At 41.5% G+C, this 72,089-nt stretch overlaps 1 protein-coding gene and 2 long non-coding RNA genes across 5 annotated transcripts; all 3 read left to right on the plus strand.

Annotated features, from left to right (window-relative positions):
* Window positions 1–5,328: 5,328 nt before the first annotated feature.
* On the plus strand, window positions 5,329–7,639 carry myca (MYC proto-oncogene, bHLH transcription factor a). The gene is made up of 3 exons (XM_072451038.1): window positions 5,329–5,534; window positions 5,745–6,437; window positions 6,675–7,639. Exons 2-3 carry the CDS (start codon window positions 5,783–5,785, stop codon window positions 7,280–7,282), a joined length of 1,263 nt encoding a protein of 420 aa, XP_072307139.1. The 5' UTR covers window positions 5,329–5,534; window positions 5,745–5,782; the 3' UTR covers window positions 7,283–7,639.
* Window positions 7,640–17,743: 10,104 nt separating this feature from the next.
* LOC140365004 (uncharacterized) lies at window positions 17,744–47,432 on the plus strand. The gene is made up of 3 exons (XR_011927755.1): window positions 17,744–17,871; window positions 25,576–25,802; window positions 47,366–47,432. It is a non-coding gene; the product is annotated as an uncharacterized lncRNA (long non-coding RNA).
* Window positions 47,433–48,346: 914 nt separating this feature from the next.
* Window positions 48,347–54,265, plus strand: LOC140365005 (uncharacterized). Of its 3 annotated transcripts, XR_011927757.1 has the most exons (4): window positions 48,347–48,645; window positions 49,529–49,741; window positions 52,797–52,864; window positions 54,181–54,265. It is a non-coding gene; the product is annotated as an uncharacterized lncRNA (long non-coding RNA). The 3 variants fall into 3 exon arrangements; XR_011927756.1 differs by lacking the exon at window positions 48,347–48,645 and having other exon boundaries at window positions 49,141–49,741; XR_011927758.1 differs by lacking the exon at window positions 48,347–48,645 and having other exon boundaries at window positions 49,141–49,741; window positions 54,190–54,258.
* Window positions 54,266–72,089: the final 17,824 nt, after the last annotated feature.

Here is a 72,089-nt window from a genome sequence, read left to right on the forward strand (position 1 = left end):
GTCGAGAGAGCAGAGACAACAAGAGATGCTGGGATTGGCCTTTGCATATATAGGACTTCTGGGTAATAAGAGGCGTGGTTAAAGAGTGGAGGTGTGGTTGCTGGGGAGGTAAGAGGTTGAGGCGTGGTCCTGCTCCCGAATCTAAGTTACCGATTACATCTCCAACTACACTTTGTATTTGTGTGTTTTAGGAATGTGTTAATTTTACTGATTGTTTATTGGATGTTTTGCATTTTATCGGGATATCATGTGCTTCTTGGTTTTGTATGTATTTTGCAGTTGGCATGGTACCAGCAAAAATGAGAGTTTCTCTCATTTGGTTTCCCTCTATAAAAAAGAAAATAAATTGTTAGGAATTTAATTAAAATGTATTTATTTTTAATAATTTAGTAATGGTACTTTAATAAATGAGTCTTCACGATGACTTGGCCCAGGCCAACCTCTTCTGGGGTATGAATGATCTATTTTAAGGTTAAAAAAATAAACTAAAAATAGAATTGTTTTATTTCAAAAGAACATTATGAGTCAAATATTATTTACATTAAAAAAAATCATCAAAAGTGTATGTTAAGTTCATAAAATGTAATCCTCAACGATGAACTGAATGTACTTCCTGATGGTAAGAACAAAGAACGACCTGTTCCCATCTGGGCTTAACTGTGTTTGTTATTTTATTACATTTAATCACTATTCCAACATGATGTGCTTCTCTTGTGTTTCTTCTGTTTGTTCGACCATGAACAGCTGTTGCACACACTCACATGTGTACATGAGACTTGAGTTCCTACTGAGAGCTGTGTGTATGAGGACTCTAGAGGTTCTCAGAACCAACTGTTATACCTATATTTCTAACTCCTATGTTCTCATGCTCTTTATACTGCTGAGAGAACAGAGTCCAGCTGTGGCTGAGGCGTGGGGCTGGTATTAGAGGGCTTCAGGGTAATAGAGGGCTTCAGGGTAATAGAGGGCTTCAGGGTAAAAGAGGGTCCTCAGGGTAATAGAGGGCTTCAGGGTAAAAGAGGGTCCTCAGGGTAATAGAGGGGTGGTCCTCAGATGGATGTGGAGTGGGATTTGAGTCCCATGTCATGCTGTGACCAGCCGCAAGAGGGCAGCAGTGCCACAATAACGCTCATGCTGAATAGTATATTATACAGTACAATGTTGTGTTCATTACTTCATACATTTGATATATTCTATGTGTGGACAGAAAACATTGGGATCATGTTGCATCCACATGTCTGCTCACTGATCACTGTGGCTGCAATAAAAATGGCAAGCCAAATGTGGTTTAAATTTGACTAAATTACAGTAGTTATATTTGTTTGGTATATAATTTGTAACAAAATAAACACTCCTGGCTTTGAGTTTTAAATGTATGTTATGATTGATTCTATGCCTTGATTCTGGATCAAATCTAAAAATATGGCTTACATATGTGAAGGTTTAGAGGACTATGCTTAAAATGTAACTGACCAAAGTGGCTTGTGAATGGGACCAGTGTGTTTTGTCCAACATGAAAGTGTGCGTGGCACTTTAAGTATAACAAAGCCGCCTACATGGTAAAGTAAAGGTCTTGTTATGTAACTGTGGTTAGGGATGGTTTCCGCCTCCAGTCTTTGTCAATAAATGTCTTTTGTCAGCATCAATAATTAATGACACAATTAGCTGGGTAGCATCCTGCCCTGCTCAGTGCTTCGCTGGCAGCGTCTCAGCTCAACACTTATCGATTTCCGGCTTTATTCCAGACATCTTGCTGAACTGTCTATACTCTGGGGAAGCTGCACATCTGACATCCAAACGGACATAGTACATAGGGAGGTCGAACAGGTGGAACCCTGATATCAGCTCAACTCACTCAGTCTCTTAGAGACATATTTCTCATTAAATTACAACTGATTCAACACTAGAGTTGTACCATATTGTGACAAAGAGAAGAGTAAGAGTGATATTAAATGTAGTGTTAGAAGTAAGAAGTTTAAACAGCTAAAGTACAGAAAGGAACGTTCTTGTTTTGTTTTTTTAACAGTCATTATTTTACTACATTTAAGAAATGCTCTCATTATTTATGCCTGACTCATAAAGATAATATAAGACAGAACTTTTAACAGGTTAAATGTGTTTGTCATGGAGACTCTTAAAACACAATAAAGAGCAAACAGCTATTAAATGTTTGTACAATCAAAATCAAGCCAAGACTAGGAATAGATAAAACAGATCATATTACAATTGTTGTTTTGGAGACATGCAAAAGCAGAATATCGAGTATATTGTCTATAATTTAAACTATTAAAAATTGCCATAAAAATAGACAGAAATGTCTTGCTATATATGGACTTGAACCAAGGCCACGACGTTCAGAGGCACATTTGGGCACATTGCTGATACATACTTCAAACATATTTTCTGAACTAGGCCAAAAGTATACTTTTTTTCTTATTCTTTATAGCTTTATAGTGATGTTAATATTTAACTGTGATGTCAAATCTAAATTGAATTGAATCTAAAATGAACTATGAAGTTACTATGCCGTTATGAGCAGAAACATGTACACATATGACACACTGCTTAACATTATTGAACAGGATTTCTTCCGTACTTTTGGCCTGAATATCCTTCTCCCAGAGTGTCATTTGAGACAGCCACAGGCTTAAAAAATGGTTTTATGATTATTTGTAAAGTTTGTTGTACCTCAGGTCAAGTTATGACCGCTTGAGCTCTAAGGACATTTTCAACAACACAGAGACAGGAAAAAAGGCCTTCAGCAACCGAACACAAAGACTTTTTAAATTAAATCATTTTATGCCTTTTAATTATTTTAAAGCACAGTCAGGGACTACTCGCAGTGCTGATGCACTTTATAATATATAATTTTTATATAAGTTTTATATAATTCTATCTCATTGTGTATGTGTGTCTCCAGGGAGATGTCAGTGCTTTACCTGCTTGGTTTGGCCGTGTGGCTTTAAGGTCAGGTTTACGTCTGCATTTGCTCGGCTTGGTCAGGACTGTCGTTGGAGGATTAAACCTGTGGTGCATGTTTTGGTTTATGGGGGAAACCGGACACGGGGGGAGAACATGCACGTCCCTTCTTGCTGTGAAGCGTGGGTGCCAGCCTCTCAGCCGCACTATAAACTCATCTGTTATCTACATTTATTGAATTACAAATTCTTATTGTCCAGAAATACCTTGAAAAACATGACCTGACATGTAACTTGGCCTGGTGGCGTCGCCTGCTTGGCTCCATGACGATAGAGAAGTTTAATGCCACACTGTGGAACATACTAGGCATCGCCATGGAGACAAGCAGGTAGCGTTCCCTAGATACATAGTGCTCCTTTAAAAGCATAGTGTTTACATTTTTCATGAACTGTTTCTTTTGAAATCTAAAACGGTGTTTAAATTCAGTCTTCAGAAAACATTCTCCGTTACTGTCGACTCACTAATCAGAGGAAGTGTGCTCAGCCGTCTCCGTGGCTCCAGACGTGGGGAACAGAAGTCCATCTGGACACATCCGGGTCCAATAACACCAATGCTGCGGTTAGGATTACTATCATCCACAAGAGCATCTACAGGAGGAAGTGAGCACTTTCAGTTCAGGTGGGAACTTTGCAAAGATAAACTCTTGACTACTTTTCGAGTTACTCTGTCTATCCAACTGTCGGCTTGATTCAGATGTTGTACTCCTCATAGACATTATGGAGAACCACAGTTAAATCTCATCTACAGGGAAATGTCCATCATGATGTACATTCTACTGGACACTAATGCTGAAGTGCGTGTCAACGTCAAATTCAAAATATGGCTGAAACAAAACAATGTAACTAATAGGCCTAATGACACTTGACCAAACGTTTTGGGAATCGAGACGTTTCAACAGACTCAAAGCTACTTCTCGTGGTGGCCGTTAAAATGTCTATGTTTACTACCTCCTGAAACATACAAAAGGCTCAGTAGGGATGGACCTGGTTGGTACTTGGATGGAAGACCGCTGGGATGCCAGTTGCATTGTCCTTGGGCAAGACACTTCACCCACTTGCCTCCGGGGTGCAGGTGTATGTGTGTTTGCGTGAGTGAATGAAGGACAACGGATGGGAATCATGTGTGTTTACAGCGTGTGTATCATTAACATTGTCATGAAAAAAGCGGGATAACACCAATGATTATCATTCATTTCAACATTTTCATACCCACCTCACGTGTTATTCTGAAGTGTTTTGGGCACTAATTGTTTCTGGATGCTCATAGAATATATGCTGAAGACGTTTGTAATTTATATACATAACACAAGCCTAAAAACATGTTTATATTTGGAATTGTAGGCTAAAAACATGTAAACAAGTAGAGCTCCTTTAGTGCTGGTGACCTCCATTCTGAGCGCGCTCCTGTCCTTCCACTTTTGTCCGGCAGAGGGCGCTCACAGTCCACTGAAGCCGTGTTCAGGGTGTGCGCCATATCATTCCTATAATTGCTTCCTTCCTGTTCTTAATTGGTGCCAATCTGTCTAACTTCGAAATATGGCGTTCACAGAATTCATTAGACAGAACTGTTGGTTGAAGTGAGTGAAATACGTGATGTAACAACACTCTCCGGCGAGTTTGCAAGTGCATGTGTGATAAAGCAGAGGTCTGAGTCCTGCGGAGGTAAGACGCGGCACCTGTGCAGCTCACTTATTATTTTGGCTTGTTTTGAGGACGTCTAGGGAGATTTTGCAGATGCTTGTTTGCAGCATTGTGTGTATCCTGGTCTACTAACCTTGAGTTCAAAAGGGCACGCGGCGCAAATGCGTGTAGGACAAATTAACAAGCTATTTAACGTCATAAACCGTACCTCTACTTTGATTTAGGTCAAATTTGAAACGCACTCTGCGCCTGGGCCTCGGCTGATGTATGGCAGGTTGTTTTGTTCTATTTCGGGCTGGATATTATAGAAATAAGTCAACCTAATTAGATATCTGTCACTTGTAGCCACATTAATATTTTTCGCATGTCTCCAGTCAATGGCGCTCTACTATGACCCCTCCCACTTCTCGCAGAGAAAGTAGACCCCCGCTAGATTCCAAAACAAACACAAACAAACGCGGATAAACTCGACAAAATTGTTAATTTGCTCTCAAACGCACATATCGCTTCCACCCGCAGCGTTTCCCGCGGCACGACAGAGTTCGGCGCGCGGGGCGTGTTGAGGCTTTCAACCCCGGTGAGCGTTTCGCGGGAAATGGCGGAGGGATACGAGAGCCGCGCGCGAGAGAGTGAGGCGGACCCTTTTATGAAGCTGGTGAAGCGCTCAGCTGTGATTCTCACGCTGCTGATGACAGACGCGGACACACGCTCTGTCCACTCCCGTGTCCACGCTGACCGCACTGTCCCGCGGGCTCTGCAGACTCACGCAAACTTCACAACGCGTGCGCACCTTTTTCCCACGCAACGGACTAAATGCAACTTTCGCACTGGATTAACCCACTTTTACGCGTTTTGACCCGTTCCCGTGGCGCGCTTGTCACATTTCACGGAGAGATTTGATTAAACCCCGACAAGGTAAGCGCGGAGAGGCATTTGTGAATGGTGGTGCGGCGTGACGGAGTTCGGCGTGCACTTGCAAGGGCGCGCACCTGCTGCAGACAGAAGGTGCGCGCTCCGGAGGTGGTGCGCACGAGATCCGTGTTTTGGACCGGCCATGTGACGTCGCTCGCGCTGACATACTGCAGCCTGTCAAAGCACTAATCACTCCGCTTCTTCTTTAACCAGATTCCCAGCACGGCCGGTGACGACAGAGCCCTCGCACCATGCCGCTGAATCCAAGTTTGGCGAGTAAAAACTATGATTACGACTACGACTCCATGCAGCCCTATTTCTACTACGACAACGAGGAGGAGGACTTCTACCCGCAGCAGCTTCAGCCGCCGGCGCCGAGTGAGGACATCTGGAAGAAATTTGAATTATTGCCGACCCCTCCGCTGTCCCCGAGCCGGCGGCCGTCCCTGTCCAGCCTGTTCCCGTCCACGGCGGATCAGCTGGAGATGGTCACCGAGTTCCTGGGCGACGACGCGGTCAACCAGAGCATCATCTGCGACGCGGACTATTCCCAGACCTTTCTCAAGTCCATCATCATCCAGGACTGTATGTGGAGCGGCTTTTCTGCCGCGGCCAAGCTGGAGAAGGTGGTGTCGGAGCGGCTCGCCTCTCTGCACGCCTCCAGGAAAGAGTCTGCGTGTGCGGAGAGCGCGGGGGGCTCCGGGGCCGCGCCGTGGAGACTTAATAGCAGCTACCTGCAGGACTTGAGCACGGCGGCGTCCGAGTGCATTGACCCCTCTGTGGTGTTCCCTTACCCCGTGGCTGAGATCCAGAAGCACAGCACTGTCGTATCGCCCAGTAAGGATTTAGGACTGGACACGCCGCCCAACAGTGGCAGCAGCAGCAGCAGCAGTTGTAGTGACTCTGGTAAGCGCCATCACAGACACACCCCTCTGCTTTTCACACTGCACACACAGTCTGAGGGGCCAGTTTAGTCCTAATGGGCTCAATCTTCTCTTATGTGATTGGTTCTGATGTAGGAAGACTATGCACTGTCCCACTGCTGCCATAGAGATCAGCCAGAGGCCAAACTGTGCTGTGGGACAGTGTTGCATGTTTACGTTTGAACCAAATATTAATCATTTCTGTTTGTGCCTGTTGCAGAAGATGAGGATGATGATGATGAGGAGGAGCAGGAGGAGCAGGAGGAAGAGGAGGAGATTGATGTGGTGACAGTGGAGAAGAGGCAATCGGTGAAGCGCTACGACCTCAGTCCATCTGAGAGCAGACACCCCAGCCCGCTCGTGCTTAAGAGGTGCCACGTCTCCACCCACCAGCATAATTACGCCGCTCACCCATCCATGAGGCACGAGCAGCCTGCCGTCAAGAGGCTCAAGCTGGAGAGCCCTGGTAGTGGAGGGAACGGTGGTGGCCACAGTCACAGAGTGCTCAAACAGATCAGCAGCAACCGCAAGTGTTTGAGTCCACGGACATCAGACACTGAGGACTATGACAAGAGAAGGACTCACAATGTGTTGGAGCGCCAGAGGAGGAACGAGCTCAAGCTCAGCTTCTTTGCATTGAGGGACGAGATCCCCGACGTGGCCAACAACGAGAAGGCAGCTAAAGTGGTGATCTTGAAAAAGGCCACCGAGTGTATCTACAGCATGCAGTCGGACGAGCAGAGACTGGTGTCGGTCAAAGAGCAGCTGCGGAGGAAAAGTGAACTCCTAAAGCAGAGACTGGCACAGCTGCAGGCCTGTCGAGCCTGAGCCTTCAACTACAGACTTTTGTGTTTCGTTTTTTATGCAAGTTCACGATGTAGGGTGTACAGTTATTGTTGCATGCAAATGCAAGATTAAGTTTTGGAATCTTGTTTGATTTCAATGTTAAAACTGCCTCAATTGAAGTTATGGGTGGAATAAATATTTAAATTTTATTTTTATTAATAAAATATGAAAATGGGTTACTTTGACTCAAACTAAAATATAAATTTTTATGTTTTGTATATAATTAAATATTTCCTAAGAAAATGTATTTTTGGATCTCAATTGTCTGGATGTTCAGACCCAGTGTTTGGCTTTTCATTTGTTCTAGATTTTTTTCAAATATAAAATGCTTTTCTTGAATTATGTCTGTGTCCTTTGCCATAAAACCACACAAATTCACCACATACTCAATACAGCCTGATACTCTAGCAATAAAGACAAAAGCTACTATCAAACCTAATTATACATCCAAATCAGCTTTTACATATAGTTTTAGAGTGTCTGACCACACTAATGACACATTATTACTCTCCTGATCACCCTAATGTGCTGATAACTCCCGCCACAATGAACCAGCACAAACCTGGACATAAAGGTTTATTGTGCTTAATATCGGTGTGAGTCACGTGTCAGAGTTGTTTTGGTCCCAGAGCAGAGACAGAGCTCCAGAGGCAGTGTTAGTGTGAAGCTCTGGCGCACACTCTTGACTTCATGCTCAGTCTCTCTCTCTCACACGCACATCTCACGTATCAGGCTCAGTTCAGAGAAGTCAAACAGCAGTGTTCACGTTCAGAGTGCTTTGGTTCCAGTCTGGCGCGCCGCGTGCACATGCCTTACCTTTAGAGATGAAGCCACAATAAGAATCACCTACAGCACGTGATCGACTCAATGACTTTTGACTGTGAGCACAAAGTTCGAGTCGGGAGTCTTTTATAAACACGACTTTACATGGCATTAGCCCACGATGAATGAACCTTGATCATTTCTGGAGCGACTTTCTTGCCATGACGTCACAGGCTTAATCCCGTGCGCTGCCCGGAGCGCGTGGCCGTGCGCACATGGAAGTGCGGTCGAGATTTGTGTCTGGGAGACGCGACTGGTCTGGACTATTAAAGGAATATAAAGCAGCAGACACAAGCAATAAGGGACTCCGGACTGGCAGGTAAGCAGACTTTGTGTGCGTAAAGTGCGCTTTGTGCTTTATTTTCATCCATACATGTGTTCAAAGTGCTCATGTGGCATAATGAATCCAGCGTGTAAATCACACAGATCCTTTGCCTGCTGCATTAACAACTGAAGTAGAAGAACTACTAGTTAGATTAGAAGGTTTAAAAGCGCACGTGTGGTGAGAGCCATGCTGTTTAACGCGCTGATATTTGAGTCTGGATTCATATTTCTTTGTTCGTTTCTTCACGATTAAGACATTTTTATTGTATAAATACAGATGGAATATTTTTCATCAACATCTTTAATAGCTAATCTTTAAATGATCATTTGCCAGAAGTGTGTATTTCCCTTGCCCGTGGAGAGTAATGTAGCATTGTTTTGTGCTGTATGGCAGTGAGATACTGTGAATGGTGTGACGTAGACATGGAAGAAAGGGGAAGACAAATGATTCCAGCATCTGCACATAAAGTGTCACTAAACCTCTGTGTTAAAGGCATTAATCTCCTTTTGAGTGTGCAGCAGTGGAGGTGTGCATGAGGAGAGGCAGCCTCAAAGGATGGGATTAGAGTGGCTCCATAGTGGCAGTGTGGGTGGGCAGGGCACTGCTGTTTGGCTTTAGGGAAAGTGTCATGTGTTAGAGCCTAACCTGGGTTCAAGCAGCCTCCATGACAACCTGCATCCTCCCCACTGACATGCCGCCCTGTAAAACCCAGTCTGCACAGTGCTCCCTATAGCTTTACATCTAAGCCGCTTGTAAAAAGAAGTTGAGTCTCAGGCCAGAAAATGTGTAGATGTTATTCCAGCTTTAGAAATGATGGACATGAAAGTGGCATTCCCACGAAAACAAATGACCTAAATGCATGTATTTTTTGTATACCAATAACAATATTCAGATCATGTATATCATGACAATTCAGCAACATGTATTTCAATGTATTAGTTGCAGTTTAATTATCAGACAAATGTAAAATGTCTGTAAATTTTACATTATAACATTTTACATTTGCATTTTTTATTCAGTTCTTTGTATAGCTGTTTGTTCATTCTGGACTAGTATGTGCAGTAAATAACAATATAACATGAAAAATGTCCCTTTCAACCAAAAGCAGATTTTTTACAGAATTTATACTTATACTTTGTCCCCAAATATTCCAAAGCTATGGGCACTACATAGTACATGTGAGGTAATTTTAATAATATCGTACAGAGCCATGCAGTACAGACGACATGCATTTTCACTTCTAACTTGATGAAGCGATATTGATCAAACTCAGCGTTGCACCTTGTCAAAATACTGCACTCCTTATGCTTGTACACATAGAAAAGATTACTGTTTCCTTAGCAAAGAAACACATTTAGAATCGAAAACCTGCTGTAACCCAATTGCTTGTCTGCTTTTCTCCTCCTCCTCCAAGTGCGTCTGCAGCTGGTTTGCCTCGATTCTTCTGCATAATAGACCATCTCATTTCAGAGATTTTTCCAGGCTAAACCTAAAGCCAAACCTCCTGGATATACCACAAGGACTCCACACATACTTTAGAGGAACTTCAGAGGCCCAGGAATACATGGAGGTCTGCGCTCTGTAGTTATATAATGTGTTTTTCGCTGCTGAGGCTGGTATAGATTAAGTCTTCTAACTCTCTTTGTCAGCTTGATTTGATATGGCATCGCTTTTGTATCAGATGACCTCACTTTCTATATTGGGAACATGCCGCCTTATTTGAATGTTTTTATATTTGTTCTGGCGTGCGGCGTCCGTGAGGAGCTGCCAGAGTTCAGTGTTACTTGGCGGCGCGCTCGGTCTTATGCCAGATTACTATTGTTATTATCATCACTGCTCGTTACTAGAGGTGACAGCGGAATAATTGGTTGAGTGTTGCTCACGCCAATCAGAGGATAACCGGTTCAAAGGCTGTGTGGAACGAAAATACAGGAAGGACGTCCCACATTGATAAACAAAGCAAACAAACTGTAACCTCACTGTGCAGTTGGTTCACACTTGGCAAATAAAGGATAAAAAACAGGAGCGGGGAAAACATGCTTCTTTTTTGCAATAAGATTTTGTTTAGAAAAAGGAGATACATCAGTAGTTTTAAATGGTCTGCTATGAAATATCATTGATTATATTATATTGCCCTCCCAAATGTGTTGTTGTGATGTTGAATCATTTCACAGCTGCCTACAGTCAGGTATATAGACTTAAATATTCAGGAAGTATAGTGTTATATATGGAGCAGAGAGGGGGAGAGAGGGAGGGGGAGGGCTGGGGGCACTCGGCCGTGTCTGGCTCTTATGTAACTGAATTGGTCTCACTGGTGAATGATGTCAGCAGTAACCTCATAGGCTTTTACAGTAAGATGCAGGCACACTTCCAGTATAAAGCATTACTGCGGGATACTGAGGAGAAACATGGAACAACTGGTTGATCACTTGTGTTGGAAAAGAACTGAGGCAAGGAGCTGGTTTCAATGCTGCGCTGGAGAAGTCATCATCAGGAGACTTGAATTAGGCTCAATGTATAAAATATATGTGTCTTCATCCATTGTATAGCACATACGATCTAATAACCATTGATCTATCTATGATTATAAAAAGTATATTGAACATGTAACACAGCCTTTTTTTGGGGTTTAAATGTCCTTAGATCGGTAGCATATTGGGGCTTTGACCATGGCACTGGTCCCAATCTCTGCTCCAAAACCCACGAATTGGCAAAAATTAGAGCAATACATAAAGTTTTAAAAGTTATTATTTCATCATCCTAAAACTGGTTTTAGATAATTAACTACTAGTTATTGTGATCTCAAACAGAAGGGGGAAGAAACATTCTTCTTGATCATTTTTTGCCTTTCTTTGTACACTGACTGCACCTTCATAAGTTAAAGCATCTGCTTCTAAGGCCTTGATCCGGAGGCATGAGGCAGAGCAGGCTCAGAATGTAGATGCAGCACATGGGAAATGTCCTCGGAATCAGGTCAGCCTGTTCTATATGCCCCACACCAAAGACTGTCCTGCACCGTTACAGGGGGCACGAGCCTCGTCCTGCACCGTTACAGGGGGCACGAGCCTCGTCCTGCACCGTTTACAGGGGGCACGAGCCTCGTCCTGCAGTGTTACAGGGGGCACGAGCCTCGTCCTGCAGTGTTACAGGGGGCACGAGCCTCGTCCTGCACCGTTACAGGGGGCACGAGCCTCGTCCTGCACCGTTTACAGGGGGCACGAGCCTCGTCCTGCAGTGTTACAGGGGGCACGAGCCTCGTCCTGCACCGTTACAGGGGGCACAAGCCTTGTCCTGCACCGTTACAGGGGGCACGAGCCTCGTCCTGCACCGTTACAGGGGGCACGAGCCTCGTCCTGCACCGTTTACAGGGGGCACGAGCCTCGTCCTGCAGTGTTACAGGGGGCACGAGCCTCGTCCTGCAGTGTTACAGGGGGCACGAGCCTCGTCCTGCACCGTTACGGGGGGCACAAGCCTTGTCCTGCACCGTTACGGGGGGCACGAGCCTTGTCCTGCATCGTTACGGGGGGCACGAGCCTTGTCCTGCACCGTTACAGGGGGCACGAGCCTCGTCCTGCACCGTTTACAGGGGGCACGAGCCTCGTCCTGCAGTGTTACAGGGGGCACGAGCCTCGTCCTGCACCGTTACGGGGGGCACAAGCCTTGTCCTGCACCGTTACGGGGGGCACGAGCCTTGTCCTGCATCGTTACGGGGGGCACGAGCCTTGTCCTGCACCGTTACGGGGGGTACGTGCCTTGTCCTGCACCGTTACGGGGGGTACGTGCCTTGTCCTGCACCGTTACGGGGGGCACGAGCCTTGTCCTGCACCGTTACGGGGGGCACGAGCCTCGTCCGGCACCGTTACGGGGGGCACGAGCCTCGTTCTGCAATGTTACGGGGGGCACGAGCCTCGTTCTGCACCGCTAAAGGGGGGACGAGCCTCTTCCTGCAGCGCTACAGGGGGCACGAGCCTCGTTCTGCACCGTTACGGGGGGCACGAGCCTCGTTCTGCACCGTTACGGGGGGCACGAGCCTCGTTCTGCACCGTTACGGGGGGCACGAGCCTCGTTCTGTACCGTTACGGGGGGCACGAGCCTCGTCCTGTACCGTTACAGGGGGCACGAGCCTTGTTCTGCACCGTTACAGGGGGCACGAGCCTTGTTCTGCACCGTTACAGGGAGGGCTGTACTGTACAATACTGCCCCCCCTTTGCACAAGAGGACTATGAGAGAGTGATTTTAAGTGATTTTAAGGCCAGGCTACTACCAAGAGGACACAAACATTATTTGATTTGAAGGTGATATACCCAATATAATCAGGCTGAGAAATAGATTTTCAAAGTTGGGGGCCCCCCAAGGGACCCATAAGCGCGCGCGGCATCGCGGCGTCATAAGAACAAGATAAATGTGTTGTTTTAAACCTGGTTATTAGCATGTAAAACAATTTAGTACTTTTATCTGTTATTTGATATGAGAGCACAAATACTGAATCATATAAACCAGAGATCATGATCTTTAATACTGTTTAATTCAATATAATAATGTTTCTTACAAAATAAATACTGTTTACAGCATTTGACACAAGGAGATCTTGTGGAATATATGAAATCACGTCCTACAAAATAAACTACAAACATATATACATTGCCCCGTAAATAAGACCGGGCATTTCCGAGGACACGTGAACGCAACATGAACGCAGCGGCCAATCAGATGCCCGCTTTCATCGATATTACATCACGGAGACCGCTCGCCCAATGAGAAGCGTGTCTGTCAAAACGGATCTTAAGCGATGAAAATGCCCAAAATATGGCCAAATACTAGTTCAATCTTGATTTTTTTTTTCGAGGAGGGACACGGCGGGCCCCCTCCTATTTCAAACCGCAGGCCCGCTGGAGATTCAACTGCTTGCGGGACCCGGGCCCCCGTCTATTTCGCAGCCTGCTAATATTAACATTCTTGAAACATCTATAAAGTGCTGCCCGGTGGCTGAGTGGTTAAGGCGGCAGCACATATGCCAGGCTTCATGTGCAGCTGGCCGCAGTGTCATGACAATTGACTGCATGTCCTCCCCGCTCGCTCATCCCCATTTCATGCTAAGCTGTCCTGCCTAATATACATGCAAAGAAATCTGTTAAAAATCTGTTTTCTTGTGACCGATTTATTTACCAACTAAACAATTTGTCTCCTCAGATGATGCTAATAGGATGACACTGGAGCCTGGCCAGATGCCAAAGCAGTGATTGATGACACTAGCAGCTCCTGGCACATGGAGAATGTTCTGCTGTAATGAGGCGTAAGAAGCCTTACTTAACTTTGTGTTATAGACTGAGCATAACCAGCTTAAACATGCTTCCCTCCTTCTCCTTCCCCAAAGGACCATTTTTATCATAGACTCAGAACGACTGCATTTCAATCCGTTACGCTGATGGTCTGTGAATGTTACACGTCGCCTGACCTCCTCAAAACGTCCCAAAAGTACCCAATGTTCCCGTTGCTTTAAAACAGCTATATGCCAATTCACCATGGCAATTTTAGTCTGTCATGAATAGAGCAATTTACATGAGCCAAAAGGAGCAGCAATTGTGGTCACTGACACCACTCTCAGTGATTCTGACCAAATGGAAGCTTCATTCTTTGTAAAACGACTATATAATGACCAGTTTCTATTTTCCTCCTCTATATCATGTTGACTAGTACAAACTACACTATGAATTACAATGGAAGGGCCCGATCGTTATCACTTTATCAAATGTAGGGAAGCTCACTTGCTACAGTAGATTTCATTATACATGTGTGTTGTACATTTCATTTAAAAAAAGGCCATGTCAGGAGGGAAACACACACCAGTTAGTTTATTCTCTAGGGAAGTTTTGATTGTAGATTTATTTTAAACAGAATCTGAACACCTACATTTGCTGATAAAAGTGATTGTTTGAAGTTGTGTTGGAGTTTTGATTGATTAGATTGTGGCCTTTAGTTGTTATTGCAGTTCACACAACCTGATTACCTTTACACTTTTGGAAGTTATGGCTCACTGCCTTGCTCAAAGGCACATCAGCAGGTACAGTGATTTTGAGTGCATTAGTAAATTTGCTTTTTTCAATTATGAATTTTAGGGTTTTATGATAACTAAACGATACATAATGTTAAAGCAGCTTTAACATTATGTATCGTTTAGTTATCATAAAACCCTAAAATTCATCTGTTTCTGAGGCAAATGAAACTACTGCTTCTGCACAACTCATCATTTTCCATTCTCGTGTCTATCAAAGAACAGTAACAGTTTGAATGTCGTGCTGACAGTCATTTCTCTGAATGAGTGTGTCAGAGTGTGACATTGATCACACTGTTGTAAATGAAGCCAAAGGGTCGAACATCCTCAGTCCCAGCCGAGACAGAGAGTGAAAGAGTGTTGGCCCTCACGTGGCCCTCAGCTGTTGCACACGCCACTGTCATAGACTGTCCCATTCTGGTGTAGACATTGTAATGTTTTTTGCGGTTCATGTTTTGAACTATTATTGTGCGTTAAAATGGTTTCAGTAACACCGTTTATCATGACTTTTTTCCTGTAGGAATATACTGGTAATCTGTATAGTCTAATGTAACCATGTCTCTATGAATTCCAGAAGAACTACATCCCAAATAACGTGACTCTGAACTGTCATGTCGTCCAGGCATAAACCAAGCCTCCATCTTTGAACAGCAGTACTTGAAGTAGTGTTCCCCTTTCCTCGTCCCAGGCTCTGCACGGGCGAGATGAGTCCGAGGCCAGACTGATGGGTGCATTTGATTTAGTCCACCTCAGAACAAACTGCCTGACTGACCTACTTAACTGTGTTCATGTGTCATGCCGTTGTTGGAATGGTGCTCTGAGAGACGGCATGCCCACACGTTTAAGAAGTGGCTTTCAGGCCACCATTGTTGACCTGACAGGCGAGGAGGAGCCTGGAGATGGATAGACAGTTGTGTTTACCCTCCGCACTGACAGGTAATGCTTATGTAGGCTGTGTTAAACTCAGTGCCAACAAAGACTGAGTAATCTGCCTTGTGTGGCAACTCCAACCAACCTAACTCTCTTTTCGGTCGTTGAATCTACTTTACCATTCAAATGTGGACAATATGGAAATCTGTGCCAAAAGCACCGTAGCTATTGTGGCACTGGCACAAATGGAAGTGATTTGAATGAGAGTAGAGGATTTGGTCGGTTAAAAGTGTCGATTTGGCTTCCTGAAATGAAAAATAAGCCAAATATTATGCTTTGTAGTAGGGCTTTTGTGTTTTTTCTTCCCCAGAGACTCAGTTCTATCTCTGTGAGAAAGCAGAGAAAAGAATTGAACTGGATTATAAGTCTGCCTTTACACTTGCTCACACACCGACTCAGACTGGACTAGATCAGGACTAAACCAGGACGAGAAAAGGACCAAGCCAAGTCTACATCTGGACTAAACTGGGCCGTGAACACACCTTAAAACCATTGTGTATGAATGGTTTCATTCTGAATATGAAAATTTCATTTAAATTTAATTAAAATCTATATTTGAATGGTCCCAACTGGCAAATCATGATATTTATTCTGGTAATATCACATGTCCCAAGTACAAAATAAAAACTGCTAACCCTGAACAAACTATCATCATAGTTTAATAGTTCATACTATTGTTTTCTGTCACATGTCTGTTCCTGGATATGATTACGATTGTAACAAATCAGGATTTTCTTTTTGAATAAATCACAACTCTAATATTTCTCAGAAAAATCACAATTTATTTTTCATAATCAATCAACCTCAATTCTGGTTATTGAAACGTAGAAAACTTTTTACATTTTATGCTGAAACGTTTTTGCAGCAAAACCTTATGAAAAGTTATTATAAAAAATGCTTTCTAAAATTCCTAACCACTTTCAAATGCACAATAATGTTTTTTTTTTATAATCGTTTATCGTTTTACAGTTTTTGTACCAGTTTGTTCTTTCTCTGGTCAGTGTAGTCTTATGTCTGTTACTAATGTGTCCTGTCCATGTATGTGTGATCATAGACTTCATACGATCCCTGTTCCCACTGAGCGCACCATCGTTTACTGCTCGTTACCGCAGCGCTAATGAAATATTAATAGTGTCTCGTCATTAACCTGGCTCATCGGGGGTCAGAGGTCGGCTGCTGTCTGTCTGCAGAATTAATTTGGCTAATTTAAAGGCTCAGCTAAAGGTTAATGTGCTCGATCTCGAGGACAACTCCATTCAAGTGGCAGACTCACTGATCACTGGATACAACGATGTAACGGGAAGAACAAGCAATTAGAATTTATCTTTTTATAATTCATAAGCTGTGCGGGGAATCATCAAGTTGATTGAAGAATTTGAGAATATAACATGTTTGCATTACAATTCTCACCATTATTGACACCATGAACAAACAACAAAAATCAGAATCAGAAAACGTTCTCAGTCGATGGAAGAACATTTCATAACAAACACGTAAAGTACACACACATATACCATGACAGAGCAGATGCAGAATCAATACAAATGTAAAAAACCCTCAGATTTAGATAGGTTTTTGTTTGAAATTGTGAGGATTGTTATTATCTTTAATTCCTTGACAATCATATTCTGAACTGAAGACTCAATGATCAATTTACTGAATAATCTTGACATTGATAATTGTGATCAACTCATCTCAAATCACTCAAAATCAGCTTGGGATGTTTGTTACGACAGGTCGACAGCAGTGGCAGTATAAATTCATGGTACAAATGAATACGTTGGATTTTTGTGTCTGTCACTGGCACTGGAGTGGTGACGTTTAAACTGAGGATTGTTTGAAAAGAAAATACATTTCTTTAGAACAAGATCAACTCAAATTGGAAACGATCAATATAGAACTATAAAACTATGAATTATGTGCATAAATGCTACTTGCTGATTATTACTGATAGCATAATCCTATTTTTGATACTTCTACTACTATCATTTTACTGCTTCTGCTACTGCCATAAGCTTCTCCATGTGTCAATGTGCTACTTGAAGATACCAGAGAATGGAACTTCTTTTGACATTTGTGAAGCCTTTAGGTTCCTGTACACAAATATTTCTGTGCCTGTAAAATAAGACAAATTAGCCTCTCCATTTATTTCTTCACTAAAACTAAAGCTTATATTCTGGAGTAGAGGGTAGTACAGTTACAGTAGCAGCAGAGGTCTCATCAGTCATGACCAAATGTCTCCAGTGATACAGCGAGAGCAGGTCAGATCACTTTCTCAGCTCTCCTCTGTCTCTTCTCATTGTGCTGTTATTTTAGGCCCATTGGTGGATGTCGGACGGTGAAGGGTTCCAGGACGTCCTCTGCAGCTCTGGCCTTTTTCTTGCGCTGCCATGTTGTCACTTCAGTCATCTGCAGGAAAGAATACACCGTGCCACTAATGAGGTGAGGGACTACTGTACTGTAATCATGAAAAAGTGTAATAATCCACTGGACATAATTGGGCAGTAGAGGAGATTTGTGGAACAAGGTCAAGACAAATCAGACCCCAGCCTAGTAGTAGTAAAATGATGATGATGGTTGATTCATTGACTAAAAGATGGTGTGGCGTGTTGCTGGAGAAAACTACACAAATAAGTATAGTTGTAATTAAACAATATTCCGAAGTGAAAAGGCAGATTAGTATAATTAGTCGAAGCGACAGGAGACCATCAACTAATTAAATGATTAAATGAGAGCCCTTGTCCCCCCTCCACCACGAGAGTACTTTTTATCTTTAAAAAATTCATCCTTTGCCATTTGACTTGCTATTTTGTCAATATTTTGATTCAGTGCCTCTGTTGAATGCCGCCCTATGCTCAAAATCTAGGCTCCAAGAAGACTGCCCTCTTTCCAAATCATCTAGATTTTGTCCTCACAAATGCCTCTTTTTTCTCAATTCTCATCTTTATTTTAAAACGTTAGTTTACTAAATAGTGCTGTGAGCTCGGCCATGTTTGACGTCCCTGGGGTAGTTCAGGGGTGTCTCTCACACCCCCTTCTATGTAAGTCAATAGGACTCAGCCTGCCATCTGTAGACACTGATACCTCTGCTGAATCATACTATTAAAGTGCTCTTCCATGTTTCCTTCCCTGTCATTGGCTGCACCCTGTCACCCTGTCACCCCTGGCACCCTCTTGTCTCTAGGGATGGGCCAGAGCTACTGGAGATGTGACACACAGACTGCCAACTGGGGCTGCCTTCAGATTAAAAATAGCCCCGCATTATAAAATCAATGTAGATGCACTTTCAAAAACACTGTGCTTTCATGAGCTGGTGCATGTTGCATCAGTGCCTCTATTGGCAGGTAAAGTGCATAAAAAGCAGAAGTTTGATTTTTGCTGTCTGCACTACTATATTTTCTTGTTTTTGTTATGTTGGATATGTTAAAACAAAATCCAAGACTCTGAAAATGAACGTTTATTGACGTGGTCAGGAATGGTTGTCCACACGTGGTATGACTTTGTTGTTGTTGGAGGACAGTTGTAAAAACAGGGCGGTGACACATTGTCTCTCCAGCCTCAGTGTCAGAGCCCAGCAGGCCCATCCTGCTCTGATTAATGGAGCTGTCTGCTGCCTGTAGTTTAGAGCAGGCCTGTCCCCCCTTCTGAGCACACTTTATTCACTCACAACAGATGGGCCCCCCGGGGCCCCTGGCTCTTTCACACCTCTCTGCCTGGTGCACTCGGCATCTCTCATAGTAACTAGCACACAGCTCCTGGACAGCTCCTGGACAGGTGCTTCACCCACAGATGACCTGTGGCAGACTGCAGCTCCAGAGCTCTGAAACAGGCTTTGTCTCTGCTCAACTCCTCGTACGGCTTCATTGTGTATTTGGATTAGTATCATCTCACTATAAATATGAGCGTGTATACAGTTCTCCAGCAGCCGCTCGCTCATACATGTGTGTGGACATGATCACTGTGTCATTACACCTCTGCATCTGTGACACTCACATTCAATCATGTTTTCAGACACTATTGAGTTGTGGCTGTTTGCTTTGGACATTCAAATTTTCCAGAACTTCTCTTTTTGTCCAAATTCAGCACTTGCTGGATCTGATCATCCTGTTTTGCCAAAAGAGACAAATGTGGCACCAGAATCTGGTGGCCGTGCCACGCTTCACCAGGCTTTCATTCACACAACAGATGCCAGCCTTCACCAAAGACTCCTGAAACATTCTCCATGATGGAGGCCACTTTGCCTGAGCGTTTAAACAGTCACAAATGAGAGTCTTTGTTGAGCCTTGATTTGTGTCTTACCTCTGTTGTTTTGTGCTGATGACTGTTGTTGTTTTCACTATCAGTGAGCCGCAGTGGCCAGTTCAGTTGCTGCTGATTTACCACAGATTAGAGTCTCATATAACAGTGGAACCACAGGGAGTCTCCAGTCCACCTATTGGACTCATTTTTGACAAAGACTTGAATGACATGGACTTGAGTTATTCCTGCCCATTGAACCAAAGCTGGGAAGGCAATCCGTCTTCTGAGTAGGGATGATTCGGTTATCTTGTGATTATTCAGGACACAATATAATACAATAATAATTGTCATTTAAGTTCAATCTATACTCCTAAATAAAAAAACAACTTAAATGTAAAGTGCTTTTTGTCTGGCTGTTTTGTCAAACTAACTATTTTATATTTTATATATCAATATTCAGAAACTGTAATTTTATAACACTTTTCACATACTAACTTTAAAAACAATGACTCTTGACTTGGGGAAATTCACAAACTAAGAACACAAAGCAACAAATAATACTTGTTGTTGTTTTAATAAGACAATCCCCGCTCCTACCTGTGCATTCTGCTGTTGTGTCCTTTAGCAAGACACTTAAAACATCTTACATTGACACCATTTTTATTAATTTCTGTTTAAAATTACCAGAATTCATTTGAACTGGCTTAAAATGCTCAAATTGCTGATCCAAACCTATTTGTAATGTGAACGACACAATCCAGTCTTCAGTCACTTGGACTGTGGCCTGAGTGAGTAACCGGTTCCTCAGCGTTCCTGTAATATGACAGATTACTTCTAGTAAATGGCTCTGAAACTCTGTTTATCGGGGCAGTTTTCTGACCCCTGTGCTCGGTCCATTGACGCCGTGTCCAAAGCATTTCCAACAGAGGCTGCTGATGACACACCTCCAGGATCACTAGCCTCACTAATAACTTCCTTTCCCTGATTGTTTTCCACGCATAACGTTTGTCTGAACGAAGCACACGCCAGTCAAACAGATGCTCGGTTTAACAGAATTAGGCTTACAATGTAAACAGATGGAGGATTACAGACAACACAGCTCTCAGCTTTACACTTGAATTCATTCACAAGTGAAATATTGACTATGATTTAGTTTTGGCTTGTACGCTTTGATTATATTTACTCCTTTTGGTATCTTCCAGTAGATATGTGGTCAGATATAGATAAAAATTATGTAAATATCGACTTAGAGATTGGCAATACATCAAAATGACATAATATTGTGTTGTTGTTATGAAGATATGCAACATTTGAATATCAAGTATATTGTTTATAGTGAAGAATTAACGAATAGAGACGATTAAAAATAGACATCGCATGAAACTCAAATTAACTCGAATAAAAACTGCCCAAGTCGTCTCCGCTGCCCTGCGCACGTCTCATTTCTGTGCGGAATTTACATGCGGGAAGTATAATCCAAGCTTAAGTCTTTGAAAAACAGCCCAAAACAAGCGACCAAGACCAACTAAAATAAATTAATAAAATCAGCAATTAGCTCAACATTGTGTGTCACCACTAATGAGAGCGCTAATGAGATGAGCATATATTTCATTGCATCTTTTACATAAATAATAAGTTTAAAACATTAACAGCCAGTATTTCTCTCATCCTTGGATCTAATTAATAGGGATGGCCCAATATGGATTTTGTTTAGCCGATACGATATAAGCTTATTTTTTGCGCGTACCAATAATTGTTCTTCCATGTGCAACCTACTGCACAACTGGCAAGTGACTTTCCAAAAATAGAAGCCCAAAGTCGCCATAAAGAAGCGGACTTGGCAATGGAGACGCCACAATGTCAAATTTGAGTGTTTATTGTGAGATAGGCACCATGAGTTAACAATTATTCACGATTACTGAGACCATAACCAAACAACTAAATCATTACAAAATCAAACTTTCTGAATGACAAAATTAAAAGTTAACGTGACAAAAACAGAGATAAATTAAAAATGTTGAATTCTACTTCTAAAATTGTCCTGATTATTAGTTGTTATTGGGGGACGTTCTAAAGAATCTGCTGTGAACTCTCCTAAACGAGCCCTGGGTGGGAGCGTTCGCACCTCACTCCTCTGTCCCGCTCTCAGCTGACACGCTCGTCCCGCCTGTCCCGCCCGTCCTGCCCGGCCCGCCCGTCCTGCCCGGCCCACACCTCTGCTCGGCCTAATCTCCGTGGGCCGGAGCCAGACCCTAAACGCACAGATCCCCTTCTTTTGAGCAGAGACAGCCGAGTCAGCAGCAGCAGAGCCCCCCGTGCACGCTCCCCGGCCCCCCGTGCACGCTCCCCGGCCCCCCGTGCACGCTCCCCGGCCCCCCGTGCACGCTCCCCGGCCCCCCGTGCACGCTCACACACCGCTCTCCGCTCCATGACCCGAAAAGGAGCTTATTACAGGCTCACGTGAATGTGCCTGGGATTCATCAGCTGCTCGAGGTGTTTTGTCTGAAGACTATTTTTTTCTTTAGTTCATTTACCCCACAGTGGGAGAGAAGCTTTTACAATAAACAAACAAGGGGCCGACGTGTAAATATTTGGCCTTCAGCGTTCAGGCGAGTTCAAAGCAGTCGCAGGAAGGACTCTCCTGGGAATTCTTCAATCTCGCAAGAAACTGTGAAAAAGGTTTCACATTTGAGCCGCCTCCAAGAAAATTGTGTTGAAATTGAGTAAAGCACCTGATTAAGCTCAATTATCTTTGCTACAATGAAATACTCCCCTCATAATAATAATAATAAGTACAGTTGGTTATCATGTCACTTTTTCAGGTATAAGTCTGTAAATATATTGTTTGATAACAAGTTTAAATATAGATAGTCTCTTTCCTGGTATCTTCCGGTATCGACAGATTTGAAATTGTATCAAATCGTTCGATACTGGTGGTTCGATCCAGCTTGTGTGTGCGTAGACTTTTTATTTTATGTAAATTCACCCAAGAATTACTAAACTATAACCTTTTCACACTCTATGACCACTTTTGGCGCTATGTGTCAGTAATTAAAGCCCTCATAAATCACAACTCTTGGAAAAGGCAACCTCTTTTTAAGACTTTATTTTCAATTTTTTTGCAGAAAACAACCTATTTAGACAGCTTTACTTTGTATGCTTTGTTTAGTAGTAAATTATCCAGAGAGGAGGAGGAGGAGGACTGCTCCTTGGGACTAATAAAAGAGCAACATAAATATAACGCCAAGTAAATAGAAAAGTCTGATGGTGATTGTATGTCTAACAGCCTAGAATGACCATACATCACACACAAACACGCTCCTCACTAAATTGCCTATAAAATATATTCACACATTTTGTAATTTATTGAAAAGTCCAGTTTTATTTAGCAAATCAACAAAATAAATTGAAATCGTGACCCATGTATCGAGACAAGAATCGTGACAGCAAAGTACCATCACATCCCTAGTCGCACTATCAGGACCTCTACCTTTTTTTAAACCCACATAAGCCGATGATGTAACCGGACTATTCCACCTGAGAGGTTAAAGGTCGCAGCCAGAGGTCTCGTCCGGGTGTCGGGCCAGGCCATTTCAGGCAGAGTCCGGCCGCAGTAGCTGAGAATGCTTTGTGTCCGGTCACTTCGGTTAAAGAGGCGCTGACTTTTAACCCCTGATGCCCTTTTTGCTCCTCTTTTATTACCGTGAAACCCCATGAAACTATGTGGAGCCGCTTGAGTGTTTTACAGTTCCTCCTGGCCGCAGATGAAAGGAGGAGATAGCAGGCTTTCTCAGAAGTTCCATCTGTGAAGCGTCAGGGTCGGTATGTTTGATTGTCCGCACAGGAAAAGGAGCTGCGAGCACTTCAGTCAGAGCTGTTATCTCGACAGCCTGCTCGTCAGCTGCTGCTCCAGAAATATACAAAAATATAAATATTCCTCTTGCCATAAATCATTTAGAGTTATCTTGAGAATCAGCGGGTTCACTTGGGTCAATAAGTTTATACCTTTTACTGAAAATAGCAAGCGGAAATAGTTTTTTTTTGCATTGTAAATTGAATCCTAGATAATTGCATCCTTTTTAAAAAAAACTGAAAGCATATTGTTCTTTTATTAGATTTGACTTAATGACTGGATGTGAGGATGAAACCCTCTTCAAATCGCCCGGAGACGGACATTTTAAGCAGATCATATGCTTCTGTGTCATACAACAATTTCACACAAATGCATTTTTTACACAGGAAGTGGAGAGAACACGCTGCCAGGGGCTTTGTGACCCGGCACGACCCCGCTTCAAAACCTACAACATAGATGTACAATGCTGTTGGAAAAAGGGGATCAAACTCTCAACTGTAATGTCATATCCAGAACATATTCACAATGCATGTTGTTCCTGGCAAGTGAAAACGGGTAGATGTGTACGGTTTTAAAGGCTTCGTACAGGATGTGTCATAACTCAAATTGGTTCATGTTTCAGTTCTGGATGTTCAACGTTAAAAGAAAGTCATTTGGAGCTTCGTCTGCCCTAAAGGTCTGCGCTCATCGGACTTTTTTTTAACTTTTTTTTCCCCCATCATAAAGCGTGTCTCAGCTTTTGTTTCATTTGCAAGTTTGAGTAATCCCATATTTGGTTTGTCTGCTTTGTACTCGTTCAGTGAAGCGCCTCCGTTATATTCTAAATGTGTCTGTAAATGTTGAGGTTGAAGTAAAGCACAAAATGTAACCAAGCTGTTAGTTTAAAATAGAGTTTTCCTACGATACATTAGACTTTGCAGCTTTTAAAATGTGTTTTAATTGGATTTTAGAGTTTTGCACATCTCTAAAACAACAATTGTAATGTCATTTTTTTCTAAATATCTTTCATACTTCGGATTCGGATCAATTTTAGTGCCCAATTAACCTTCACTGTGTCACTAATTAGGCTATTTTAGTATTAATACTGGAAAAAATTTGGGCCTTTCCTGAATAGTTTTAGAATGAGCCTGATTTGACACATTATAATATTAAAATACATTATGAGTTGAAAATCACATTCTATTGTCTAAAAGATTGTGTTATTTTTATTGCTGTATCAAAACTGGCATCGGGTGTCAGGACTTCACAATACACGTTTGATTAGAATCAGGAATCATCTGGCTGCTTTGGTTCGTTTGGGTAATTGGGAAGGCGCATTCGACCTCTGACCCAGACCAATGAAGCAAACTCTGGTCCGGTTGGAAAAGTCGGTCTCGGTACAATTGAATTAAACCCTGGAGCGATTTGTCTGAATTGTGAACGAACCAAAGTGCAGAACACGACCAGGAAGTGACCAGGAAGTGAGAAACGCTGAGACTCACACAAGACTCACGCGAGGCTCAGGAACAAAACAAACTTCTGTGTGAGATCGATAACGGGACAAATGACACGCAGAATGACGTGAAAGTGACAATTGCACGTCAAAGTCTGGTTTAATTTTGAATAGTGATGATCACGCAGAAGATATATCACCATTTCCAGTGATTCGTTACAGAAACAACAGTGTTTTATGGCGAAATGGAATGAAAAAAGTAGAAAACAACGCTTTATCTGGGTTTAACGTGGAAAAAGTGTCTGTAAACTGTATTCATCCAGTATTAAGCTGTACAGGTAAATGTGATAAAGCCAAACTTTAACATCCAGAGCTCCAGTAGTAGTAATATTCATTCGTACTTCATACTTTCAGCAATTATCTGTACTTTTGTAACTCTTTCTACCACTGCCATTAGATCTTACAATGTATTTTGCATTTTTCTTTGAGCCTCGTTGGACATTATACTTTAAACATTTTGTCCAAGAGCCACAGCCTGCGATGAATGAACCACATGTGCTTAATCTCCATCGGAGCCACTTCGAGTTTCAAATGTTAACGGCTGAATGCTCTTCCTTTTTAGATTGTGACCAAAAGCCTAGAAAAAAACCCCAAAACCACACAAGAAAACGGTGTCCATTCATCCGGGCCCCTGCACCTGTTGAGTGGAGCGTACATCTTTGTCCCCCTTTTTATGCGCTGAATTTACGGCCCTCAGCTGGGAGCCGGCCTTCCACGGGGGCCGCAGTGGCAGAGCAGCTGTGATGATGACTTCACTGGGTCCTACAGCGAAAAGAGCCCTCCTCGCAAGTACGCACAGGCACGCACACACACACACGCATGCGCACACACACACACGCACACACACCTTGAACCTTATAGCATCTCGATTCGCCACGCCGCCTCCGTCAGCTGTTCATTTCGATCCAAGACATTTCAAAGGAGTGCTGAAAAGTGGCATTCATGTCTCTTTGCTGCTTTCATGTGGAACGTTTGACTTGGACAGGAAAAGCTCGCACAAATCGCTCTTAATAAAACGTGCGCACGTGTGTGTTTTTGTTGGCCGTATGAGTACGTAGTAAAAGCCGGTTCATCGAGGGCCTCGATGAGTGAACGGGGAAGCGGCGGCGGGAGAACAGCTCGCCGTGCCGGCTGCTTGGCGTCTCCGGGAGCAGCTGTGGGTCAGTGTGTCAGAGTGATCTCTCATACGCAGGAGAGCCAGGATGGGCCGGGAACACGGATGGAGGAGCACGGATGGGCCGGGAGAACGGATGGAGGAGCACGGATGGGCCGGGAGAACGGATGGGCCGGGAGCACGGATGGGCCCGGAGCACGGATGGGCCGGGAGCAGGGATGGAGGAGCAGGATGGAGAAGCAGGGATGGAGGAGCAGGAATGGGCCGGGAGCAGGAATGGGCCGGGAGCAGGAATGGGCCGGGAGCAGGAATGGGCCGGGAGCAGGAATGGGCCGGGAGCACGGGTGGAGGAGGTCTGGCCCTGAACTGGTCTGGCTGCACTGCTGCTCCCGCTCTCCTCCGTAACACCCAGTTATATCAGGCATGAGGACGTTTGTCACACTCTGGTCTAGGACACGATGGGATAGTGACAGTGGGAGAGTGGTTAGTACTGTGGCGGGATATTGCCTTCTGCCTCACGATACACGATATTATGACACACATCCTGATACTCTGAGCTCGATACGATACGTGGATAGCACTTAAACCAGGGTTACAAGTTACTACAATAACTTTTTGATCATATAGAATAACAAAATGCATTGGAATTTCATGTTCACAATGTCCTTAATATCTGAATACAGCATCTGTTGTGTTCAGATATCTGTTCTATGAAGAATCTGCACCTCCAGCACATTCTGGTACGAGCATCTTTGCCCTCAGGCATCATGTAACTGTCCTGTAAATACACATATGATGAAAATAAAAATAGTTGATTCCTGGGTTGTGTGTGGGGCTTAATCGAAAGATCGACAGAGCAAGATTGAATCATGGGAAATCATCAATTATTTGGGAAGGATGAGACAATATAGATCAAATGTCTATAGTTTATTAAATCAATACTAAAAGCCATTTTACTTTTGGAAAGACCAAATAAAATTTACTCTAAAATCAAGATCAATCGATGAGAAAATTTAGAAAGTAGAATAATATCCCATTGATTCACTCCTCGCCACATGGCCACGCCTGACGGAGACACGGCCTCAGCCTTTCTGTTGCCATTAAGTTTATCATGTATTTCTTAGATCCACAAGTAAGGCATTATTTAAAGAATAGAAGATCAGATCAAATAATAGTACTTTTGGTGAAAAGTGGTTTTGTCGAAAGATGAAAGCATTCATTTTAGCATCAGATGTGAGCAGTTTTTCAGAATGACAATAAAACCTATTATTGTTCAAAAACATTACCTCTGTTAAATCGAGATTGTCTGACCTGTGTTTTCTGGGATATTGTCTTTGATCTAAAGTGCAAAATGGTTAAGTAGTTGGACAAAGATAATGTTTCTTCTCTGATCTCTTATTGGTCAGAGTTTCCACAGCGCTGATTCACCTATGAATTTTACAACCATTATGTGGAGTGTCTTTATGAATCACTTTGTGTCCTAATGTCCAACCACTTTGTCAACTTATACGTGGTCCTCCTGTGTGGTCTTCACGTCTGGACCAGATCTTCCCCTCTCCAGTTTCCCTCCAACGTGTCGGCCTGGTCAAGAGGTTTGGGGTAATGAGCTTGTTGTTGCTGAAAGACTTGTCTCTGATGGGGACCGAAGAGCCGCTGTGGCCCTTACATTCTCTTTGGTTCACGTTACAGCGCGGATGTGGAGCAGCTGGACCGGGCCCGGTTTAGTAACGCTTGACTCAAAGGGGCAGACGCTGCTCTCAGTCAGCGAGGCACAGGCGGATCGCATGCTCCGGCCCCATACCATAACTCCTGAGTCCTGACCAGGGATTTGAATAGCGGAAGAGGGATGAGAACTTTGCTGAATGGTGATACGCAGAAACCAGTCATGACGGTGGCCGCGGTCCAAGATGTGAACTTTAGGATGGCATATGTGATAGGTTTAGCGCTGTGGCTACTGTGAATTATGTGGTGGTTAAATGTGATGTGATTGCAAGTGTGGAAATGTGTACAATTTTTTAGCTAACTTGACAATAAACGTTGAATATTTATAGATCTGCCACATTTTCCCTTAAAATTAAGATGTGTTTCCCAACAGCTTTTTAATTTAACATGGTGGTGTCATCGCTGCTGCTGCTGCTGCTGCTACTGCTGCTGGTGCTGGTGCTGCTGGTGCTGGTGCTGCTGCTGCTACTGCTGGTGCTGCTGCTGGTGCTGCTGCTGCTGCTGCTGCTGGTGCTGGTGCTGCTGCTGCTGCTGCTGCTGCTGCTGGTGCTGCTGCTGCTGCTGCTGCTGCTGGTGCTGCTGCTGGTGCTGCTGCTGGTGCTGCTGCTGCTGGTGCTGGTGCTGCTGCTGCTGCTGCTGCTGCTGCTGGTGCTGCTGCTGCTGCTGCTGCTGCTGGTGCTGCTGCTGGTGCTGGTGCTGCTGGTGCTGCTGGTGCTGGTGCTGCTGCTGCTACTGCTGGTGCTGCTGCTGGTGCTGCTGCTGCTGCTGCTGCTGCTGGTGCTGGTGCTGCTGCTGCTGCTGCTGCTGCTGCTGCTGCTGGTGCTGCTGCTGCTGCTGCTGCTGCTGGTGCTGCTGCTGGTGCTGCTGCTGCTGGTGCTGGTGCTGCTGCTGGTGCTGCTGCTGCTGCTGCTGCTGCTGCTGCTGCTGCTGGTGCTGCTGCTGGTGCTGCTGCTGCTGGTGCTGCTGCTGCTGCTGCTGCTGCTGGTGCTGCTGCTGCTGCTGGTGCTGGTGCTGCTGCTGCTGCTGCTGCTGGTGCTGCTGCTGGTGCTGCTGCTGCTGGTGCTGGTGCTGCTGCTGCTGCTGCTGCTGCTGCTGCTGGTGCTGCTGCTGCTGGTGCTGCTGCTGCTGCTGCTGCTGCTGGTGCTGCTGCTGCTGCTGCTGGTGCTGGTGCTGCTGCTGGTGCTGCTGCTGCTGCTGCTGCTGCTGCTGCTGGTGCTGCTGCTGGTGCTGCTGCTGCTGGTGCTGCTGCTGCTGCTGCTGCTGCTGGTGCTGCTGCTGCTGCTGGTGCTGGTGCTGCTGCTGGTGCTGCTGCTGGTGCTGCTGCTGCTGGTGCTGGTGCTGCTGCTGCTGCTGGTGCTGCTGCTGGTGCTGCTGCTGCTGGTGCTGCTGCTGCTGCTGCTGCTGCTGGTGCTGCTGCTGCTGCTGGTGCTGGTGCTGCTGCTGCTGCTGCTGCTGGTGCTGCTGCTGGTGCTGCTGCTGCTGGTGCTGGTGCTGCTGCTGCTGCTGCTGCTGCTGCTGGTGCTGGTGCTGCTGCTGCTGGTGCTGGTGCTGCTGCTGCTGCTGCTGCTGCTGCTGGTGCTGCTGCTGGTGCTGGTGCTGGTGCTGCTGCTGGTGCTGGTGCTGGTGCTGGTGCTGCTGCTGCTGCTGGTGCTGCTGCTGCTGCTGCTGCTGCTGCTGCTGCTGCTGGTGCTGCTGGTGCTGGTGCTGGTGCTGCTGCTGCTGCTGCTGCTAGATAGATAGATATAAAGATGTAGCCTGTACGCATACAAAAGGAACTACAATCACAACAGAACATGTGTTGCCAGAGTCTTGTCCTTGTGTTTGTCCTTCTCAGTTTGTGCTCATGCCGTGGTTCATGTTCAGCTCCTTCTCCAGAATTCCAGACTCTGAACTGAACAGGTCAAACTAGCTCTGGGCTTTAGGTATGTCCTGGGATCGATTCCCGGGTGGTGCGGGGCCTTCCTGTGTGGAGTTTGCATGTTCTCTCCATCTCTGCGTAGGTTTAAACACACACATACTCATGGAAATTGTTCTTGGCAAAAGCATATATCATATCAACATTCACAAACCCTCTCTTTAAATCTGCTGACGCCCAGAGAGAGTAAAATTAACTTCTGGCCTTCTCATTTACAAAAGTTTCATCTTTGACTTTTCATCTTTCAGATAAGATATTTAGTTTTACATTGTTAATTGCTATGGAACTGCTCCTGATATTTTATCATTGTGAAACCCATGGATACACACTTTCATACACACTTTCCCCCTGAGGCACCTCTTGTCTGTCCACTCCTCTTACACTTGCATTTCTGGGGTGACTTTTTCCAGACCACGGGGCCAGTCGAATTAATCACCAGAGGAGTAGGTTGTTCCTGAAGGACATTTTGCCTCTAACTTTAAGAAAGCGTCTGAGGAGCGATGCCAAGCTCTGCTCGGTGTGACCTATTGTGGTCGAGACCATGGCTCCGGGCACATGTGTTATCGTCACACTGACCTGCTTTTATCCACATCAGAGGAGCTGTGCGTCTCCACACCGGCCCAGAATGTCTTTGGGAAATGTCACACGGGCTCGCATGCATACACGAGTATTTTGGCTGCAGGGGGTAGAAATATCCTTTACACTACCAGATAATATTGAAATTGCTTTGAAGATGTGCAAAATTAGAATCTGAGGAATGTGCCAAACCATGAAGCCGCAAGCGGTGTTGATGGGCTTTCAAACAAGTGTTACGCTTCAGTGTTTATTTTCTTTGAGCAGTACAAATCAGGCTTGTAACATGGCTTGCTTCAAATGTTGATGCCTCTTGGTTTGTATACAATTGTACCACCGTATTGACTCAGGAGAAGGTGAATGTACTTTACAAGCACAGAGGAGCACTTCCCGGATTACCAGTAGCTGACATTATGCGGTGGAATCAAGTGTTTTGAGCAAAGCTATGTAGTATCGCTACATTTGGCATCTCTGCTATCGGCCTTGAACCTCCAGCAGAGATTGGACTGACAAACTGCTTAAAGTAAAGACATTAAGAGTTTATTTTAACGTTTGCACTGCAGAAAATGTGATAAGGCTCCATTACAGGTTAGCAGTAAAACAAGGCGGATGTCTTGGATGTAGCTGGATTGCCTCCATCGTGCCTTTTAAACTCTTAATTCTAGAGTTTTCAAACGTCTAAGAGAAAGATGAAAGGAAAGTTGACTTCACCTCAGTGGACTTCGGGGTGGGCGGGACCATCGAGCTCCATAACACATTTACAAGCTGCACTGTGTCCGACCCCGATGATCATTTACCCGCTTTTGTCATCAGCGCTCAGTCATAGTTGTAGCTGCGCTGCTGTGTGCTCTTCCCTCTTTTGCGTATTAATAGCAGAGGTGCTTAAATGGAAGCGTGTTCAGAGATATGACGGCATCACATAAAGATCCACTTTAGTTTTAACCAAGCGGCAATGTAGTACCGACCCAGAATGCCAAAATAGTGCACAGATCACGTGAAGGGTACAGTGCCAGTGGAGTTATGTTCATTAGTCACACAACACACACAACACACACAACACACACAACACACACAACACACACAACACACACAACACACACAACACACACGCTCACACGCTCACACTACCTTTAGAGAGACGCCACATCACAAGGAGCACCTCTTTGACCTACATAATGCTTTATAAATAGGGCTATGACGGAAGTACTCATGAGGCCAAGAAGTTGAAATGCTTTGTGTGTGACTTAAATTAAATTAATGTGAAGATGAATTAAGTCAAGAATGTTGGAAAGATGAGGCTGTTTGGCTTCTTTCATTTCAATTGATTATTTGACCTTGATTATTTTCTTTTATAATAATAAAAAGTAATAAAATGGCATTTAATATGAATTTCCTGAACATAAAAAACAAACTCTCGATTGAAAACACAGCGATCTTTCATGATTTGAAACGACTGGATCATGATTTGATTAAAAAATGCTTCATTGCGCTGCCTTACTTTGCTGTATAAGTGAGATAAGTAATAACAGACATGTGCAACATGCAATCAACACAAGATTGAGTCCATTCGAAGTTCATCATTTTACATTTTGATGAATATTTTTCTCACGTTGCTCCTGCTCTGCTTCTGTATCCGACCGTAACATATAATTAGTTTGTGTTCATTCATGATTTATGCGTCAATTTTCTTTCATGAATGGCCTAAGTTGACCCCACTTTTGTCTGTAAATGAGTACATTGTACAAGCAGCACAAATATGAGACCGCTGGCCACTGTCTGCATCTAATAATAAAGTGTTTTACGTCTTGTTATGCCTGAAGTAGAGCCCATTCTCACTTCAGCATGAAAAATACAGATTTAAAGCTGTGCACAAGCCTAGAATGTAATATATGTGGATATTAACAAGGTGTCAAAGGGTTCGTGAGCTCTAAGGACGAGTTTCACAGAAACCTGCAGTTTCTGGGTGTGAAAATGAGAAACCCTAGCTTTAACTTTGACAGCCCTGCTAATTTCACTGATAAGAGTTGCAATTTCCATTCAGCCCTATTTGGGAGCATCTTGACAACACTCTTCAATGTCTCAACCATCAGGTGAATGTATGCTAATTCTCCCTCCCACCACAGAGCTAGCAGTTCTGTTCTTCCACTCGTCAGTAAACGGGGTAAAGTCCTGGCTTTTCATGTCGGCGTTATTAAACCTGAGAAGACCCAAAAACCTCCGTCACGAGTCAAATTGTGCATTCCCAGAGCGGTGCAGGGGAAGTGGAGGTGGATTTCAGTAGTGTCACAACAGCTTCTGTCAGTGAGCAGAGCTGTGCAGGTAAAACTCTTTGAAATAACACGCTTGGGTCACGGAGTTTTCTGGCAAATTGTTGACTTTTATGATGTTTTTTTCTCATCTCTCTGTATCTGACTACATTTACTGATAAAAAGTCATAGTGAAAGAGTCATTTTAATGTTACGGTTCCTTTTGATAGCTTGCTTTTTTTTTTTTTAATTCACAGTCATATCACAACTCTCAACTTGTTTTCTCTTCTCTGTTTAGCTGCTGAAGACTTGAACCACAGTGGTGTGATGCAAAGTACAGTGGACTTAGAGTAAGAGTTGTGTTTTTACTGTCAGAGAGAGAGAGGACAGCTACCCCGAGTGGGCCCCTATGGTGCTTTGTGGTCGGGAAGTACCTTGAGTTACAACTGTCACGCTGATCGACCTTAAAGGGACAGAGCACTTTGCATTGACCACCGAACACTCCAGCTCATGACTGTATGAATACTTTATAGAGGCTCTCGGGGATCAGAACAGAGAAATCTTTCATTTTCTTTGTCATTACACCTCATTATTCTTCATATTTGTGAGCAACTTTATGAAATTTAGGTGTACCGATTAAAAAAAGAGTCAATTTTGCTCCTAAAATACTCATGGTTTTTCTGTTTCACTTCCTACGATTATATTGTAGCCACAATAAACATAAGCTATTCCGCTTTGAAGACCCAATCAGGAAAGTAGTGCAAAATAGTACAAAAGTACAGATGTACTTGGTCAAAATATTACTCTAATACAGGTAAAAGTAATTAGTACTGAAGTATTCGCCTTGGAAGTGTTGAAAGTACTTTTTACACATGTTTAAATAACTTGCTGCATCAAAAATACTACGTTTGAATAAGCAGCTTTTAAAGACAAGATGCAAATGTTGGTCTTTTCCTGTTCCTTTTATGTATATTTATCACCTCAAGAACAACCCAATCATAAACTGCACCTTGATAACAACTGAGTAATAAATCACTGTCTGCTAGGGCTGAAAAATCTAATTGCGATTTGTGTTTTGATGATTGCATTTAGTTCAAAGTTCACTCTGTCGTCGAGAAATGACAAAAACATTGTATTTCAGAACATATTTGCTCTGATCTAAACTTCAGTGTTAGCAGCTTTCATGCAGAATAAGACAGGATATTTAGTTGTTTGTGGAGGAAATGGCAGTACTTGAAGATTGAAGCCTTTGTAATTCATCTACTACTGCACAGTAACGAGTACTTTTGAGACTTTTTAGAAACATAGTGGAGCAGAAAGTATTGTATTCATCTTCTTGTATATTCAAGTTCTGAATGAAAATACAACTCACGTAAAGTACAAAATCTATACTTAAGTGCAGTGTGGCACTTTACTTAGTTACTGACCTCCACTACACTATGAGTATGAAATGTTACTCTTGTACCACCAATTAAATATTAAAATGAATAAAATGTATAGCTTTAGAAAAAAAACAACAATAATAATTTAGGACATTTAAAACTGTAGGTAATTAGTGGGTAAATGTTTCATGCAGAGTCAGCCAAAACAATGAATCTGATCATATTTTTGTACTTTTGTATGAGAAGAATATGCAGTGAAGAAATAAATGCGTTCAAACTTCAAACCAGTTCTGGACAATGTAAACCGAGTGCAAACGAGGTGATGTCACCGTAGCGCACACCTTTTTTTAAAGAATGAGGCTTTTAGAAATAGAAATAAGTCAAAGTTATAGGATGTGGAGGCGCTGCTGTCCTTGCTTCACATTTATCTTTAAAAGGAGTGGGGATTGTTTGTTTCCGCGGCCTCCATAAATCTTGTTTTGCATATTTATACAGTATATCATGTAGTCTGGCACTCGGCCCCTCTGCACTGCTTTACTCAATACATTTCTCTGTCTAGCTTAGTTTGTTTGTGAAATGCGGCTTCGTCTACAAGTTGTGCCTCATTACTGCGATGCCGGAGACGCAGTAAAGTCATGTTTACAACGACGAAAAGTATTTCATCGGTGCAGTTTCTCACACGGGTCGTTTGCAGGAGCCCCGCGTTACCAAACACTTGCTTTATGAATGAGGCGTGATGCAAAGCGGCTTAATCCCAGCCATCTTCCCTCTCGTCTTGTGTCTTCTGCACCGGGGTCTGCAACAGTTCGTCAGTTGCCAAAAGCGAGAGCAGCTGAGATGATGTCACTTGCAGCGTGAGTCGTGTGGAGCGGTGAGAACGTAGCGGGCCTTACTCACCAGCGTTTGAAAAGGTGGCCTCAACCTGCCCTTGTGTTGGTTTAGTGCAGTGTGCAGAGGGATTTGAGGGGAATGTGGGAGCGGGCAGGCTCGGTGGCAGAGTGGTCAGAGTCTGAGTCTCTTTGAATCTGGAGTTTAGAGCTCTGTAAACATGCTCTGACATGAATGGAATTATTTCAAATTGTTTATGTTTCTGGGGTAGTTTAAAATGAGTCCTACTTATTGAATATTGGTAGTCTAATTGCAGTAGGATTAGATTTTTTTTTTCAGAGGCTGCAGCTAACGATTATTTTAGTTTCCAACTTTTTCAAATTATTTTTTTCAATTAGTGGATCATACTATTATGTCTTTTGTGCATTGAGACCTGTTCAATGGGTGACATGTCCACAACCATGACCTCATTAGTATGATACTGTTAAAGGGTCATGTAAGCTGAGGCATGGCCTGCATACGCTCAAACATACTCTCAAGCACACGCTCAAACATACTCTCAAGAAAAACACTCTCAAACATACGCTCAAACATACTCTCAAACATACGCTCAAACATACTCTCAAACATACTCTCAAGCACACGCTCAAACATACTCTCAAGAAAAACACTCTCAAACATACGCTCAAACATACTCTCAAACATACGCTCAAACATACTCTCAAACATACTCTCAGACATACTCTCAGACACACGCTCAAACACACGCTCAAACATACTCTCAAACATACTCTCAAACATACTCTCAAACATACGCTCAAACATACTCTCAAACATACTCTCAAACATACGCTCCAACATACTCTCAAGCACACGCTCAAACATACTCTCAAGCACACGCTCAAACATACTCTCAAGCACACGCTCAAACATACTCTCAAGCACACGCTTAAACATACTGTCAAACATACTCTCAAGCACACGCTCAAACATACTCTCAAACATACTCTCAAACATACGCTCAAACATACTCTCAAACATACTCTCAAACATACTCTCAAACATACGCTCAAACATACTCTCAAACATACTCTCAAACATACGCTCAAACATACTCTCAAACATACTCTCAAACATACTCTCAAACATACGCTCAAACATACGCTCAAACATACTCTCAAACATACTCTCAAACATACTCTCAAACATACTCTCAAACATACTCTCAAACATACTCTCAAACATACTCTCAAACATACTCTCAAACATACGCTCAAACATACTCTCAAACATACTCTCAAACATACTCTCAAACATACTCTCAAACATACTCTCAAACATACGCTCAAACACACTCTCAAACATACTCTCAAACATATTCTCAAACATACTCTCAAACATACTCTCAAACATACTCTCAAACATACTCTCAAACATACGCTCAAACATACGCTCAAACATACTCTCAAACATACGCTCAAACACACTCTCAAATATACTCTCAGACACACGCTCAAACATGCTCTCAAACATACTCTCAAATATACTCTCAAACATACGCTCAAACATACTCTCAAACATACTCTCAAACACACGCTCAAACATACTCTCAAACATACTCTCAAATATACTCCCAGACACACGCTCAAACATACTCTCAAACATACTCTCAAATATACTCTCAAACATACGCTCAAACATACTCTCAAACATACTCTCAAACATACGCTCAAACATACTCTCAAACATACTCTCAAACATACTCTCAAACATACGCTCAAACATACTCTCAAACATACTCTCAGACATACTCTCAGACACACGCTCAAACACACGCTCAAACATACTCTCAAACATACTCTCAAACATACTCTCAAACATACGCTCAAACATACTCTCAAACATACTCTCAAACATACTCTCAAACATACTCTCAAACATACTCTCAAACATACTCTCAAATATACTCTCAAACATACTCTCAAACATACTCTCAAACATACGCTCAAACATACTCTCAAACATACTCTCAAACATACTCTCAAACATACGCTCAAACATACTCTCAAACATACGCTCAAACATACTCTCAAACATACTCTCAGACATACTCTCAGACACACGCTCAAACATACGCTCAAACATACTCTCAAACATACTCTCAAACATACTCTCAAACACACGCTCAAACATACGCTCAAACATACTCTCAAACATACGCTCAAACTTACTCTCAAACTTACTCTCAAACATACTCTCAAACATACTCTCAAACTTACTCTCAAACTTACTCTCAAACTTACTCTCAAACATACGCTCAAACATACTCTCAAACATACGCTCAAACATACTCTCAAACATACTCTCAAACACACGCTCAAACATACTCTCAAACATACTCTCAAATATACTCCCAGACACACGCTCAAACATACTCTCAAACATACTCTCAAATATACTCTCAAACATACGCTCAAACATACTCTCAAACATACGCTCAAACATACTCTCAGACATACTCTCAGACACACGCTCAAACATACTCTCAAACATACGCTCAAACATACTCTCAAACATACGCTCAAACATACTCTCAAACATACTCTCAAACATACTCTCAAACATACTCTCAAACACACGCTCAAACATACTCTCAAACATACTCTCAAACATACGCTCAAACTTACTCTCAAACATACTCTCAAACATACTCTCAGACACACGCTCAAACATACGCTCAAACATACTCTCAAACATACTCTCAGACACACGCTCAAACATACGCTCAAACATACTCTCAAACATATGCTCAAACACACTCTCAAATATACTCTCAAACATACGCTGAAACATACTCTCAAACATACTCTCAAACATACTCTCAAACATACGCTCAAACACACTCTCAAACATACGCTCAAACACACGCTCAAACATACTCTCAAACATACTCTCAAACATACTCTCAAACATACTCTCAAACATACTCTCAAACACACTCTCAAACATACTCTCAGACACACGCTCAAACACACGCTCAAACATACTCTCAAACATACTCTCAAACATACTCTCAAACATACGCTCAAACATACTCTCAAACATACTCTCAAACATACTCTCAAACATACTCTCAAACATACGCTCAAACATACTCTCAAACATACGCTCAAACATACTCTCAAACATACTCTCAAACATACTCTCAAACACACGCTCAAACACACTCTCAAACATACTCTCAAACATACTCTCAAATATACTCTCAGACACACGCTCAAACATACTCTCAAACATACGCTCAAACATACTCTCAAACACACGCTCAAACACACTCTCAAACATACTCTCAAACACATGCTCAAACACACGCTCAAACATACTCTCAAACATACTCTCAAATATACTCTCAAACATACGCTCAAACATACTCTCAAACATACTCTCAAACATACGCTCAAACACACGCTCAAACATACTCTCAAACATACTCTTAAACATACTCTCAAATATACTCTCAAACATACGCTCAAACATACTCTCAAACATACTCTCAAACATACTCTCAAACATACTCTCAAACATACGCTCAAACATACTCTCAAACATACGCTCAAACATACTCTCAAACATACTCTCAAACATACTCTCAAACATACGCTCAAACATACTCTCAAACATACGCTCAAACATACTCTCAAACATACTCTCAGACATACTCTCAGACACACGCTCAAACATACGCTCAAACATACTCTCAAACATACTCTCAAACATACTCTCAAACACACGCTCAAACATACTCTCAAACATACGCTCAAACATACGCTCAAACATACTCTCAAACATACGCTCAAACTTACTCTCAAACTTACTCTCAAACATACTCTCAAACATACTCTCAAACTTACTCTCAAACTTACTCTCAAACATACGCTCAAACATACTCTCAAACATACGCTCAAACTTACTCTCAAACATACTCTCAAACATACTCTCAAACTTACTCTCAAACTTACTCTCAAACTTACTCTCAAACATACGCTCAAACATACTCTCAAACATACGCTCAAACATACTCTCAAACATACTCTCAAACATACGCTCAAACACACTCTCAAACATACTCTCAAACATACTCTCAGACATACTCTCAAACATACGCTCAAACATACTCTCAAACTTACTCTCAAACATACTCTCAAACATACGCTCAAACATACTCTCAAACATACTCTCAAACATACTCTCAAACACACGCTCAAACATACTCTCAAACATACTCTCAAATATACTCTCAGACACACGCTCAAACATACTCTCAAACATACTCTCAAATATACTCTCAGACACACGCTCAAACATACTCTCAAACATACTCTCAAATATACTCTCAAACATACGCTCAAACATACTCTCAAACATACTCTCAGACACACGCTCAAACATACGCTCAAACATACTCTCAAACATACTCTCAAACATACTCTCAAACACACGCTCAAACATACTCTCAAACATACTCTCAAACATACTCTCAAACATACTCTCAAATGTCGGTGTAATCCCTCATTCGTCCAGGCGTGTTCCATAGTAGAAAAAGCTTCAGTTGTAGTCATCTGGACTCAGTTTGAAAAAATAGACGTTTCGACTCTCATCCAAGAGTCATTGTCAATAACAGAATTTAGGTCGAGAACTCCGATATTAATACTGTTCTGTGGTAAGACCCGCCCATTGGGAGGAGCCTTCCTGAAGTAGAAAGAGTTGTTTGTTTCAACAGAAACTCCCCCCTTGTATCTACCGAGCCTATTCAGAATCTTAATGGGCTATTAGAATCCTCTTTGTCTTTGTGAGACCCTGGCTCAACCACCCTGAGTACCTGATTAGCATCTGAATGTCCTTTACCTTTCCAGGGGTTCAGAATCCCATTATAAATAACAGGAAGATGAAACCTAAGCCCTCCATTTCTGTTTAAAGAAGGTCTTTCTTTTTTAACAAAAATAGCTTCCTTGACTCCTCTTTCAAACCATCTTTTCTCCCTGCTTAAAACCTTCACCTCACCGTCTTCAAACGAGTGATTAGAGGCTTCAAGATGGAGATGCACGGCGCTCTGAGGTCCTGAACTAGTATTTCTTCTGTGCTGATAAAGCCTCTTGTGTAGAGGCTGTTTCGTCTCACCTATGTAACGTTCTTTACAACTTTCTTCACTGCATTGGATCGAATAAACTACATTGCTCTGTTTTTGAGTCGGCAACTTGTCCTTTGGGTGAACCAGTTTTTGTCTTAAAGTGTTTCCTGGTTTAAAATAAACAGGGACTTCGTGTTGTCTAAAAATTCTCTGCAGTTTTTCCGACAGGCCAGACACATAAGGGATAGAAACACCCTTCCTTCTCTGTTCAGTTTCCCTTTTGTCCTGCTTCTTGGTTCTCTTCACTCTGTTGAGAGCCCAAGCGGGGTAACCACAGGCTGAGAGGGCATTACGGACATGTTTTTCCTCTTTCTTCTTGCCCTCTGAGCTGGTGGGCACACCTTGAGCTCTGTGTTGTAAGGTTCTGATCACACCCAGCTTGTGCTGTGGTGGGTGGTTGGAACCAAAGAGCAGATACTGGTCCGTGTGTGTAGGTTTCCTATATACTTCTATTTGGAAACAAACAACTCTTTCTACTTCAGGAAGGCTCCTCCCAATGGGCGGGTCTTACCACAGAACAGTATTAATATCGGAGTTCTCGACCTAAATTCTGTTATTGACAATCACTCTTGGATGAGAGTCGAAACGTCTATTTTTTCAAACTGAGTCCAGATGACTACAACTGAAGCTTTTTCTACTACTAATACTCTCAAACATACTCTCAAACATACTCTCAAACATACTCTCAAACATACTCTCAAACATACGCTCAAACATACTCTCAAACATACGCTCAAACATACTCTCAAACATACTCTCAAACATACTCTCAAACATACGCTCAAACATACTCTCAAACATACTCTCAAACACACGCTCAAACATACTCTCAAACATACGCTCAAACATACTCTCAAACATACTCTCAAACATACGCTCAAACTTACTCTCAAACATACTCTCAAACATACTCTCAAACTTACTCTCAAACTTACTCTCAAACATACGCTCAAACATACTCTCAAACATACGCTCAAACATACTCTCAAACATACTCTCAAACATACGCTCAAACACACTCTCAAACATACTCTCAAACATACTCTCAAACATACTCTCAGACATACTCTCAAACATACGCTCAAACTTACTTTCAAACATACGCTCAAACTTACTCTCAAACATACTCTCAAACATACTCTCAAACATACTCTCAAATATACTCTCAGACACACGCTCAAACATACGCTCAAACATACTCTCAAACATACTCTCAAACATACTCTCAAACACACGCTCAAACATACTCTCAAACATACTCTCAAATATACTCTCAGACACACGCTCAAACATACTCTCAAACATACTCTCAAATATACTCTCAAACATACGCTCAAACATACTCTCAAACATACTCTCAAACATACTCTCAAACATACTCTCAAATATACTCTCAGACACACGCTCAAACATACGCTCAAACATACTCTCAAACATACTCTCAAACATACTCTCAAACATACGCTCAAACATACTCTCAAACATACTCTCAAATATACTCTCAGACACACGCTCAAACATACTCTCAAACATACTCTCAAATATACTCTCAAACATACGCTCAAACATACTCTCAAACATACTCTCAAACATACTCTCAAACATACTCTCAAATATACTCTCAGACACACGCTCAAACATACTCTCAAACATACTCTCAAATATACTCTCAAACATACGCTCAAACATACTCTCAAACATACGCTCAAACATACTCTCAGACATACTCTCAGACACACGCTCAAACATACTCTCAAACATACTCTCAAACATACGCTCAAACATACTCTCAAACATACTCTCAAACATACTCTCAAACATACTCTCAAACACACTCTCAAACATACTCTCAAACATACTCTCAAACATACGCTCAAACATACTCTCAAACTTACTCTCAAACATACTCTCAAACATACGCTCAAACTTACTCTCAAACATACTCTCAGACATACTCTCAAACATACGCTCAAACTTACTCTCAAACATACTCTCAAACTTACTCTCAAACATACTCTCAAACATACTCTCAAACATACGCTCAAACACACGCTCAAACATACTCTCAAACATACTCTCAAATATACTCTCAGACACACGCTCAAACATACTCTCAAACATACTCTCAAACATACGCTCAAACATACTCTCAAACATACGCTCAAACATACTCTCAAACATACTCTCAAACATACGCTCAAACATACTCTCAAACATACTCTCAAACATACGCTCAAACATACTCTCAAACATACTCTCAAACATACTCTCAAACATACGCTCAAACACACGCTCAAACATACTCTCAAACATACTCTCAAACATACTCGCAAACATACTCTCAAACATACTCTCAAACATACGCTCAAACATACGCTCAAACATACGCTCAAACATACTCTCAAACATACTCTCAAACATACTCTCAAACATACGCTCAAACACACGCTCAAACATACGCTCAAACACACGCTCAAACTTACTCTCAAACATACGCTCAAACTTACTCTCAAACATACTCTCAAACATACTCTCAAACATACTCTCAAATATACTCTCAGACACACGCTCAAACATACTCTCAAACATACTCTCAAATATACTCTCAGACACACGCTCAAACATACTCTCAAACATACTCTCAAACATACTCTCAAACATACTCTCAAATATACTCTCAGACACACGCTCAAACATACTCTCAAACATACTCTCAAATATACTCTCAAACATACGCTCAAACATACTCTCAAACATACGCTCAAACATACTCTCAGACATACTCTCAGACACACGCTCAAACATACTCTCAAACATACTCTCAAACATACGCTCAAACATACTCTCAAACATACTCTCAAACATACTCTCAAACATACTCTCAAACACACTCTCAAACATACTCTCAAACATACTCTCAAACACACTCTCAAACATACTCTCAAACATACTCTCAAACATACGCTCAAACATACTCTCAAACTTACTCTCAAACATACTCTCAAACATACGCTCAAACTTACTCTCAAACTTACTCTCAAACATACTCTCAAACATACTCTCAAACATACGCTCAAACTTACTCTCAAACATACTCTCAAACATACTCTCAAACACACGCTCAAACATACTCTCAAACATACTCTCAAATATACTCTCAGACACACGCTCAAACATACTCTCAAACATACTCTCAAACATACTCTCAAACATACTCTCAAACATACGCTCAAACATACTCTCAAACATACGCTCAAACATACGCTCAAACATACTCTCAAACATACTCTCAAACATACTCTCAAACATACGCTCAAACATACTCTCAAACACACGCTCAAACATACTCTCAAACATACTCTCAAACATACTCTCAAACACACGCTCAAACATACTCTCAAACATACTCTCTGGGACGCTCTGGATCAGTGTGGACCACAGCGTGTTCCTGTTCCTTCAGCTTCAGCTGTCATTTTGGTGGTCACAGCAGATACTGACTGGTTTTCTGAACCCCGCTCAGACCATCCCAATAAAGCAAAACTGAATATTTCAGAGAGGCCTCATATTGTGACCAGCCTAAGGCACACCTGTGCAATATTCATGCTGGCTCATCTGCATTTGATATGCCACACCTGTGAGCTGGATTATTAATATGAATATGAATCTCTCGATTTGGGAGCTATATTGGGTCTTTTGTGTAATATAGAAACATTTTAATAGATTTAGTAATGCCACTGTCTTTGTTATAAAAGGGTTTTCTCCTTTGAAGGATTTTTTTTGGCCCGTAGGCTTTATTAGAGAGGACAACTGAGCGTGAAATGGGGATGAGAGCGAGGGGAGGACATGCAGTAAATTGTTAGAGCCAGGATTTTAACTCACAACACTGCAGCCGGCTGCATGTGGAGCCTGGCACATGTGCTGCTGCCTTAACCCCTCGACCACCGGGCAGCACTAAAAGGGTTATTTTATGTGTGTGTTTTTGAGTCCTTATAGTCCAGATAATGGGTTATTATAGTCGATTAGTTGTTGCAGCACTAATAATGTCCGGATTGTTCACTTTGCTCTCAGGTGTTAATAATGTGTGAACTGGGATTTATTAGAGCTCGGCAATATGTCAAAATGTTTCCCCTCATATTTAACTACCACAATATTTATTAGATAGTATTTGGCCTTATTATAAACACATAACAATGTCTTTCACTATTAAGACTTTTGATGATTGCCATTGAATTTCTTCCTCAAGCGTAAGATACTTTTACTGACGGATCATCTGTTAAAAAGATCCAAGCTGATTATTAGAACTAAATGAATGAAGCTCAATCTCGAATTAATACTTGATTTAATTACATAACTACATTTTTTATTTTGAAATTGAATTTATAAGAAACCAATGCACAAAAAAAAAAAAATCTAATCCTACTGAGAACCTTTACTATAACTTCACCCAAACTGTCCCGTTTTAAACAGACTTGACCTCAGTAAACATACCCATATATCACAAATTTATCTCTTTATTTAAACATTTAGCCAGTTAAAATGTTTCTAACACACTCTGCACTAACCACAAACAAATGATATTCAAAGCGCCATCAATCTCATTTGTAGTTCTGTGGTTTAGTTGCATCTTATTGACGTTTGTGGCGTAAACGGGACTAAAATGAACCTAAAAGCGGCCCTGCCTTCCCTGTCCCTTATCTATGCAGATGGTAATATCGTCTGTTAAATTGTGAACTTGTGGCATTATTTTCCAACAGCGGTGCACCTGCTACACCACAACAGTGTGTTTTCTCTAATCGAGCTTTTCCAAAACGCCTCATTGACTGTAACCTATTTCTAGTTGGAAATGAGACTTAACAGGTCATGTAATTAAAGACAAACGCCGGCCTGATGGAGCTGTGAAAGCCCTCGAACGAGCAGTTAATATGAGCTGTTACACCACCTGTCAGCGGAGCGGCTCCCACAATAACAGGCTTATGTGTTTGGAGCTTTTGTTGTGGCTGTGTTTATGCAATACATGTTTCCCTCCATTTGTAGTGTGCGCGAAACAAAAAGGATTATTATCGTAGTAAATTCTGTGTGAGATCTAGTCGAGTGTTCAATATTGCCATCCGCACTGTTGTTAGGACTGTTCTGGCACCAGCGCGATCTCTACTACTACTACTACTACTACTACTACTACTACTACTACTACTACTACTACTACTACTACTACTACTACTACTACTACTACTACTACTACTACTACTACTACTACTACTACTACTACTACTACTACCACTACTACTACCACTACTACTACCACTACTACTACCACTACTACTACTACTACTACTACTGCTACTACTACTACTCATTTAGACAAGAATATTTAGTTTTAGTCCTAGTTTTTTTATCTGTACTACTACTACTACTACTACTAGTAGTATTTCTACTACTATTACTACTGCTCATTTAGACAAGAATATGTAGTTTTAGTCCTAGTTTTTTATCTGTACTATTACTACTACTACTACTACTACTACTATTACTACTATTACTACTACTACTATTACTACTATTACTACTATTATTACTACTACTACTGCTCATTTAGACAAGAATATGTAGTTTTATTCCTAGTTTGTGTCTTCAATAATTCTTAGTTTTTGTCAAGATTGAGTAAAAACATTCTTTTTAGTTTTAATTGAAGAAAATATCATGTTAATTTAGTCGTCAAAATCAATCCGACAGTTTTAGTCAATCAGAATTTGTCTTAATTTGAACAGTTGTATTGCTTTGCTTCATGAATATGCACAGATATTATTATGATTATGATTATTTCTGAGTTTGTTTTGTTTCTTTTTTATGTTTTTATCATTCTTAAGTTGCCCAAAAAAATTTACTTTTAGTCATAGTTTTTGTTGACCTAAATGCATGTCATTTTAGTCATGGTTTTAGTCTTAATGAGTGCTTTTTATTTAGTTTTAGTCATCGAAAATATGACATTGTCGAAAACTATGACGAAAATATTTTAGTCAACGAAATGAACACTGTTACCACAACTATAAATAGTGCTAATAACAATAGCAGCAATAATAATGCCACACTAATGCCTTTCAGAACACTGTAGACATTGTTCATTCATTTAACACTCAGTGGTGTCTTGCCCAAGGACACAACATCCGAATAGTCGAGGCGGCGTTTGAAATGATGACTTTCGACTTGTTGGACTAAATTGGGTGGAGATTTGGCAAAAGCTCTTAGATCAATCTCCAGCAAGTAACATGTATTTGTACCACAGTTTGTACACATACATACAAATACAAAGTGCTTTACAACCATTAAAATCAAAATATAAATGCAAAATACAGTAAAATCACAAAACAAATATAAAATCAGTTTCAAATTAATTTAAAAAGAGAAATCAGTAGATATACAATTTCAATCAATTCTCCAACTAACGCATTTTACACCTGCTCCTTTCTCCTCCTGTTCATATAAATCCTTTAAAAGATAATATGTCCCATCAAGTGTGAGCGATGGCGACAAAAATTAATACCTGGATTTAACCCGCTAAAAATATTCAGACGATATTCAGTCAATCCAACAGAAATGTGTTAAACTTGTCTTTAAACGCATTAGTTGACTAGTTGTCACCTTTTTCAACACTTCTTTGTAACATTCTTTACTATAAACAATATACTTGATATTAACATTTTGCATCTCTTCAAAACAACATTCACGATATTATCAATATTTCGATATTGTGCTCCCTCTCCCTCCTCTCGCTCCCTCCTCTCGCTCCCTCCACTCGCTCCCTCCTCTCGCTCCCTCTTGCTCCCTTCTCTCGCTCCCTCTCGCTCCTCCTCGCTCTCCCCTCTCGCTCCCTCCTCTCGCTCCCTCTTCTCGCTCCCTCTTCTCGCTCCCTCCTCTCGCTCTCGCTCCCTTTTCTCGCTCCCTTCTCTCGCTTTCCTATCTCACTCCCTTCTCCCGCTCCCTTCTTCCGCTCCCTTCTCACGCTCCCTTCTCCTATTTCAATATATTGCCCATCTCTAGGTCGACTAATAAAACATGTGGTTGACTAAGACTCCATTGATCCATTAATTGGCTTAAAGACTGAATGTTACTGTTACTATCATGACACCGTCACTAGTTTAGCTGAGTCACTGTAAACTATTACACAATGACTTGCGCACAACATTTAAAAACTGTTCTCAAATTCAAAAGGTACCCACAGCTTCTTTTGCTCGACTGCATTTTATTTCACGTCAACAGCCATTAAACTTTACAGTCTGTTCACAATGTCAAAGTTCTAAAACAAACAGAAAGCAGCTGGACAGTTGCGCAGTAGCCGGCCGCCGCTGAGTCATATTTTGACTGCGTGCCACTTTCTCTCCCCGTGTAGATGGCAGCTGCTGGTTCCTGTCACCGTCCCCTCCCTCTCGCTCCCTCTCGCTCCCTCCCTCTCCCTCTTGCGCCCTCCTCTCGCTCCCTCTTCTCGCTTCCTTCTCTCGTTCCCTTCTCCCGCTTCCTCTCGCTCCCTTCTCTCGCTCCCCTCCCTCGCTCCCTTTTCTCGCTCCCTTCTCTCGCTCCCGCTCGCTCTCGCTCCCTTCTCACGCTCCCTTCTCTCGCTTCCTTCTCTCGTTCCCTTCTCCCACTTCCTCTCGCTCCCTTCTCTCGCTCCCCTCTCTCGCTCCCTCTTCTCGCTTCCTTCTCTCGTTCCCTTCTCTCGCTCCCTCTCGCTCTCCTCTCTCGCTCCCGCTCGCTCTCGCTCCCTTCTCACGCTCCGTTCTCTCGCTCCCTTCTCCCGCTTCCTCTCACTCCCTTCTCGCTCCCTTCTCTCGCTCCCTCTCGCTCCTCTCGCTTCCTTCTCGCTCCCTTCTCTCGCTCCCTCTCGCTCCTCTCGCTCTCCTCTCTCGCTCCCGCTCGCTCTCGCTCCCTTCTCCCGCTCCCTTCTCTCGCGCTCTTCTCTCGCTCCCTTGTCTCGCTCCCTTGCCGCTCCCTTCTCTCGCTCCCTTCTCTCGCTCCCTTCTCTCGCTCCCTTCTCCCGCTCCCTTCTCCCGCTCCCTTCTTTCGCTCCCTTCTCTCGCTCCCTTCTCCCGCTCCCTTCTCCTGCTCCCTTCTTTCGCTCCCTTCTCTCGCTCCCTTCTCCCGCTCCCTTCTCCCGCTCCCTTCTACCGGCTCCCTTCTCTCGCTCCCTTCTCTCGCTCCCCTCTGGCTCCCTTGCCGCTCCTCTCACACTCCCTTCTCGCTCCTTCTCGCTCCCTTCAGTTCCGTTCAGCCCTGACCGGAGCTCTTTGGATGTGGTCAGCTGTGCGGCAAGTCATGCTCACCCGCGTAGATAGACCCTCTGCCAAGCTCACTTTTATCTCCCTTTTTTTTTTTTTACAAGTATCCCTACCTCCTTGAACCACTCCAGATCTTTCCACAACTGTTATAAGTACAAGGCTGTTCCCTCCTCCTTCACCTCCTCCACCTCCTCGCCTCTGTCTCTCTTTCAAGTGAAGCTGGCAACACAAATCAAGTCCAACAAAGTGATTCAATAAACTTCTGTCAACTCCCACGCTTATTCTTTTTCTTTTCTGATTTACAGCAATGCAGCGTCACGCGTCGTTACAAGACTCAAAGTCGTGAATGAATGACAAGGGGATGCCCGAAGTCGAATTTTTGTACTTCAAAAATATGGTAAAGAGGACGGGATTTCACCTTTTTTAATGATTTTGATTGAGTGAAATAATGCAGTAAACAGTGGTATAAACAGTAGTCATCTAAAAGGTATTTCTTATGACTGTGCACTTCCAGTTAAGCAGGAAAACCAAACTGGAGCTACTCATGCTTTACTGTGGAGGTAATGGGGCACAACAAAGTCGAGTGGATTCCTGTGGTGTGATTTCACAAGCTTTTACAGCCCAATAAACTGTTGCAATTTAGTCTCCAGTTAGACTCAAACCTTTTGTGAATGGAAGTGACAACAGGAAGTGAAATTATGAACTAAGTTGGTTCAGAACATGAGAAAATTGCGAGTAGAAAGTAGAAGATGTAAGTAAAAGTATTGTTAATGCGCAATAAAAAGCAGCCCTCACAGCAAAAAGTAACAAATGAAGACACAGCATATGAATTTAAACCAATACACTACAGTATTGTTTGTAACTGAGTAAAGTATACATACAAATACCTGCATGAATGTAAGTAACCCTGTGTAATTATGGAAGAATATGTACATATACAGTACTTCATCTGTAGTCAAGTTAGAGTAACTTAAATAGAAGTAAAAGTATAATATTGCCTCTTTGGAAAACACAGCATTTTCCTTCCTCTTCCACAAAAAGGAACCAAATACATAAAGAACGTCCTACAAAGGTTTTACATGTGTATTTTCTGAATGGGTTAAATCAGTACCTAAGGGAAGTGAAAGAATCTTAACGCCGCCACTTTAATAACAGACAATCTTATCTTTACTGTCTTGTATTTCCGATATGTCCAAACTTGCACAATCCTTGTCACACAGCAGCCACGTGTGATTCCTGTGTTTTGATTTGCTCTTATCTCATCATCTGTGTCCGTGCAGGAAGTCCAGTGTGGTGCTGGACATGTCCCGCCCGTGTGACCTTATTGTGCCTGCACCGAGGCCGGGTCACGCCCCCTTCTCTCTTCTTTTGATGTGGCTCCATGTTTGTTCACCAGCGCCAGCGGTCTGACGGCCCATTTAAACACGGGACACTTGCTAAATCCCTGAGCGCGGCCCGGCCAGCAGCCCCATTGTGTGCGTCTGACACTGGAGGTGAGAAACATGCGCCCGCTACAGAGGGGCAGGCGGGCCTTACCTGGGGCACATTCAGAGGACACCTGACTGGACAGAAAACACAGCATTATACCAGGGATGTCACGTGATCACATTTTAGTGTTACAATTATAGTGAGAAGAAACAATAGAGAATCAGTCATGTACATGTTCAATCAACTCCCATTCCTCACATATCTGCTCAGTTTTATTAAGTTAAATGTATGAATGAAGTAGTTATGTCAATTTTCACATTTTCACAATATTCATGTGCAATTACTGCCGTACTCACATGCAATAATGTCACATTCATGTGCATATAACTGATGTAAATAGAGTGTTTATTTTACCAGTATTATCTTGTCTTACACTAGCTGTTTTTATTTTATTTTATCTTTATTTTTCCCCCTCCAATCCCTATTGAGATATGAGAGGATTTTTCTATAGGAGTTTTTGTTTATAAGAGTTTTGTTTATAAGAGTTCTTCTATTAAGAGTGTTTTTTAAGGGTTAGGGTTATAAGTTATCTGTTCTTTTCCTCTGTATCTACCTGCGGTGCAATAATGAAATTTACCCATGTGTGGACAATATAGGAACATCTTATCTTATCTAATGTGACGTAAACAGACGGATAAGAAACACTTTTCAGGTTTTGTTTTTGGAGTAAAAAAATTAAAATGACTTATTTTTGCCTCTGAACACGATTATTTATTCCTGATTAGTTCTTACTTGAGTGTGTTGTAATCATGATAAACATTTATGCATTTAATCTTTACATCCCTTGATTTCCCACGATTGCATAGAACGTAATATTGTATAGCGTGTATTGCTCTGCATGAATAAAATAAATAGTCGAAAGGGGATGTTTGGCCTGTGCACAAGTGTTGACTTAAGTAAGGATTAAGTGAAAAGCAAACAAAAAGAAGGCACATGACTTGAGAGTTATAGGATCTATTGTGTAATATTTCAATCAAATATATCATGTTATGGTTGCTGATTAGCCTTCATCAGCTTTGCCTCTTAATATAGACAAGTAGACAAGTTTATTGAAGAAATGAATCATAAAAAGATGTTTTCTTCTCAAAGCACAAGTCCCACTCGCTGTTGTGCTCAATATCTATACATTATTGGGAATAGACTGGCTATAGTGGCCCCTTGTGGGTGGAATTTATACATATTCAGAGCATTGATTTCTTGCAAAAATTCACACTTGAATATACACATCATAAACCAATTCAGAATCCCTTTATTTCCTGTTCTCACCTATGCAACGTCACATTTTCCAAACCAGAATATATCCATTCTTATCAATCTGTGCTATATCAAGTGTATGTTAATGTCTGCTCTCACTTTGACTGGCGTTTAGAGAAATGAAAGTACAAAACGGTTCTAATCACAGTTTGAGGTCGGTGTCGATAAGGCGCCAGCCTGCAGCGGCAGATTAACAGAGCTGCTAACAGGCTCTGGAGAACGTGTGATTCATTCAAACGCAGGGACCGGTCTAGAATAAAAAGGGAGAAAGTCTTTCTTGAGTTACTCATTGATATGTTTTACCAGACTGCTTGGCAACAGCGTTACATATTTGAACACATCTTATCACGTCCAGCTGACTCATACATACTTGATACTGTAGTTTATGGTTTAGCTGTAGCAGAGGATGTAGTAGAACAGAGGAAACCGCCAAACTTGTGCGTGTGTGTGTGTGTGTGTGTGTGTGTGTGTGCGCGTGCGTGCGTGTGTGTGTGTGTGTGTGTGCGTGCGTGCGTGCATGTGTGTGTGTGTGTGTGTGCGTGCGTGCGCGTGTGTGCGTGTGTGTGTGTGTGTGTGCGTGCGTGCGCGTGTGTGCGTGTGTGTGTGTGTGTGTGTGCGTGCGTGCGCGTGTGTGCGTGTGTGTGTGTGTGTGTGCGTGCGTGCGCGTGTGTGCGTGTGTGTGTGTGTGTGTGTGTGTGCGTGCGCGTGTGTGTGTGCGTGCGTGCGTGCGCGTGCGTGCGCGTGCGTGTGCATGTGTGTGTGTGTGTGTTCCTCCATGCACTGACACCACTCCATCAACACCATAAATGGAAGGATTCATTCACAAATTTGCACCCTGTGAACCCTGCCACTATGATACTTAAGTCGACTGACAGATGCCGCGCGAACACTTCCAGAATGCTCCGTCACACAACCTCCGCTGCTCTTTGATTACTATTTAAAGCCATGTGCAAAGTGTAACAGGACCAGACCTTCAGCTACACCAGTGATGCGTGCAGATATTTTTGTCTTCATTACCTACATAGATATTTAAAATGTGATTTTGTTGTAACTTTCACTTATTCATATCTCAAGCTATATTCATACATTATTTGTTTACGTGACGTTTTTTTGTTCTTTTTCTACTACTCTTATTTTTATTTTTTCTTCCTCTGTTACTTTTCTCAGCTGTAAAGAACAACACTCTATAACACTTAAAGCGACAGTGCACCTCAAGCAAACCAGCAACTTTCTGCTTCTTGATATTCTATTGTGTCGCCAATGGTTGCAACAGAAAACATTCTTTAGTAAATGGTAATTATCCAAACCAATATGTTACTGACAAAGAATAAATCGGATAAATGGCAAAAAATGTCCAAATAAGCTTTAGTGTAACCATTAGTAGATACATTTCTTATTTTTCCATCCACAGTCGGCCTAAGACAGATTAACACAGTGAAACTACAGCAAATGTCAGCATTTATTTCATGTATGTACATTCATATGCATTGTCCCGACCAAATCGAAAATAAACACAATGAATAAAGTGACCGCTGGGCCTGCAGTAACAGCGTAACCCTGTACTTTTACTACTAAAGGTCAGTGAGTGTGTTGTGGCGTATAAATAGCAGGGGGGCTCTTAAGCGTCAGTATGTCTTCATCAGCAAATCTTCAATTAGAATATAACTGCTCAGACCTCCAGCCCTTTAATCCCTTTATCTGGAGGAACAGCATGTATACTGTATGTATAGTTGTTCTTATCGCCACATCAGGAAATCCAATCCAGCCCACATCACGTCTTCACTATCTAATTTCTCTCTTTTGCAGATCTTTCATGTAAGCGACGTCCCCTACAGCGGTGTTTGCAGGGTGAAAAGTGTCTCGACATGCTGCAGGTGAGTGGGTCACGGTACGTTCCCATGCTCCCGGAGCGAAAGTAGTCCCTGTTGAGTGGTGGGAGGTCTGGCAGTTGCTACACGCTGCCGGCCCCGCCCACATGAGCAGGCTCTTTCCAGGAACCACAATCCAGAGCCCGCACACACTTTTCATATATTACTTTACCCTGGAATGAATTGTACACAGTTTATTTTGAAGTACTGCAGCCATACATAAATCGGGCAGTGAAGTATTAGTTGTAGGAAGTAACTACTTTGAAACGAGCACATGTGGGAGCAAATTAAAATCGATTAATAGCGTTTAAGAATGGTGGAAAAAACAAAGTACTCAAGTATTTTGGAATTTGTAGGTATCTATACTTAAGTAAATTTAACAGTGGATGCTTTTTTTTTTTTTTTTTTTTTTTTTAATGGTTTTATACCTCTGCAAAATCTGCGTGAATTACTTTTACCGTTTACTCTTAAAGTCATTTTTTAAGGGTGTACTTTAATAATAATTAATAATAATAAGTACGGGTTATTTTAATATGATATTTTCACTTGAGTGTTGTTTTACTCCTATGTCTGTATTTTTACTTTAAGGAATTATGGAGGATTTGTTGGCGCCAAATCTGAGTCTCATTTCCTCGTGGCGTGGACAGCCGAGTAGTTCATTCACATGTCAATCACAGGCTGCACCTACTGCACACCTGCAGCCTCGTTCTGGCTCGTCCCCAGGAGAGCAGCACGTTTCCCTGGCTGCGCATGCCTGGTTGATATATAAGTCCTCTATTATTCCTTTTACTTAAGTAACAAAATATTCAACAAAACAAAAACAGAGATAAAAGTACTAATAATATCATCATCATAATGAATATAATAATAAAGCTTCTGGATTATAGTAATGGCAGAATAGATGTAATAGGTGTGCGGTTCATGTGTAGTCTTAATTGTATTTTTGGTTAAATGAATGTGAAAGTATGACAGAAGAGTAATTAATGTAGAACGCTGCATGTGGGTGTGAAACCGCTCCCATTCAAGTTGTTTGGTGTGGAAAACTACCAACCAATCGTAACAGTTGGTTAAAATGGAGGTGGCGTTTATGCCAGTTCTTGCTTGTCTGATTGGTGCTACATTTCTTTTAAACGTCGCGTTGTGTTTGGTTCATTGACTCTCCAATTGCATTTCAAATCCAGCCTGTATTTTTGGCCGACAAACATGGCTGCACAATTTATTTATGCACTGTCATTCTACAAAAGTGATGTTGCACACGGTTAATGATATGAAGTCAGATTTGAATAATGCTCCACTTTATTTATGCTTCTGTTTCTCTATAGCTGTGACAGACGAGCCAGAAAACGTACTGTGAATCATCATGAAACACTCAAACTGCACTGGGGCGAGGGGCCCTGAACTATAAGGTGGACCATTATCGAGAGCGTACATTATGTAAATGAGCTGATTCAGAATGAAACTAAATGTTATTGACATTAAACGTTTGTGTCTAGTTTTGATCCATAAAGCGTTATGACTTATAGAGTCATTACTCAAAGTATTAGGTATTTTTGGTGATTTTATTTTATCAATTATAACATGGTACTTATTGCATCCATTTGTAAGGATAATTAATACAAAACATTTATTTATATGTATTTACGCAACATAAAAATGTGATCAATAAAAAATAATCTTTCACAATTTTTTTTGTTCCTGGACCATCATTTTTACAGATGACAACAATAAGATACAATCATGTATTTAAATATTTAGGTATTGTGAGAAGTTTAAAACAACAAAAAGTTAAAATTAAAAATGTAATAAATGCACTAGTAACAATTCTCTTGCATTGTTGCATGATTTAAAGGTGCACTTTATCATTGCTTTACCTGAAATGCTCCACCGTATGGCATTAAAAGCATATGAAACCTTAAGTTACAGGTCAGATCTGTGATGAGGCAAAAATGCGTTTCCTGTTTTGGTATGTTTACCTGAACATACTGTTTGCGTGACACGTTTAATGCCATATTGTGACATTCAAAACAAAGACTAATTCAGCTTTCTGGAAAAAGTACACCGTTGTTTTAAACCAACAAAGCCTATGTTAATTGCAGAGACATTTGGGTATTGAAATTTCATAATCATTTTCAAATTCGTTTTTTTTATTTTTTTATTTAGCACCTTCACTCTGACTCATTGTTAGGGGAAGTCTGTTGCCTTTACGCATCGGGGCCACTTAATCTCTCCATTGATCAGGGGACTTCCCTCCCCACTATAATAATCTCTGTTCTGCTTGTCGCCAGTTCCAAATGTCACCTATTATCTGTCTACACAGATTTGCATGTATTGTTGTCTTGTGGAGGTGCTGCTGCTCTGATGGGCGCACAGCGGGGGGGCGGAGCCTGAATGACCTCAGCGCTTACACAGATGTTGAAGTTTCGACAAGGGCATGAAAAAGGTGAGGGAGGAACAGATCTGGTAGCACACTTGAATCATTTCTCTCCTAAACTGTGTGTGTTTACAAAGGCGACGGCACATCTGGGATTATTCCAGTCATGACGTGTGTTTAAACCTGTAATGTGCGTTTACTTCTTTACTATCATGTATTTTTGACATTTATTTATGATTGTGACATGATTTATGCGTAAATTGTCTATAGTATTGTGTTTTAGAGTGGAATAGATGGAATAAGTACTTATTTTCAGCACAAAATGTAATCAAAATAGAGACATTTCAGCACACCTTTGTGGACCGCATTAGATCCCCTTGAGGGCCAAGTTTGGACCGCGGGCCGTACCACATAAAATCGTAAATATTGAGACTTCATTATTATTTTATGAGAATAAGATTAAGTTGCAGTTTGCATCCAGTTCTATAACAAAGTAAGATAGAAAACTAATCTAAACGTAATCATAAGTTTTAAGTGCCCTGGAAAGTTTAACCGCTGTAAATACATGTCCTATTTTTATTAAAAGTATAATTTTTTTATGAGAGTTTTTTATACGTTTTTTATAAAAGTTTTTTTTACCTTTTTTTTTCATAAAGGTTTTTTGTTTTTAAATACGGTTTAACAGTTTCTTTATTCTTATACTTCAGTGCCTAATCTGTTTCTCTACCTACTCTGTGTTACAACATTGTAATTTCCCCATTGTAGGACAAATAAATAAAGGTCATCTTATCTTATCTTTACCAGTGTGAAAAGTAATTTAACTTCCTCCACATGTGAATGCTCAAACGACATGCATAAAGAACATACGCAGCACATGGAAAGTTCTTGTTTGAGCACAAAAATAGCACAAATGTCATTTTAATGTGGTTAACCGCTCTACTCTGCAGCCTTATCATGCTCATCAATAAAAGCTTGTACATCGCTCGAGTTGTGACACACTTCACTTCTAGGAACAAAGTCTTCAGCGAAAAACCTACAAGTTCTTTGAAACCCGAAATAAACCCGGCGGCAGTTAGATCTATCGACTATATATAAAGAGCTTTAGAGGTTAGACACAGGAATCCAGAAAGGTGTTAGCCGCTTCTGCATCACAAAATCAGCCCCAAAACCAAAATTTGCTAAGGTCGTAAATGAAGTCTCTCGGGTCTGGACAGGTCAGCATTTCGGAGTATAATTTTGGCGATGCGTTGGAAGATGCGGCTGAACTTGGATTAATTGCCAGTTTGCAGTCTGTCCGTGGATTTGGAGCGCGGTGGTGGAGCGGAGGAGATTAGCATTGCAAATTGTGACGGAGCAGACTGGCATTTAAATGGGAATCTTTAATGAGGCGGCTGTTTGAAGATGCGCCGTTCACTTCACAAATTAAGCATCAAAGTGTTTTACATTGTGGGTTGGTCCAGTCAGAGGAATGTGTAATGTAATACAATTTCTGAGACATGGCGAAAACATAGATTTTAATGTTATGATTATACACATGAATTGGAATATTATTGTAATTTGTAAGTTCAATAGCCTGTGGTGTTTTTTTTTTTTTTTTAAATAATGGGTGCTGCTGGGTTGTTTTTAGAAAAATGTATGGCCATATTGACTGACATAATGTATTCATATAAAGAATGTAATAATCTTTTGAGTCTCGTCTATAACAGGGTGTCCAACCTATGGCCCGGGAGCTAAATGTGGCCCGCAGACCAGTTTTTGTCGGTCGTTAGGTTTCATGGTCAACTGGTCCACATTTTTGTTGCAAAGCTTAAATCCTTCACCTTTATATCCTCAATAACTTACATTTTGGTGTGACAGAGACGTGACATTGAGGTTCAGGGACTGACTTCACCGTACGGCACTTTCACACCTCCGACAAATGAAACTATGTTCATTGTTCCGATGTTTCAACACTTTTGTTTGTCCATTCATGTTTTGTTCCGTAAGTAAATCTCAAGTATAACATTTGAAGATGCATTTGAGTACAGTTCAAATGGAAAAAAACTAAATCTAGACATTATTTTGTGTAAGCTCCTTGTGTAAGTACAGTTTTTTTTAGTCCAGATCTATACTGTATACTGTAACCAAAGTGTCCTAACTTGTCAAAATGTATTATTTATTATTTTTCCAGTGTTTTTCTGAGTTTCTAATGTATCCTGAACGTGGAGATTAAAGTCACATGAGGGTATCTCTAATTAGTGTTGGATGTTCTAGGTAATTTAAATGGTTTTCTTGCAAATATTTTCTTTCTGTCCTGATTTAAACTTTGAGTTTAGAGTGTACATTTCTGTTTTCATTTGGATAAACCTCGGTCTCTGTGCCAAAATGGTAGCTTGTGTTAACATATTATCACATGCACCATTTCTTTCATATAAATCTAATCTCAAAATATAACTCTATGGTATTTTCCACTTTGTCCCCATTAAACACTGGCGTCCCTGCTGACCACTGCCTCCTCTGTCCATGTATATATTTACTTTTGGCTCAGGGAATTTGAGGTTTTCCATTCCAGACGCTTCAGCAGCTGTATCTGACTTATCTCAGTGTTCCCGTTCGTTCAGCCAGTATGAAATCCACAGACCGACGATGAAGATAAGAAAACCTAAGTGAAATGGCCTAACATGACATTACCAAACTTCCTTTTTCGATCCAAAGCAAAACGAGATGAATCTGTTCGTTTAATTGAATAAGTTACGCTCTTTGGACTCGTGCAGACATTTTGGAGACGAGGAGAATACAAGGATGATTTTCTCCCGGTCCTGGAACAGTCCGTGTGACGTTCGCTCTTTCTTCTTCGTGTTACTAACCACAATTGGATCAAAGCTTGTAATTTTTGGCTCGCTGGCATCTGGACTCTCCCAAAGCAACTATTGGGTGAGTTTAGTGTCTGTATCCACTAAATGATTAAAAAAAAGGTTGCAGATGACATAATATATATCTTTTTAAAGCTCCACACCACAGCTTAACAAGAAAATTTGACTTTACAGAGACTTATTCAGTTACCATAGTTTTTACTCTGACTTGGGTAAAAGTTTTCCTCTTCCCACTTACAATATTAAATGATTTGAACTTTATATTTCTTTTAGGGCTGTAGAAATGTAGTCGATTGATCAGTGGATGGTGCCTTTTTGGGCGATACTAAGGGATTAATATTCAAAACAGCTGAAAGAAGAGCATTTAATGTGAATTGTGAGAAGAACACTGTTTTTGTATTTGTAATTACGTGATTCTCTGAAGTCTCATGGTCTTGTTAGTGCACTTTGGCGACTGATACATGGGACTTCCTCAACAGGTTTGAGCTTTTGCCAGCACCATGCCCCTTTTAGTTGATTAATCAAGGCACAGAGCATTTAGTTTTACGTCATCTACAGCCCTAATTTCTTGCATTGCTCGTTCAGTCATGATTTCGTTTTTCATTTTTGTAGTTCATGCTTCTTCAATACCATCGTTTGTTCATTATTTAATGTTCTCTCCCTCTAATTCCATCTCAAATTCCTGACTTTAGTAGTGGTTTCCCAAAATATTTTCTTATTCTTACTTGAGTAATTTCATGCCCCACTATTTTGTACTTGGGTAATATTATTTCAAAGTAGAACATTCTTACTCGTGTACAATTGTGTAGATCCACATAATGATAGGATGACAAAAAGAGTTCCACATAACAATCTTTTTGGCCATCAAAGCACCGTGATGCAGAAACAAAGGTCAGCCAAAACGGAACATTGGATGAGTCATCTGCAGCTAAATGACTGTCCACTGTTTGAACACAACACAGACGACCTCGTGACCAGGCTTTTATTATTGAAATTGACTCAATTGCTTATTATCTGTCACAGCCACATGGGCAAATGTCTGCTGGTTCATATGCTGCTACATTCATACACAGTTCCTGGAGTGAGGGTCATGTGCTCCTGTGTGACAGAGGGAGACTGTGCCTGGACGGTGGTGCACGGGGAGGGCATGACGGCAGTTTTATGTGAATGCCATCCACACAACTATGCATCTGATTACTCACTTTGGACTGGAGCAGTTACAAGGAGCAGAGAGGGTGTTTGAGTTCAACTGGCTGTGTACACAAAGTCTGGGATTTGGAGACATTTATGACCCCAAAACACACAGGTCAGGTTCTATGTAATGCCAGAACTGACTCTGTGTTACATTCACACGGCTCGTTTTGTGTTAAAGGAGAAATATTAAGCTTTTTTCAGGCACTTGTTTTTTTTTTATCACATAAGCAGATCATTTTATTTTGTGAAAAGGCAAATATTTTACACGCCGCAATATTGATCTAAAATGGCTTAGTAATAGAAATGGGTCCATTGACTTCCTGGCAAAACTGCAGATCTGATAAGCCCCGCCTCTTCATAGTGACATTTCACCGTAACAAGCCGTGGATCGTCATTTACAGGTTTTTATTTTTGTAAAAGTGTCTATGTGACATTTTAGAACCCTACATGTGTCACTCAGAATGTTTCAGCTAAGTACAGGGATGAACGCGGGGATAGGGGGTAGGTGAAAACGAGATTTTTCTGAACACTTCAGGATAACACAGGATTACTCTTGTAACAAGGTAAAAGGCTCATTATAGTGTATTTTGCATAATATGTCCCTTTAAAGAAGACTAGATTAGCTTATCTTCTTTTTTTCCTTTAACATGAACACAGTATTGATTTAATAATAGAAACAGCTCCAATGACTTCCTGTTCAATACTGAAAATCTGATTCTGCTCATAGTGCCATCGCCATAATAAGTAATGGATTTTGTACTTTTTTATTATTAAAATATGTGTGTACGACCCAAATAATCTCAAATAAGTACTAAGCAGTGAGCTAAATATTTATAAAAAGCATGTATATATGTTCAGTCATCATAACCATTGACAAAAAAACAAACAAATCAAAATCAAATTAAAATTAACTTGTCCTAACCCTATAGTAGTGTGTCGGTGTAATCCCTCATTCGTCCAGGCGTGTTCCATAGTAGAAAAAGCTTCAGTTGTATCATCTGAGTCCAGATGACTACAACTGAAGCTTTTCCTATAGTAGTGTGTTAATTATTGTTTTTTTTCCTCTTCTTCAATTATGTCATGTTTAGTTTATTTTTTGTCTATGATAATAAGTATGCATACCTTTTATTGTTGTGTGTTTTGAACTATAAAATGTCTAAATATGTTCATATGTAAATATTAATCCTATTTTTATTTTGGATGTCATTTTTTTTAATCGACCTAGTCATGTTTTTAATTGTCCTTTTCCATTGCCTAGAAATTACAGGTGATTATAGCAAATCTCACCCCATATTTAAAGTGTTTGAACACAGTGTATTGTTTTGAGGGATTTATCCAATCAGAGAGCTCCTTTTGCAGCAGAATACTCTGATAACCTGCACGTCAAACCAGGTGGGTCCATAATAATAATAAAGCCACGACACTAACCACACTTCAGTTCACATTAACTGCTAAAAGATTTCAGTGTAGAGCTAATTTTTAGATATTTTCTTCACTGAAAGATGTGATTTCTTTACTTAAAATGCATGAAATGATTCTATCTCAGGTCGGATCTTTAAAGTGCATGTTTTTCAAAAGAATGGAAGATAATTTTTGTTTCATCAGATTTTGAATTTTAAATACTGATGAATTTCTCACTTATCTTTTTTTGACCCTGGATTGTCACAGTGAATTAAACTAGCATAACAAGCATTAGCAGTTGATCAAAGTGAGGAAATCTTCGCATCCTGAATCTTCATTTCACTCTGAAATTTTACCCCTGAAAAAAACATTAACATTAAATTCAGAGTTCTACAAAGGCAAAACTTCTTCTCTCATCATTGAATAAAACTTACATGTAACGTTTGAATCTCATGCTGTGGAACATTCCAGGCAAAGCAAGTGTATTCCCCACTGCCAGAGAAATTACACACCTTTAAAAATGTTGTATTATCAGCTAAATCCTCCCGCTGTAGTGGCGTGATGAAGATTGTAGGGCTTTTAAGTAGTTAGCTGATAACCCAGGCGCCTGATAAAGACAAAGACACTTACACATGCACGCACACGCACAGAGGGTCAGTAATTAGCCTGGTCGGGGTATAGACGTGCCCTTGACGCTTCATAAAGAGCCTATAAAGTGGCGTGGAGAGGACGACCCCATCATTAGGGCTGATGCGCTCTTTTGCATTTCTGTGTAGCTTTGATGGCTCGTCAAATATTCATGCGGGAATGTGATTACTAGTGTCCCCTGTGGGCCTCCGTAGGTGTTTTCTGGAGCTTTTGATGAGCAGCTGGATGTGCAGAGTTAAGTGCAACGCATTCAGCGACTTTGTGTAAAACATGAGGCGGGACAGAGGTGGGGTCATTACTGTCACTCATCATAAAGGTGTTTCTGACGTTTAAATGGGACGTCCCAACTTAAGCTCTGTTGGAGTCACCACAGCATATTGGGATCAAGGTAAATACATTTAATTCTTTCAACTGGTCCACTTTGACATTTTCACACTACTCTCTATGTATATTGATGTATCTCATTTTTACTGTCTTAAAACATGAAAAACAGAACTTCATTTCAAACTCTAGTAACAGTCCATTGCTCACTATCTATTGCATTCTGAGCATCCAATTATTTTATTCACCGCAATAAACCGAACAACTAGCATGCTAATAGTGCTCTTCTTCATCTGAATTGTTGCTTTTAGAACATTCAAAAACAGATTTGACTTTATAATGTTAGATAGTGTTTCTTTATTAGCATTAGCTGTAACCAAGACAAAGCTGATGTATAATTTCATACAAACTCAGATAGAATGTGAAATCAGATATTGTTTTTAGTTTTAGGAGGTGAGTATATTCTTGGCTGGCCCGCAACGTACTCATTAATTCACAATTAACCTTATTTGGGTAAAATGTGTTCACTTCTTTAGATTTTGGTAAAATGTTAATCTGTATCATGAAAAATATGCGACTAACTAACAGTTGGTGGATGTAATTTGTAAACGTATGAACAATTTGCACTAATTGTTCTAAATAAATGTAATTGTACTGATCTGATAATCTTAAGCTCAATGTTATTGATTTTGAGAGCTAATTTTATTGAGCTATTTTACCTTAAATCCAATGAGAGTAAAAGGTTATGTACGCTTGTTTAAACCATCAACCGTCACCTGTCACTTTTGATTTACGCACTAGCTACTATAATCTGTTTAAATGTGTGTGGTGTGGCGTTTAGGGGACAGGGATATTACAGAGCAGGCACAAATCGCACTTAAGCTGTAATAAAAAGCCCACTAGCCGGGCGCGTCCATGCCCAAGATTCTCATCCTGCTTTGACATGTCATTTGCTGTCTCATAAATCTGCACGGCGGGCCCCAGCAGGAAGCACTTTGATCGGGCGGCTGAACCCTCTCACCTCCCTCTCCTGCCCCATGACGGAGCCCACAGCTGCTGCCGGCCGGTCCCATCCCTCAGTGTCAGAGAAGAACAGTGGACGACTGCACGGGACCACAGTCAGAGTTATTCCCATGTATCATTACTACTCACACGTTTATGCAGTCATTCTATTTTTGAAGCTTGTGCATCCAAGTAAGTTATCATGTGGGACAAAGAAGTTTATCCAAAAGTGATCCCAGCAACAGTAGTAAATGTTGAGATTGTGTCACCAAAAGGTTCCTGGTTTGACTGGAAAGTACCTGCCCCAGAGTAGGTGCTAAAAAAAAGTCCTCTAAGTGTAGCTCCAGCCCCTAGTTCCTAAAAAAGTACCAGAAATTAAAAACTTTTTTGCAAATTATATCACAGAACAATATCATCACGATACGCTTCTCACAGTCTGATAATTACTGCAATATTATGGAGAAGGGTTAGCATTAGCTTAGAGACAGAAACACCACGTTTGTATTAACTTTGTAAAATATTGACATTGTACATAAAAGGATTTACATCATAATATTGTGAGTTTTGGATATCTGATGGTCCATTGTGCCATGCTCTGTCACAAACAACTCGACATGAAGGAATTCTCCACAACAAGACACAACTTTTCTGTTTCTCAAAGTGCTGCATTCACAGTTATCGCTCTCTCTTTGCAATAAGACAAGCCGTATTTTGTAAGAACTACCAGAGCTTAACTCAAGGTGACAATCACTGTGGCACCAGCGGCGGCACCAGGACCGGGCCCCTCCACATGCACCGGGCCCCTCCACATGCAGATAAATCATGCAGATTAGAAAGGCAGTAAATGAGTGCACTTTCGACCTGGATGCCTGTTCTGCACTCCACCTGCAGAGTGACAGACAATGAACAAGAAGTAGTCCATGTTGATGCAAAAAGAATGACTCAGTTGCAGTTGCATGTTAAGTATCTGGCCCTGTCCCAGGACTCGCACGTGCTCACTTTGCACGTTCACGAAATGCAGAAGTGCACTGTGTGTCCCAATCTGAATGTTTTGATCCACACTTCATTACAGGGTTCTTTCCAGCAAGTGTGGAGCGATGTGGACTTCAGGCAAGTAGATTTCCCACAATGCATGGGGATTCCTAAAGAGCCTTAGCAACTTAGCAGCAAGAGCTGAAAACAATGGAAAGGAAGGAGGTACAATACTTTTACTTTTTTACTTTCTACTACTGCAATTAGCAAATGGCATTACTTGTATTACATCGACTACTTCCAGAGCAGGACTTGAACCGCAGACCGATACATAGATGCATTGTATAAAAGGGTAATAACTACAAATCACTAATAATGCTTTTGGATTTGTGTATTTTAAGATCACAAAAGCACATTACATTATTCATTCACTCCACAGCTGCCCTTAGACTGAGACAGCGATGTGGGATTGAATGACAGCTCCAATGCTGCTGGTTTTGTTATGAAACTTTTTTTTTTAAATTACTATTAAAAAATTCTCTATAACATTATTTCTCTATCGGATCACAATTTCAATTATTGTTCCAAATTATTGTGATCACTAACACCTCAAGTCATTAAATACTATCTGTTGGTATTAGTATTTGTATGGGGGGGAAAATGCTGTTGGTAAATGTCAAAAGGTGATATTTGTTTGTTGTTAAGTATTATCTTTTATATTATGTAAGTAGTGTCTTATAATGCTTTTTATCTTTGTAATTTTTGTCAAATAAAATGAATAAATCGAATCATGTTTAGAGTCCACATATTGATTAACAATTATTGTAAAAGTTATGATTATTGAAAATAATAATTGCAGCTCCATCCATTAATAAGGTATTGCTTTACCTGGAATGTTCCAAGGTATGGAAACTTATCCATCTCCATGGAAACAGTGAACGTGACAGGTCAGATCTGTTAAGAGGCAATCTGTGACACAGTAGGAATGTATGCTTTCTATATTATGGAACGGCCAGAAAATCAATAACTATAACAATATTTTAAGCAATTAAGAAATACCCAGGAACACAGAGACATTACGTTTTTGGACTTTTCAAACACTTTTTGAAATGTAATCAAATGCACCATTATAATGACACTTGTGCCTGTGGGAGACACTTCTTCTTTCACTTCTTTGACAAAGGCAGCATATATATTTATATTTGTTTATCATCCTTTAGTGTGCTGTATGTGCTCGTGTGGCTCTGGAGGGTTGAGAGGGCGTGAGGGGCCACAGAGAGTGGATAACCAGCCCCTCCTCACCCCTCTTCTCAGGCCCCAGCTCCATGTGAGATACCTGTTGTTGACATGCCACGTTGACGGGCTCCTGTGGGACCCTTGAACTTGAGAGGCAGTCCCTGGGAGCTGGACCGCAGGGCTGCAGAGTTCAGTGCAGTTAATGTTCCACTCTTTTGATGTGTGCCGAGAAGTGGCATTCCCAGAATTCCTCACTAGCACTCGCAGGCGTACACACGCTCAATAGCTCCACACAAGACACTTCACACTCTCTGCTCTCCTTTTCTCTATTGGGAAAAGGCAGAGTACACACACAGGAACAGGATTATTAAAGCCAAAGTGTGCTCAGGTCGTTTGTGTTTTTTATGAATGAAATGTAAGTGTGTATGCTACTTTTTACCATGTTATTGCAGGAAATAAAGAGTTCTTTAGTTCCTCCTTTGCTTAGGGAGGAAATAAACAACTCTTACCTAATTGTCAACACTTTCCCTGCTCCTTAGAACCAACTCTCGTCCTTCCTCACCGCTCTGATCTGATTGGACAGAGAGCGGCTAAGCCTCAGGTGTCGTTTAAAAGAGCCAATTAGAGAGCAGCCTCAGGCCAGCTGTTTGTCAGAAGAGTTGTCAATGTCACTGACTTTCATTAGTGCAGTGCCTATGACTGGAGTCAACAATGTAAGTGGAGTGTCCTGCCCAAGGGCACAATAACAGAGAGCAGAGTGTGATTTCTCAGAATGGCAGTTCAAGCCCACATAGTATTTGTGGAGGTGAGCGGGCATTTCCAATCATAACGAGATAATTGTATAGAGACAAATAAAAAAGACAAAGGAGACATGAAGCTGGTCCAACAATAAGATACAGACGTTTGTATGTTTGAAGTCTGAGAGTGCTTGTAGCAGCCCTGCGCGGCTGTATTTGTAGAGACAAGGTAACTGGAGCCCAGTCAATGATTGTCCAGCCCGATGAGCTCATGTGTTTTGAGGAGCTGGTGGGTCTGTGCCCAGCAGAGTGTCAGAGTGACCGGGCCACGCACTCCACTCTACAGAGCAAGAGATCCAGGGATGAGGGCCCCTGTCACTGAAGAGCAAAGTCTCATACAACCACGTGTTAGTCACTTAAGCTTTACCAACTATAAACCATGTGGTGTCAGACACAGTTGATCTGTTTACATCCATCCATGTTCTGCAGCTGCAGGACTGAGCGTGCAGTCTGAACACTCGTGTCCAGATTTCCCTCTGCCCAGACACTTCCTCCTTTATCATACATGCATTTCACAGCTGCACAGAGGTGAGATGTGGCCCCTGCAGCTTGTCCATTCTAACCACCTCCTCATGTGACTCTCTCAAAGTGAGGGAGCAGTGGCTCTACTTCAAGCTCATTCCCAACAGCTTGTATAATGTGCTATAGTTGCAATGAAATCCCAATCTCACTGTATGATATTATCACAATATACATTTTCTGGTGCGATATTTATTGCGATATTATGAAGAGGCTAACTATATTCCAAAGACCACATAAAAGTGTCCTTAAGTCTTCAAGTCTGCACTGAAATGGAGCAAAAGGTCATGGTCCATTAGAGCTTGTAATTTTATATTTTGTGACGGTCCACAATATTATTGGGACTTTTGATACAATATTATATTCACAATATATCATATTATTTTGGTTATTGTTACACCACAAACATGTACATATGTACCAGAGAACCCTGCCAAGGCGTTTAGTCTCTTCACTTCTATTCATTACAGAATCATTTTCACAAAATGATTGATGAGTCTTAACAGTGTTCCTGATCCTGGCTATATCTTCCTGTTACTCGCTTTGTAACATTATCTTCTCGGTAATGTTTGAATGTTGACCATAAATGCAGGCTATACACTTTCTTTAAGAACCCAGCCAAGAAAGAAATCCAATGACGATCCCGGGCCTTGCATACAACCCCTTACACACGGACTGTTATAGCAGAGACTTCGGACCAGCATGGCCTTTTAATGACAATAAAACTATCAGACTGGCGGGGGAAAACGTATGTAGCAATTTGCTTAAAATGCCTGCCATGCGGTTGCCAGACAGTGAGATAAAACTCAGCAGAGAGCCCTATTTATCAGGCTGTGAATGCAGCGCAGCGACGCAGTGATCTGTGCGAGTGGGCTGTAAAATGCAGATTGATAGAGAGTGTGCATTGTCCCGCGCGAGGCTTAGAGCTTTAGTGAGAGTGATTAACTAATGGACAGAATGTAATCCAGGTAGAGTCAGAGCCGGCAACGGCAACGCACTGTCGCAATCATTTTCTTCAGTTAAACTTCTCGTGTTTTAAAGCAGCTGTCGTATCAGATTTTGGTTTTAAAATGGGAAAACAGTTCATCATAAAGTGTTTGCAGAGATCTTTCCCAACGTGTTTCTAGGATCCCAATTTGCATCTTAATTAAGCTAGCATGATAACTAATATTACTTCCTGGTTTTCAGGCGGTAAAATCACATCAGAATCAGATGCAGGCTGCACACAACGGTCTCATTTTGACCCCAAGAGCTGCTTTTACAAACTGTACTGGAGAAAAACATATTTGATTTTTTTTATTATTATTTATTCATTATTATTATTATTATTAAGAAGATTCTGATTACCATAGCATTCATATTTTTGCTATACAGGCTAAATTTGAAATAATGTAATGTAATGCAGCCAATATTTAAGTTTGTGAAAGATTTTTTGAGAGCTTAACTGCCAAAAATCTTGCTTTTATTATTTTATTGCCTTAAGTGTCGTATATGTCCAAGAAGTTGAAGAAAATAGTGCATTGTGAGAAAAAGTGGAGCTTTAACTTTTAAATGAGTGCTACTCAAACTGCGGTCTGCCTCCGGTGGTGAGCTGGGCCCTCTGCAGTCTGAGAATTTGTTTTGTTTAGAGACAAATCTATTTCAGCTTTTGTCTTCTTTTGGGTCAATAATTATTTATTTTGGTTTAGTCTCATTTTAATTTTACTCTGAGCCTAATATAGTCTAAGTTTAGATCTGGTTGTTCTCGGAAAGCCTAACATTATCTTCGGATGCCACCAGTCCTGATAATGAGACTGAATTTGTAATAACGACCTTGCCAATTAATTGAATGAATAAACATCTTCTCCTTGCTCCTCTACATCAGCATATGTTTAATGGAGGTATTAGCAGATTGGCGTTTCATTCACCAAACTGTGTTCCCAGGTCGTACCCTTCAAACCGGTTTAATATGACACTTTTACTTACACCATATGGTCCTTTGTTTTCTCTGAGCAAACTGGTCAGTTGTTGCCAGTCAATCAGCTGAGTAAAGGCAGAAAGATGCTCACACACTGCAACAATGTCATAGATTTGGTAAATTTACCTGAAATCAGAGCAGAATCTTATTTTGTTTTTTAATGGTACACGTATGGTAAAGGAATTGAATTGTTTCATTATTTATGGGCCTTTGGAATTACTTGATTTCCAGACATAGCTTCTTATTTCAAGCTAATACAATTTTACCATTAGGTTTAATTCTTTCTCTATACTAATTAGAAAATGTGTTGTTAGTCATTTTGATCGTACCAGTGAATACTTTTGTACGTGAGCTTTTATGGAACGTGTTGATTCAGCAGTCCACTATATTAATCAGAATATCCATATTTTGACACGCACATAAGCAATATAGGCAATTCAATCAAACCTGGCACTCACATTCAGATGAACGTTCTGAATGTTATTGTAATCCATGCTTGATAAAGCTCTTTTGCAGTGTAGACCCTGAGCTGACATCACCCCCCAATGCAACACCCACAGGGGGTTCATCAGGAGCTAAGGCGCAGGGATTCTGCTCTAATCCTCTTATGGGACAGGGGCTGGAGTTGGAGCTGAAACAAGTTTGGGAGTGCCCCGGTGCATGCTGGGAGTTCACATAGGAGTAGGTTGGATAAAAGCGTTTGTCCCAGCTTCTGTTGTACGGGGCAGAGGAGCAGCTGGAGGGGTGATGGTCCTTCCCACAGGCGCTGCGGTCGAGGACATGCTACAGATAAGGACCTCAGATAGATACATTTCTTAGCAAGTTTGCAGCACTGGAGAGGTGCAAGTGAAACAGCTTTTTGTGCAGAGTTTGCTTGTTATCCCAGTGTCTGGATGACCTAAACCTGACCAAACTCAAGATACTAGGTCTCCAGGCCCTGTGCCGCAGCTGCCCACTGTTTCTGACAGGCTGCCCAACAGTAGTAAGCTATAACATAAGTAGATCATCATTTTAAATTATGTTCATTGTAATATTGATCTAAAATGGCTTGATAATATTGAAACAGATCCATTGACGTCTTGTTCCAAACTGTGATAAGCTCCAGTGACATTTCAGATTGTCATTTACATGTTTTCGGTTTTGAAAAGTGGCTATGTAATATGTATAATCCTATAACCCGGAGTCTTCATTTTTCAAATAATTACAACTAAGTACAGGGGGCGGGGATAGGGGGAAAGTGAAAACAGGAATTTTCTAAGCACTCAAGCCTCAGGTGCAGGACAACACACGATCACTAAAACAGGCATAAATGAATCAAAACTACAATTTTGAGTAAACTAATGATGAAACATGAGGAATGATGGTTGAAACACAGTTGTAACAAGGTTTGAAAGCTGCTCTACAGTTCTGAATACTCCATAAGAGATGTTTATTCAAAAGTTACACCTGACAAGCAGAAGAGCCTCCGACTGGGACTCAAACAAAAGCTTATGATTTCTGGTTCACATGATCTAGTCTTCAGATTTGTGGTTGTCAGGCGCGCCGGACAGAGGGAGTAAAGGATACTCATTTACCCAGGGCCTGGTGCAGGGAAAGGGAAAGGCCTTCAGTTCAGTCCTTGATAGTCGGTATACAGATGGTCAGGTATCCATCAATCATTTCCATTGTTGGAGTTTTATGTCCTAGATACAGTCAAATGGAATGTTGAGTTTGCAGTGCCTCATTAATCTCAGTCCAGTATTTATGAATAATAGTGCAGTCCCAAAACCCATGATCGTAATGTGCTATTTAACAGCTACAGTTTCTCCAGTAATAAGTATGGTTTTGGTCCTACAAAAATAGGAGCATATTACAATCATGCTACAACATTTATGTGAACACAACACATGCAGAGCTTGATAAAACTACATCATATTTACCTAAAATGTATGTTTTTTTTTATCAAGCTCTGCATCTGTTGTGTTCACATAAATGTTGTAACATGATTGTAATAATTATGCTCCTATTTTTGTATGTTACAATTTTACAGTCCAAAACTGCAAGAGACTTCCTGGTGTTTATTGGAGAAACTGTTAACTATCTGTAAAGCTAGTTCCTAAACACTAGTGGAGACAGAATACTGAGAGTAGTGTGCACTTTGACATGGGACCCCTTTGACTGCACCCCTGATGATCATTCCTCTACTGTGTTTGATTTGGTCACAAGTGGAGTGGAAAAGTGGACAGCATCACTTGTCGCTGGGAACACGCATGGTCAAAATTCTCCATGATGGATTTTTCACGTTTCGCCCAAATTTTCAATGTTTTTGCTACAGTATAAATATTGGTGTTTTTTAGGGCATCGGAGGAGTACATCTTAAACTCTACCAAGTCCTTTCATAAAGAGCTCTGCAAAGCCTAAGTCTGTTTGGTAATGCTTGTATAATTCATATCTTGTTTATGGCTCTATGTTACAGTCTCCACTCTCCATACTGAGGGTGCACAGCGGGGGGGCAGGTGTAGCCTTTTAAAGTGGGCATGTGGGCCACTCTTCCACTTCAGGGTTAGTGGGTTATAGTGCCACTGTAGTAGTGGTTGGGTTGCATAATTCATAATTTTTCATAATTTACTGTATTGAAGCTGCGGTAAACAGTAGCTTCAAACTGCCACGCAAACAACCCTCTATATTTTGGCCTTAAAATGCAGCCTACATTGGCAGATGCTTTAACATTCATGGGCAGAAAAATAAATTAAAAATGGGGTAAACTGATGGCTAAAGCTGGGAAAGCTGCCAAAAACACTTCTGGGCTCTTACTTACAGGTCAAAGGCTTAAGATTGTTCCTTTCAGCTGTTCCTATGGGGAAGCCACATAAATTAGCGGCTTCATCTTCCTAACACCACTTTAATAATTTATCCAGTACTTTAAATGACAACTTGGCTGGATTCTGTTCATATTCTATGATTTACATATCGCACATTGTTTGGGTTAGAAGAACATTTAGAAGAACATTTAGAAGAACATTTAGAAGAACATTTAGAAGAACTTAAGGATGCACTGTGTTGCAGATAAAGTATAGATTACTGACATTTGGCTAGATTGGAGATTGTTCTTTAACCTTTTGAGGCTGAACATATTTTTATATTTATTCATATTTAAAAGATGGGGGTGCAAGGTGGCAAAGGCGGTTAGCGCTCTTGCCTCCCAAGAAGGAGATCATGGGTTCGATTCCCGGACCAGACCAACATCACATGATCTCCCAGGTTCTCTGGCTTCCTCCCACCGTCCAAAGACATGCATGTGTTAGGCAAAAATTGGTAACTCTAAATTGGCCCCAGTGAATGAATGAATGTGAGAGTGAACTGTCTGTAATGTCTATGTCTCTGTGTTAGCCCTGCGACAAGTTGGCCACTGTCCAGGGTGTACCCCGCCTAAGGCTCGAAGTCACTGGGATAGGCTCCAGTCACCCGCAACCCCGAAAGGGAACAAGCGGTAGAAAATGGATAGATGGATATTTAAAAGACTCCTCTCCTGTGACTGTCCCGTGTATCTGCTTTTGCTCACTATCAAGACGGGCAGAGTCCTGGTTCAGTCCTGGTTTAGTCCTGGTTCAGTCCTGGTTCAGTCCTGGTTCAGTCCTGGTTTAGTCCTGGTTCAGTCCTGGTTCAGTCCTGGTTTAGTCCTGGTTTAGTCCTGGTTCAGTCCTGGTTCAGTCCTGGTTTAGTCCTGGTTCAGTCCTGGTTCAGTCCTGGTTCAGTTCTGATGCAGTACTAGTTCAGACGATCTTAATCCTTATTAAATACATTGTGAGAAGTAAAACATATCTGTTGATAATTCGCCACTCGCATATTTAATGACCTTTTTCATTTTTTATTCCTGTCTTTTTTGGATTATTAAAAACTCAGGAAGGCAAAGTTTAGACTCTTGTCGGTAGCACTGTCTGTAAGTGTCATGGAATCAGACATACACCGATGCTATTCCTTA

Source organism: Eucyclogobius newberryi, unplaced genomic scaffold (genome assembly GCF_026437365.1).
Source record: "Eucyclogobius newberryi isolate DKJ021-1_F unplaced genomic scaffold, fEucNew1.0.hap1 SCAF_18, whole genome shotgun sequence".
Taxonomy (NCBI): Eukaryota; Metazoa; Chordata; class Actinopteri; order Gobiiformes; family Gobiidae; genus Eucyclogobius; species Eucyclogobius newberryi.

What these genes read in the sequence shown, in the direction of transcription:
- myca (XM_072451038.1), top strand. Translation starts at nt 5,783, where the DNA reads ATGCCGCTGAATCCAAGTTTGGCGAGTAAAAACTATGATTACGACTAC. An exon ending in CAGCAGTTGTAGTGACTCTG is followed by an intron (nt 6,438 to 6,674) that starts GTAAGCGCCATC and finishes TGCCTGTTGCAG; the next exon opens with AAGATGAGGATGATGATGAT.